Genomic DNA, 72,089 nt, shown 5'->3' with positions numbered 1-72,089 from the left:
ACACTTTTTCACTTTAAGAGTCTGATTAAACTATCACATACTGTTTGTACGATTAATAAATAAATAAATAAATAAAAAGTTTAAAAAGAGCCTTCTTCATCACTCCTTTCTTTTCATTTAGTTCACATTATGGGAAGTCAACATGTGTCAAAAAATTGCTCTTACATATTCCTAATTAAAATTAATCTAAGAGCTAACTGAAAGAACTTCATCATTTAGAAACACACATTTATTTGTTTCCCCCAGTAGAGTTCAAAATCCTTAGATTTCTGCCTTCTGCCTTTTTTTGTGGACCACAATCCAAACAGTCTGTTTTGATTTAACTCCAGATTGAGAGACCTAAATTTTACTTTGTACATATGTACAGGGCTGACCTGCTGGAAAGCAGCTCTGCAGAGAGAGACCTGGGAGTCCTGGTGGACAGCAGGCCAGCAATGTGCCCTTGTGGCCAAGAAGGCCAATGGTATCCTGGGGTGCATTCAGAAGAGTGTTGCCATCAGGTCAAGGGAGGTGACCCTCCCCCTCTGCTCAGCCCTTATGAGGTCACAACTGGAGTATTGTGTCCAGTTCTGGGATCCCCAGTACATGAGGGACATGGAGCTGCTGGAGTGAGTCCAGAGGAAGGCTACAAAGATTATTAGAGGACTGGAGCACCTGTTGTACGAGGACAGGCTGAGAGAACTGGGCCTGTTTAGCCTGGGAAAGAGAAGACTGAGGGGAGACTTCACCAATGTATATAAATATCTGAGCAGAGGGTGTCAAGAGGATGGTGTCAGTCTCTTTTTCAGTTGTACCCAGTGGGAGGACAAGAGGCAATGGGCACAACCTGAAGCACGGGAAGTTCTGGCTGAATATGAGTGGGCACTTCTGTACTGTGAGGGTGACAGAGCACTGGAACAGGTTGCCCAGAGAGGTTGTGGAGTCTTTTATTAATATTTAAATTTCCCAGTGTACTATAGGGACTACATACATTGTTACTGCACCTGTACTGATAAATTTTAATTAATTTAATTTGATAGGCAAAATAATAAATTTAATCCTTAAAATAATTACTTTAGAGTTCTATCCATCCTCTACTTCAGTCATTCAGTATGTTTTTATTTACAGAATCACAGAATCACAGAACTGAAGGGGTTGGAAGGGACCTCGAAAGATCATCGGGTCCAACCCCCCTGCCAAAGCAGGTTCCTTAGAGCAGGCTGCCCAGGTAGGCATCCAGACAGGCTTTGAATATCTCCAAAGAAGGAGACTCCACAACCTCCCTGGGCAGCCTGTTCCAGTGCTCTGTCACCCTTACTGTGAAGAAGTTCTTTCACATATTGGTGCGGAACTTCCTGTTCCTCCCTGTTACTTTTACGTAAAATAACATATATATATATATATTTCTACGTAATCTGAAGGAAATTTAATTATATGACAGTTTTTATGGGGCATATCAAAATCATAATATTTTGAATTACATTTTCAAGTAATATATGAATATGCTTTGAATATGTCTTGCAAATGTCTTTTCATCGCTAAATTTGTCCTGATGCAAATCTGAAGGCTAGGTTTTAAGAAAAAAAAAAGTGCTGGATGTAATTCAGGTCTAATTCTGATACACGAGTGGAGAAGAAATCCCAGTTTTTGCTTTAAGTATACAAGGGGTTAGATGTGAACAATGCTGAATGAAACATTCAATGATAAATACTGGTGCAAAGGAAAGTTTATCAGAAACAAACAAACAAACAAGAAAGTAACCAATGTCCTTCATTAGAAAAATCTAGTGGCTTTCTATGATTGGAGACTACATCAATGGGCAAGAGAAAAGTAAATGACATCATTTACCTGGACTTCTCCTGTAAGGCCTTTGTTAGTGTCCCACACAACATCCTTGTCTCTAAATTAGAGAGGTATAGGTTTGAAGAGTGGTCTATTTGGCGGATAAGGAATTGGTTGGCTGGCTGGCTGCACCCAAACAGTTGTGGAAAATGACTCAATGTCCAGGTGGAGATCTGTGACAAGTGATATTGCTCAGGGATCCACATTGGGACTGTTACTCTTTAATATCTTTATTTATGACATGGATAGTGGGATCAACTGCACCCTCAGTAAGTTTATGGATGACACCAAAGTGAGAGGTGCAGTTGACACAGTAGAAGGAAGGGACGCCATCTGGAGAGACCTGGAGAGGTTTGAGAAGTGGGTCCACATGAACTTCATGATGTTCAACAAAGCCAACTGCAAAGTGATGCACCTGGGTCAGAGCAATCCCAAACATCTGTACAGACTGAATGAATGGATTGAGAGAAGCCCTGTGGAGAAGGATTGGATGTATTGGTGGATGTATTGGTGGATGAAAAACTGAAGATGAGCTGTCAGTGAGTGCTTGCAGCCCAGAAAGCCAATTGTATCGCAGGTTGGATCAAAAGAAGCCTGGCGAAGGGAGGTGATTTTACCCTCCTGCTCTGCTTTTGTGAGACCCCACTGGAACACTGTGTTCAGCTCTGGGACCACCAGCAAGAAAGATGTGGACCTGTTGGAGCATGTCCAGAGGAGGGCCATGAAAACTGTCAGAGGTCTGGAATACCTCTCCTATGAAGAAAGGCTGAGACTTTAGCCTGGAGAAGAGAAAGCTTATTGCAGCCTTTCAGTACTTAAAGGGAGCTTATAGGAAAGACAAACTTTTTATACGGGTACATAGTGATAGGTATTTAATGGTTTTAAACTGAAAGATTTCTGGCGTGCATTAAAAGGAGTGTGGCCAGCAGGTCAAGGGAGGTGATCCTCCCCCTCTACTCTGCCCTGGTCAGGCCTCACCTGGAGTACTGTGTCCAGTTCTGGGCTCCCCGGTACAAAAAAGACAGGGATCTCCTGGAAAGAGTCCAGCAGAGGGCCACAAAGATGATACGGGGCCTGGAGCATCTTCCCTGTGAGGAAAGGCTGAGAGACCTGGGTCTGTTCAGACTGGAGAAAAGAAGACTAAGAGGGGATCCTATCAATGTTTATAAATACTTGAAGTGTGGGAGACAGAGGGATTTGGCCAACCTCTTTTCAGTGGTTTGTGGGGACAGGGCAAGGGGTAATGGCCATAAGATGGAGCACAGGAAGTTCCACACCAACATGTGAAAGAACTTCTTCACAGTAAGGGTGACGGAGCACTGGAACAGGCTGCTCAGGGAGGTTGTGGAGTCTCCTTCTCTGGAGATATTCAAAGCCCGTCTGGACGCCTACCTGGGCAGGCTGTTCTAAGGAACCTGCTTTGGCAGGGGGGTTAGACTCGATGATCTCTCTTCCAACCCCTTTCAATTCTGTGATTCTGTGATTTGGATTTAGATTAGATATATATGGAGAAGAAATTCTTCACCATGAGTGGTGAGGCACTGGAACAGATTGCCCAGAGTAGCTGTGGATGCCCTATCCCTGGAAGAGTTCAAGGCTGGGATGGAGGGGGCTTTGGGCAGTCTGATGGTGTCCCTGCCCATGGGAGAGGAGTTGGAACTAGGTGATCTTTAAGATCCCTTCCAACCCAAACCATTCTATGATTTTATGACTCTATGAAAATACTCAAATTTACATTTCTGCTTAAGAACCTTACTACCTCTGTGCTCAAAAAAAAAGCCAGCTTCAACACTGGGATGTTGCATAGCAACAAAATGGTACAGATTTTGTAGTAAGAGTCAATATGAATTTTGTAAAAGGTACCTGCAAACTTCATAATTTCAAATTAGTATCCTGAAGTTAATCTATATTCCTAACCCTAATGAAAACAACACACAGTTATAAATCTTGGATTATAATGTTATTAGCATGAAATTGGTGCATAGTTATGTTTGACAGCAGGAATTTTAAAGATGTATAGAAATTAAAGGCAAGTATATATAGCGTTCAGAACTGGAAATGTTGGATTCATCTCACCGTTTCATATTCAGCAGCATTATATTATGGAAATTAAGATAAAATATACGGGACTATGTTTCTTTTCCCTCTCTGTTCCCACCTTCACAATGAAAAACTTCAGTTTTCTGTTTGTTTTTAGTAGACTAGACATTTTTCTGTATTTTTCCTTATTTTTCTTATCAAGGTCAAATTCTAATTAACTTTCAGCAACACTTTTTCCACTGTATACAAGAACTAAGAAAGTAGTAGTGTCTGTGATCTGGTACCAAACCACAGGAAGCAATAAGTCGATATAGATATACTTTTATTTTATATATGCATTCTATGTTTGTATGTATGTATGGCTGATTTCACAGCAGAATCATTGAAGCTCACCTTTGGAAATAAGAATATCCTTGGAAAAAAAAAAAAGTAAAAATTTCTACTTCCTTGGAAATAAGGAGTCTTGGAAGTTCAGAGTGATGAGAGGTGAATGGGGCAATTCTTACCTCTCAGAGGCTTTGTTCTGTTTTCACTTGCCTCAGGCAGAAGACAGTTCATCAGTTTACAGTGTCTTCAGGAATTTGAGGTTGCATCTCTTGAAACCATATGGGATAGAAATAAAATAGTAATAATAATAATAAAAAACCTTAGAATCATGGAGAAAAAATATTTAGGGAGTGATGGATTTCAGGATCATGGGAAACACACAGCTGTATGTACACGAAAATATACAGACATGCATCTAGGAGACTTACACCTGGAAATTAATTTAGAGGTTCTTCCAAAGAGTGTTCTCTTTCTTTCTTTCTTTCTTTCTTTCTTTCTTTCTTTCTTTCTTTCTTTCTTTCTTTCTTTCTTTCTTTCTTTCTTTCTTTCTTTTTCTTTTTCTTTCTTTCTTTCTTTCTTTCTTTCTTCTTTCTTCTTTTTCTTCTTTTCTTTTTCTCTCTTTCTCTCTTTCTCTCTCTCTCTTTCTCTTTCTTTCTTTCTTTCTTTCTTTCTTTCTTTCCTTCTTTCTTTCTTTTCTTTTTTCTTTCTTTCTTTTTCTTCCTTCCTTCCTTCCTTCCTTCCTTCCTTCCTTCCTTCCTTCCTTCCTTCCTTCCTTCCATTTAAATATTTACCTTTTTAAGACCATAAAATAAGAAGAAGGAATAATCAAACTGCATGGAAAAAATATTACTGAATTTTTGAAAATATCAGGTAAAAAGCATTTTGCTTTTATGGCTTAGAGTACAGACACTACCATGTCTGTGAGTATCTTCAACATAATATTCTGTGACTCAAATGTAATATGCAATGAGTGTGATGTAGAGGTTTTTACTGTTTCAGGGGCTGCCATGACTTTTACTGCATGCGAAATGCTACAAATATAGATGTTAGACCTGATCCTGGAGCTATAACTCACAGATCTCACAGCGTATATAGTTCAAATATATGTGTATGTGTGTTCTTGTATACAAAAAATAAAACCACTCATCCCTCCCATCAAAGAAAAAAAATCTGATCTATATCCCTATATGCTTTCAAGAATTCAAAATTCAAAATATTTGTGCTAACGTAAAAACGCAAGCGAGCAAACAAAAAACATTTATATTTTTTCATTTAATAGCCACATGCACCTGACTTACACAGTGACCACATGGTTTGGGAAACTATGTAACTATTTTTATTTCAACAATATTTCTGCTAGACAGATTATTGTTTTAAAGGAACATTTCCAAAGTTAGAGGCAACATGCACACCATTAGTATTCAGTGGGAGTTGAATGCCTAACTTGTCCTTCATGCTTTTGAAAGTCTCCTTTTTTTTTTTTTTTTTTTTTTTTTTTTTTTTTTTTTTCCCTCTCCAGGAAGACACTTACAGCTTGTTCTAAGTCAATCAAAGTCAATGGAAACTTTCTCATTTTGTTCAGGGGTCTTTAGATCTGGCTGTAAAGGCTTGAATTTGTTCCCACTGGTGGGAACATAAAAATCTGTTGACGTCTGGCTTCAGGACAAGTCCCTAAAGTACCTTTCTTCTTATAATGTGCACTATTTCCTTTAATACTCTAATTTTCCATAAAATGCTTGCAAGTATTGCATGAATACTTTAATTGTAAATAAACTGTGGCTTTCCTACGAATTCACTGTCATTATTACAAGAATTTTAGATGATCTTATTGTATCCCTAATTTTATCTTATTGTTTCTGTAAGTTTCCTCCAATTCATTAGATATAGTATTATAGTATAAAAAATACCTGCCATAGCTGCTACCCCTCCCTATAACATACTTGCCATACAGTCATTTAACATTTTTAATGTTTCCTTCTCCTAAATGCCTTGTAGTATACCCTGCAGATTAAGTAAGAGTGAAAAGCTAAAATATAAAATTAAGGAAATTGAAAATGAAAATCCATGTTTAGCACTGTGAAGTATTTCACCCCCCCCCAAAAAAAAAATACAATCCCCTTTTGCTGTTCAGTATTGACTGCAAGTTCTTAAAATAACAAAAACAAGGACTGTGTTTGAAATGAATGTTTGTTATTCTTGAACCTTTCCTCTCCTTTCCTCTTGACTTTCTGTTCTGTATCAAATTGTTTGATTAACTTATCATTCAGGGAAGAAAATACTCAATTCCAGATGAATAAAACTGATTGTTTTTCAGTCAATGGCATTACAAGACTTTAATACTCATAGTAACTGACTTGAGCAAAAGGCTGAAATAAACCAATAGCAAAAAAATAAACCAGAGTTTTTTGTTTAAAAGGGTTATTTTTATTGATGCGTGTTGCTTCCTTGATAAGGGGTAACAATTTCAGCATTTTCTTTCTTGTTTCTATCTCTATATTTATTAACTAAAAATATATTTTTGAGACCATTCTGCAGTTTATGAAAATAAATGTTGTGATAATCTAAAAATACTTTAGCAATTAAGAAGATGAAAACTATGAACAGTAGTTAAAATTCAATTATCATTCAAAACTAAAGAAAAAAGTGATAACCAGAGCACCAATATTATGGACCTGTCATATCTGACTTACATGTAATACTCTTTTAAAATAACTGTTATTCACTGTATGTTAAAACAACAACAACAACAACAACAACAACAACAACAAACACTATATTAAAATATTGTTATCAATTATCATTGTTAAAAGTGCTAAACTCAGTTAAGCCTCAGAAGTGAGCAACTCTACACTTCCATTTGATTTGGGAGTCTTTTCTGAGTTACTCATAAAAGGATATTGTGAAAGTGTGTTACAAGAACTACCCTGTATTATTTATATTGTTAAAATCTGGGGAATAAAATAAAAACAATAGTCTTCAAAACTTAGACATGTTAGCAGTGTCAGTCATCTCAAATCTATGATTTGCTCCTGAATGCCACTGCTGTTCTCAGCCCAATGAGAGATGGAGGTTGTGCATCCTCACATCATTGCATATGCATTTGTTGAGCCTACCTTTGACCAGCACTCCCAGATCAATTTCTACAGAGCTACTCTCTAGCCTCTTGCCTCTCAGTCTGCACCTGTGTCTGGCATTACTCCTTCCCAAGTGCAGAACCCAGTTCTGCAGAAAGATATTGACAAAACTGAGCAAGACACTGGAGAGTCACCAGATCATGAAAGGCTCAAGCACATCATATTGGAATGAGAGGCTGAGTAAGAAGGGTTTGTTAAATTCAGGAAACAGATGGCAAAGGGAACAACTTAACCTTGTCTTCAACTATTCAATGAGTTTATAGAGAAGATCTGACTAGATTTTTCATAAAGGTGAATAGCGAAAGGATGAGAGAAGTGGACACAAGTTATATGAAGGAAAATTTAAATTGGCTATTAAGAAAAACAAAAGAAGAAACACCAAAACACACACTCACACCAAAACAAACAAACAAACAAAACAGGCAAAAGAAAACAAAACAAAAAATAGCTAGGGTCAGACACCAGAACAATTTTCCCCAGAGAGTCCGTAGTCTCCTTGCTTGGAATTTTCCAAAACTCTGCTGGACTATGCCTCAGGAAATGTGACTTAAAGTAGTTTTCTCTGACTTGAGCAGGTAGTTTGTGGTCTCTTCCAACCTAAATTATTGTTGTTTTGGTTTAATCCAGCAGGCAGCCTAGCACCACATGTTTGCTCCTTCCCTCCCACTTCAAGTGGAATAGGGGAGAGAATTGGAAGGAAAAAAAGTAAAAACTTGTGGGTTGAGTTACAGTTTAATAGGATAGAAAATGAAAGGAAAATAACAATTATGGTGATAATATATATATATATATATAATATGATATGATATATGATATAATATAATATAATATAATATATGTAATTATATTATAAATTTATATATATATATATATATATATATATATATATATAAGATGTAATATATATATATATATACATAAAATAAGTAATGCACAATGCAGTTGCTCCCCACTGCTGACTGATGCCCAGCCAGTCCCTGAGCAGCAATTCCCCCTACCCTCCCTAAGTCCCCGGATAACCCTCCCAGTTTTTATTATCTCACTTGAGATCATATGGTATGCAATAACCCTCTGGACAGTTTGGGTCAGCTGTCCTGGTTCTGCCCCTTCAAAACTAAAATATCAATGTGTTATCAATATTACTTTTCCTCCTAAATTCAAAATACGGAACATACCAGCCATGAAGGAAATTAACTCTATCTCAGATGAAGCCAGGACATTTTTTCTATGGCTTCTCAGTTTTATATGTCTGACAAATGCTCAGAGGTCGCAACCTAGCCATTTCAACTCAGACATAAAAATATCTTCTAGAGTTAGAAGGCACAAACCATATATCCTATTGTGCTGATGACAATGGTGGGATTTGGGAGAAACTTACAGGTGGAAGATAGCACCTGCCCACTGACTGTCACAATGTTTCTCTGTATCAAAAGCCTGGGCAGCCTTCAGAAATCCATAATAGCTTACCCTGAACAAAATGGCCAAAATGATTTCCACAAGTTGGCTACCTCTATGGGAAAGACAAGAAAAAGGCCAATGAGACAGAAGGCACATCTAATTGAGGAGTGAAATCCAACTTTTTCAGTAATAATATAATATTGTTGATGTAACAACCTAAATTTAACTGAGTTGGTACAATGTCTATACTGTCAAATAATGTTACAGTTTAATCCCAGATCTATCTCTCTGATTTAATTATAAATGTTGGTTTGCTCCTGGATACTATTCTGAATAAATAAATAAATAATAAAGTGAAGTAAAGTAAATTGAAGTGAAGTATAGTAAAGTAAAATAAAGTTAAGTAAAGTAAAATGAAACAAAATGAAATAAATAAAATAAAATAAAATAAAATAGCTAGTTTCCTCCAAATAAAATCAGATGTAATTCTAAGGATAGTTCTGCTGTAAGCTGCTAAATGTCATAGAATCATAGAGTATTCAGATCATAGAATTGTTTGGGTTAGAAGGGATCTTAAAGATCATCTCATTCCAACCCCCCTGCCATGGGCAGGGACACCTTCCGCTAGACCTGGTTGCTCAAAGCACCATCCAACCTGGCCTTGAACACTTCCACGGATGGGGCATCCACAGCTTCTCTGGGAAGCCTGTTCCAGTATGTCACCACCTTCTGAGTAAGATTTTTTTTCCTAATATCTAATCTAAATCAACCCTTTTTAAGTTTAAAACCATTCCTCCTTGTCCTATCACTACACTCCCAGAAAAAGAATCCCTCCATGTCTTTCCTGTAGGCCTCCTTTAGGTACTGGAAGACCTCTATAATGTCTCCCTAGATTCTCTTCTTCTCTAGACTGAACAACCCCAACTCTCTCAGCCTGTCTTCATAAGAGAGGCGCTGCAATCCTCTGATTATCCTTGTAGGATTCCTCTGGACTCTAATAGGTCCTTGTTCTTTTCATGTTGGTGGCCCCAGAGCTGTATACAGTATTCCACATGGGGATCTCACAGGAGAGGAATAGGCGAGGAAAAACACCTCCCTTGACCTGCTGGCCATGCTCTTTTTTTTTTTTCTTTTTTTTTCTTTTTTTTTTTTCTGATGGAGCCTGGTATACGATTTGCTTTCTGGGCTGCAAGCGCACATTGCTGGCTCATGTTGAGATTCTCATCAACAAATACCCCCAGGTCCTTCTCACGAGGGCTGCTCCCAATTCATTCTCTGACCAGCCTATATTTGTGTTTGGGATTGCCCCAGCCCAGATGCAGGACCTTGCACTTGGACTTGTTGAGCTTCATGAGGTTCTCAAAGGCTTCACCTCTCAAGCCTGTCAAGGTCCCTCTGGATGGCATCCCTTACCTCTACCATGTTGACTGTACCACACAGCTTGGTGTTTTCTACAGAGTCGCTGAGGGTGCACACAATCCCGTCCATCTCACTGACAAAAATATTAAATAGTGACAATGAAATATGCTTATTTCTGTCATCGGACATTGAAAAGGTGTGTCTGCTCAGATGTTGATATTAGTGCTAAGAGAGATTAATCCCGACTAAAATAACTGCTTCAAACATACTCTTTCTATCATTATAATCAGTAGGATGTCTTCAGCAGTAGAAAATGTGTAACTGTTATACTAAAAGAGATTTAATCTGAATGTATTTCTCTCTTTATCTTCTAGATATCTTGCTACATTTTCTAGTTGGCATAGAATATAGTCAGATTTGCAGGGGTCAAAGTAACCAGGCAAACATGAATTTTAGTATTTTATTTGTAAATACCTCCCAGAAACCCAATGGAAATTTCAAACAAGTGATTATTTACCAATAACTTTCCCTTTCCCTTTCCCTTTCCCTTTCCCTTTCCCTTTCCCTTTCCCTTTCCCTTTCCCTTTCCCTTTCCATGTATTTATGTATATATGTATGTGAGGGTGTTCTTTACTAGTGAAAAATCTTCTCGTTTTCATTTTACAAGCAGAGCAATTCTTAAGTCTGTTAGTACTCATCTATTGAGCCATATGGGTTTCCATATGGCATTTCTTTTGATGACTGTGCCATATTCAATATCTTACCCATGTGCATGTCTGTGTAATCAAGTGTTTTATCTTTAATTTCCTGCACTGATGTGTAGAAGATTCCTCTGAGTGCATTAGCACATTTCTGTTTTATCTGTCTGTCATTAGTTTGGAGAATAACATGTTCACACATTACCTAATTGGGTAGTTAATTGGTCCAAGAGAAGATGTAGTAATAAGAAATGACTTCTGTTACAAGTACTATGAAAATCTTGTCTTTGGTATTTACCATTTTATTGCCATAAATAAGCAAGATGAAATATATCTTGAAGAATTTAAAGAGATGGAAACAATGTAAATAATAATAATAATAATAAAGAAAAACAGAAAAGAGAAAAATAAATTAAGGGGATTTTTGATTTCTGATATTGTTCATGTCATTTGGGAAAGTCACAAAGTGAGAAAATTGTTAAAGTGCTATAAGCACTCTAACTTCTTTATTTTTAGTTAAAGAAACATGGATTCCAACAAGGTTTTATATGAGAAAAGTAGCCTGAAATACATCTGAAGATGGAAACCTCACTGACAAATTTTTCAGTTCAGCCAAGAATGGTTACTTATTTGATATAAGCAGATGCAGTTATGACTTCATACCATGACATTCCTCTACCTACCTTAGGAAATAAAGGAAACTAGTCATTTTCTATAAGGGTAGATGCAATTAAGGAATATCAAATAAATATGCCTATGTAAATGGGAATTTTACCTGTTCTCTTGTATCTGTAATATACAAGTGTTAGTTGTTCAAAACTTTTTTTTTTTTTTTTTTTTTTTTTTTTCCGTATAGTATACTTGGCTCCCTATAACAAGGTCTTTAAAAGTGAAAAGTGTAAGGCACACTTTTCCCTCTGTTACAGGGATCAGTGATTATTGCTTTGGAAACATTATAGATGCCTCTATTTACTTGCCAGGAAAAAGAACTTTCTATGGCAAAAGAAAAATGAAGTGTATTGCAGTGTTGTCGCGTTAAGGGGTGTAGCCGATTAACCGTTATGGGTCTGGTCAGATTCAGGGTACTGAACTATCACAATCACAGATTCACCAATAACGCATTACCTGCCCTTACTCTAGTCACGTTCAATGAGAACTATCACGGCTACGAACAATGCACAATTTATTACAGCAACAGGTACACAGGTTCTTTGGATTTCCGGCGATAGTTACTGTCTGCAAAAGCAAGCTAGCATGCATGAAATACACAGGTGTGCAGCCTGGAAATTAATGCATTAAAAGGCACAAAGACTCTATAGAGATTTCTAAGTTTCCGCAGAGACACACAGTATAACCAAATGTTCAGATCTCACCCAAAGGCATCCCAAGGTGGGGGGGGGGAAGAGAGGCTCAGCCTTTCAACTGATCCCAGGAGTCAAGAGGTCCTCGGGATGGTATATTCCCTCATGATGGTATCTCCCCTAACGGTGGTGTCTTCCCTTACAATGGTATCTTCCCCTACGATGGTATCTTCCCCGACATCCCCTCTCTCTTAGGCCAATTTATATTATTTTCTATCTTCTAGCTGGAGCTTGAGTGACTCTAGTCAAGCATATCTTAGCTATGATTGGTGAAAAGTTTGCCCGTCTCCGTTTAAAGTAATAGGCTCCGAGAAATTCAGAGCGCATGCTCAGTGAGGGGTGGTCGCACCTTGGAGACGAGTAGCTTTTGGGATGGAGGTGTGTTTTGGTATTATAATGATATTATAGTGAGCAAAAGTACACTAGAGTACAGCATTTGTCAAAACATGACAGGTCGTTGGCTCAGGGTAGGAAAAAGTGCGGCTTATCAGTCTCGGTATGCACAAGGACAATCGAGTCCCCACCTGGTCACAGAGCCTAGCCATGGTGTCTCTACTCCACTCTACACTCCGTACTGTTCCTTAGAGCTAGCACACCAGGTTCCCCCAGCACGATAGCATCTAAGGTTGGAAGCCTAGGAACGCTCAGGTAATGCAGCTACGCCCTACCCTGAAAGTCTCTTCAATGCTGTACATTTTCTTTAAAATGTGAATGTTAGTTTTATTTTCCTAGTTACTTTAGGCATTTGCACCACAAGTGTGATTTTTTTTTTTTAATGGTATCCAAACTTCAGACGAAATTATCATTAAAAAGATCATGTTGAAAGGGACACAAGAGAAATGTCAACAATATTAATATTTCTCTGTGAATCTATAATCATTTAACAATTTACAAGGAAAATTAAAGTGTTAAGCATGACTTTGAGACATAGTTTTCACTCTTCCATCCTGAAGATGTGAAAACTGTAGTTTTACAAGCAGGCAGGAGCTGCTTGATAGCCATATTTTCCTGAGTACAGAACATTGTTTTCAAGGGAGATTAGCATTGCAGTTTGATTTTGAGCATAGGAATTATGATGTGTTCTTGATCTAAGCTTGTTTTCAGAGTTTGAATGGGAAAAAAAAAATCAAGTTCTAGAAATGAATAAATATTTTAAAAACAGATTTTAAAGATTAGCCTAAAATTTAATTTATTAGGGGCTACTAAGATGCAGAGAATGTAGTATTTTGCCCAAGGAGGCGGGAAAATGATTTATATTATAAAATATAAAGTATTATAAAATTATAAAATTTATGTAAAAATAAAATATATATATAAATATATAAAATTTATATAAAATTTATAAAATATAAAGTATTATAAAATAAATTTGGAAAAACTTGGCTTAGAAATATGTGGAAGTTTTTCAAATTCAAGTTTTCCCAAATATCCAAATATTTGGAATACTTCTCACACACAAGAACGCTTTGTAAAGCTGGCTTTTTTCATTCATTAAGATTTCTTACTGTGTATGTATATAAAGAGTAAAGTTTTATTGTATCAGCTTCAATTTTGTATGCAGTGCATCATTTTACTGCCTAGTACTACATTGATCCAGCAATACTCAATACATATTTATGATGAGGAAAGGTTAATGGTCTTCCAAAACTCCAATTCTATTTTGATCTTCAATTAATTCAAAAGTAACAATGGTTTACAACTTCTTTTTGTTTTGTTGTTGTTGTTGTTTTTGGTGCTTGGAGCAACACATAGAAATAAAATCTCAATAATGTTTTGTCAGATCATACACAGCAGATAATGCCTGTCAGTATTCTCTGCCTTGTACATCATATACTCTCTATATGAGTACCAAAGGTGATATGTATAGATATGTAGGTTATATGTTATATGTATACCAACAGTATACCAAGGGTGTACCAAGTCCAAATACTAAAGATTCCATGTGAGTCTAAGTTTATGGACTTTGGTTGGATAGTTTGTTATGTTGGTTTGGTTGGTTGGTTTTGGATGGGTGGGGTGGGGTGGTTGAATTATTACTTTTTTCTTCTATTCAGAAATGAACATGCATCTATTTTTGCTAAGTGGATGGAAGGAAAATGGAGGTGGGGAAAGTTAGAGATGACGTGACAGAAAGGGAGCAGGTGGCACTGAAAATTTACAACCTTTTATTCAATTTTTATCGAAAAAAGAACTGTCCTTACTGTGGTGCTTGCAGCCTGAAATGCACTCCATCATTCCCTCTGAAATTCGGATAAGTCCAAATGTGTGATGGCCTTCAGCTCTAAATCAGGCTGTGTACTTCTAGCATGACCTTCCCCTAGGCATCACAATAATATCTCTGGCTCTGACTTTCTATGCACAAATTAAATCAAGGCACTTTAGACACACATCTTCCTTAGCAACTTTACATATTGTACAAAATAACAGACATCGAAGATTTTTCAATTTCTGACTTACCCATTTCCCAACTTGGATTGTAATGGTAATGATGTGTTTATTCTTTGGACCTGAACAAAGGAAGGAATAAAATACAATAGAAGAATAAAGAATTGTGCATTCCAGGCAGGGCAACTGAATAAGTAGCACACAATCTTCAGCAAATTCTTTTGCTGCATTTATAATATCATTCAAGCCAAAAAAAATGATAAAACAGTCATAGCAAGCTACAAGCTCCTTGATTATATATATATATATATCCGTGTGTATATATATATATATATATATAAACTTCATAATCTTTTCCATTGTATTACAGTATTTTTAAAATTCATACTCTATATAGTTTTGGTGAAAGTCATGATAAGAGAATTTACAAGCTTTTGAGAATGCTGCTTATTTAAAAATGAACAGTTTTAAAACAAATAGCTTATGGTTACAAGAATTCAATTAAAGGCAATCTCCAAGGAAATATGCATAGAGTCTTTGAGTAGTGCTCCCTTCAATGGGAAGTAATTTTGTCACACACACTAGATGTTAGCAAACATCATTGAATCTATAATTTCCCCAAATTTCCAAGATGTGGATAGCAAACAAAATATTATCAGTTTATGATAATCCCTGACGAGACCATTGTTTTGGTCTCCATTGAAGTTAGTGGGAAACATTCTTTTCTATAACTTTGATCTAGATCAACTTTCTGTCTCAATTTTGTGCTTGAATTAATTTAAAATTTTACTAAAGAAATGGTGACAGAAAGGCATGTTTACTGGAGCACAGGAATTTCAGAGATATTTCAATGGCTTTTGTTGTTTTAGTTTAAGGATAGAACTGCTGATTAGAACAACAAGGTTGTTCCAAGGGAAAAAAAAAAAAAGAAGAAAAAAAAAAAAAAAAGAAAGAGCTCCTCAATATCTTTAACTGGATTCACCTTTATTTTGTAAACACATGTACCCATTGACTTGCAAAATAAAAATCTACTTTATACCCTGAAGGTTGGACTTTAAATCGTGAGACAGAAAACTAAAGACAAACTTATGGCAGTAAATTTATTCCACATTAATACAAGGTGGAATACTACCTTCTGGAGAAAACAAACTTAAACCCTTCCTTCCTCTCCTCCTACCCTTCAGAAAAAGCACTTTCAGAAGGCTGATCATTTGATCTTTCTCCTTTGTCAAAAAATGGGAAAGTTAGTGCTAGAATTTAGGATAAAAGGCTCAGGAAAGTTTTAGTCAGTTGACTAGTATAATGTCATAAAGCACTTCAAAAGGTTCTTTGTTTTACCTGACTACAGAGCAGGAACATTTATAAAACTACAGATGTTGTTCTGTAGAGGTAGTGCAATACAATACTAGTACCTAGTGCCTCTGAGTACTGCCAGTCTTGTTTCTGTTATTGTTGTTGTTGGTTGTTGTTGTTTGCTTGTTTTATTTATTTTTTATTTATTCCCTAAGTGTTACCCTAATTTCAAAATATGATGTCCAACTCCTTCTTAATCATTTAGTCCTCAGCAATTTGAATCATGTTCTGTAAACACCAGTCATGAATTTATGGAATATTTGCTACCTCAAAAAGCATACAGCTTTACCTAGTCACACATGCCAGCATAATATAATGTGTGGGAAAGATACAATATTTTGCATACCTTCATTCAGGGCAGATGCTGTGACCAACTACTAAAATATTATTGCAGATATGTTTTATGTACAAATATTAAACAGAATAATTTAGCTGGTTTTTTTCTAGACTCTGATTATTTCTCAAAACATATTCATGAGAGATTCATTAAACACAAGTGATGTATTAAAACCTACGAGGTTATTTTTTAACTTAAAATAAGTTAAAAACATAAATTTAATGTGTGCACAGATGAGTTCAGTCTTAGCAAACAATAATCACCTACTGTTTAATTTTCCTGGGCTGGATTGCTTCATATCTTGACCCGATGAGCCATTTCAGTTATCTTCCCTATCCCCATATGCTTGACATTTTGTTCATTAGGATTGGCTTTTCTGATCATCACAATACAAGATAAACTGTTTTATTAAGAGGAAATGATGGTGTCGCCTCTCCATAATTGAATCTGGAAGATGTATCTGCTGTGACATATTCGGGAAGCCAAATATTCAGTCTCAGGGGAACAGCTTTCTGTGCCTGAGAGATTCAGGTCACCTAATATTTCACCACTGGATTTTGCAGGAAATGTGAAGCTTTTGTCAAAACAAGCCCGCTCACCTGATAAATACACGTCATATAGAAATATATGTTTTTGCTAGAAATGCTTTAAAAATAAGGTTTAGGGTACTAATTCAGAAAGAATGGCATAGAGATTGGTCTATTCATCACTCAGTTGTCTTACAAAGGCTACGTTCCAGGACTAAACTTTAAGTGCTTTTTTGTTTCGCTTTGCTTTTGCCTTCCAAGAGATAAGGACTATAAAAAAGTGATACTTAAAATAAGTGTTTGGAAAAGAAGTCCTTATCTAAAAATGCAATGGGATATATATTTTTAAGTATAGCTAAAACAAATACTTCTTGTAGCATGCATTGTTTCTATAGGGGAGGATCAAGGACATCCAGACACAATCATCTATCTCCCGTTCACATTCTCCACCCTTGAAAAGTTATGATGACATTGTCAATGGCAGTCAATGGTAAGAAATATGCAACGTAATCTCCATACAATTAGAGAGAGCAATTAGAATCTCTCTAATTTCCACGTGGATACATCTACATGCAACAACTCTAGTAGATTTTTTTTTCCAAATTCGTATTGTGGTTTTTGAGTGTTGTGGTTGTATATAAATATATGAGTTTTTGCTATTATGTTCTGAATTTCTTCATATTTTCTTTGTAGTAAATTCAAAACTTTGTAAGACTTAACAATTTTTCTATTTTGAATATTTCCTAAAGTGTTTTTCCTTGTAGAAGTCTAGTTTCATTGTAACCTGTATAAATAAAGGAAAATAATATGATTTGATACTCAAAACCTTTATTGTAATAAGAAGCATGAAAAAAATAATCTTCATAATCTATTTATAAATTAAAATTTGAAAAAGATATTAAGAGTTCATGTAATACACAGTATCACAAATGGAGATTTTCAGAAAGAATAACTACTTTTTTGCTCTCTGACTTCTGGAAGACAAACACAGTTAAAAAGCAGTCATTTATGACTTAGATTTCATCCTTTACTGATATATGCATTGCCACCTTCAGTGATGATGGATATTCAACTCCTGTTTTCTCACCTTAGTTCTCTTCCTCATCACAACAAATGAGACACTGTGCAAATTAAGTACATTGCACAGTCAGGACACTTTAAAAACTTATTTGTGATCTATCATGAATAATAACATTTTTGATTCACAGCAAGAACTTCTGTTAGATTTCATATTTGGTCTCTTGCTCCCTGTCTCTTTATTCATTAGTTCTATCCTTTTTTCTTTTTCTATTTTCTATTTTCTATTTTATCCCTTCGTTATAAAAGTGCTTTCCTATTATTGTTATTTTTCTTGTTCTTTTCTTTTTCTCTTTAGAAAGATAATGTTTTTCCCCCCTTTCAAATACATGATCATTCAATATAGTCAGAAATTCCTTCAGAAATAAATCCTATTCTGATAAGAGATGTCCAACTAAAAAAGCACTTACTTCGAGCTGAAAGCAAAGGAAATCATTCTTACAAAGTTCTAGTCTTAGCCTACAAATAAAGTCCCTTCAAAGTCAACAGTGACTGTCTAGAAGACAGTCAAGTCTATAATGCAGAACTTTGTGGTATGTCGTCTTATTTTTGCTAACCTACAAACTCTTTCATACATCTTACTAGTTGCTGAGTTGCTGCTTTCCAGGTTATTTCACAGTAACAAAATAAAAATAAAGGAGAAATGAGAGTTCTTTCTTATACATCTTTCTTATACATCATAACAAGACAATTTGGAGGAAAAAAAAAAAAAGTTATTTCAAATGTGTGTCCATCACAGGGCAGTGTCTGGACTCTCTTCACACAGGCCCCAACATCAGCCCCCCCCCCCCCCCCCCCCCCCAAGCACCTTGACATGGACATCAGTTATACCTGCAAAACATGTTTTAGGGACAGCTCCAGACAGCACAATAATGACTTTAAGAAACATCATTGTGTCTCTATTTTAATAACCTTTTATGTAGTCATATTTTTCCTTTTGAAACACTTAATTGTTTCTCTACTTAATTCATATATACTTAAAGTATATTGTTATTACAGGTAATCTATTTTAAATGACACAGTTAGGAAACTTTTCCCCACAAAAATAAAGTAAAAATAAATAATAATAAAAAACTATAACAATTTTCATGTAATATAAATGAAAAGAGATTTTGAATTTAGTAACATATTATAAAAAAGTGTAATTTGAACTTTGAAAAACAGTAATAAGTTTACATTTTACAAAATCTTCAAATAATGTGCCAAAACATTAGAAGACAAAGTTTTAATATTGCACATAGCTTATCAAACATGATGTATTTTTGTCAGAACAATGTCTAAAAGCAGATAATGTTTCTTGAAAAATGGGATGGTGCGCACCTAAAGATTACACAAAGAGAATGTAGACAGCATACATGTGTTATTTTCATCTTGTTAATGACGTATCTTGTCACATACTTCTTTACATGACAATCACTTTGAAAGTATAATATATATAATATAATATATATATATAATATATATTATATATAATATATATATAATATATTATAAATCAGAAAATACACATACAACACCTTGCCCACCACTACCACCTCCAGATACACACACATAAAAAGAACTGTTTGGAAATCTGTAATCAAATATTTGAAATGCCAGCAACAGTATAATTTTTATACAGCTTGTAGAGCAGTTTATTAGGACAAGTTAAATATACATACCTATGTAAAATTAAATTAAATTATAAATATGAAAAAAGTTTCGGAAAAGTAGTATATATATGAAACCACTCTACAAAGAAAAGTCCTATTTATGTTTTGGCATCCTATCTAATGCATTTAAGCTTCTTAGCCCATCTCTCTCTTTCCAAACAAATGTCGTATTGGCACATTTTATGTCTGTTGTTCATGCATGAATGTGCATACTTGGTATGCAGAATATTAACATTTCCTTATGGTTAACCAGAATTTTGTCAATTTGGGGGATCACTGCACTCCTGATAGCTCCTACTTAGTTAATTTCCAGACCAGTATTTCATGCTCAGTGCTTTTACTATGTTCATTTGATGTCCTACTGTGTCAAAACAAGCCATTTCCAAATTCTTATTCAAGAGAATACAACACCTTGCTATTTTATCAGAGAAACAAGCAACAGTGATGCTTCTAACTATTTTTGCATAATTTGGATAAGGCTTTGATGAAATTGGTAGTATTAACAGATACAGGAATTCAGAAGAGAGCAGGTAGGGATTCATGTGCATTTTCATCACTCCTTTTCCTACCCCCCCCTTTTTTTTTTTATGAAATTTTCTTTCTTATTCCTTTTTCTCTCTAGGGAAAAAAATTGCTTTCATTAAGTCATTGGAATTTACACCAGTGCTTTTATTGCACAAATAGATCCACAATGGCAGCAGGCAACCAGTTTTTATGTGGTATTACCATTGTTCTGGTGGAGGTGTTTTTAATTTCATCCAGGGGAAAAAATTATGAGATTCTTATTTTAGATTCACTAGGCTAAAACACACTGTATCTGAGACATCTGAAGTACCTAAGGCATCCACATGGAGCATGACACCCCTAATCTCAAATTGATTTCAAATAGATATCAAATTTTAAATGAATAACTCTCCTGTATTAGCAGCATCATAATTTTCGGCTGACTGCTAGTAACAACAAGTTACTATCCCTTTTGTAGTAGAGGATGACTCAATCCTCACTTCATCTGCTTCCTAACTGCATACATGAAATAGAAGACTACTAGCAATAAACTCCAGATTTTAACAACCTGGGTTTATGATACATCTCCAGGATTAGCAGGGAAAGGACATGTAGAATCTTAATTCATCCACTTAATCATGCTTGGGTTCTGAAAAAAAGCAGCTCCCCACATTAAAGATTCTGGAAATGAAATGACTTGGTAGGTTATTTCAGATGTAATAAACCCTCAAAATCTTTTAACTTAGCTGTATCTTTAGCTTTAATGTTCATGAAATAATGCTTTTGAATTCAATGTTATGTTTTCATTTAAACATTTTTGTAGTATATAGATCATTATAGCTTCTTAAAAGTTCATTTGTGTTTTAATAATCCATACAAGTTCTTGGCATCTTTGTGGTAGGATCATGCTGTGAAATCTTAATTCTTATGCTATTATGTAAAACTAGTTTTTTTCACTTAAAAAACTCAATTAGTTTTTTTTATAAATGCTTTTTGCTTTAATCACTGAAAGATCTCTAGGCAGATTATGTCAAATTGCCTTACTTTTCTCACTAATACAGACAAGGAATAACTAAAATGGCACAGTATTTATTTATGTTACTTCATATGCAAAACATTCAGCACTTCCACAATGATTAAAGAAAGAAAAAAAAAAAGCATTAAATTGAACCATGTTAGAAACATACACATTAAATCTACATTGCACAAAGTTAGATAATATAAGCTTGTTACTGGATGCATTTTTAAACAGGTTCTGCCAAAGCTTTCAGTTGAAGGAACTGTATTGTATCTGTGTATTTTTCAATGCATCAGATATTAAATTCAGTTTGCAGCACACAAAGTAATAGAAAAGTAAAAGAAGTGTTCAGCACTCAAGAAAACATTCTATCAATCAACTTTCTATATTGACTTCTTACCAGAAACACATAGACATCATTCTACATGATCTTAAACTTAGATTGTACAGAACAGCATATTGACATAAACATACATTAAAAATGAAAGACTAAACAAGATCAATGCACAAAGATTTTTTGTGAAAACATAAATTATGAAAAGGAAGAATAGAATAGAATAGAATAGAATAGAATAGAATAGAATAGAATAGAATAGAATACAATAGTTCAGTTTTCCAACTTGTCCAACTGTATGACCTCCTCAGGGCTAACCAAAAGTTAAAGCACTTTAATGAAGGCATTGTCCAAATGCCTCTTGAACACTGAAAGGCATAGGACATCAACCACCTTGCTAGGAAGCCTGTTCCAGTGTTTGACCACTCTCATGGTAAAGACATTTTTCCAAATGTCCGGTGTGAACCTCCATTGGTCCAATGTTGTGCTGTTCTCTTGCATTCTCCACATTGGTTATCAGGGAGAAGAGATCAGCACTTCAGGAAATTGTAGAGAGCAATGAAGTTACCTCATTGCCTTCTTTTCTCCAGACAATCTAAGTATCCTCAGACTCTAGGACATGCCTTACAGCCCTTTTACCAGCTTTGTTGCCCTTCTCTGGATGCTTTCAAGGACCTTAACATCCTTTTTATATTCTGGAGACCAGAACTGCACACAATACTTAAGTGTGAGGTTGCACCAACAATAACTGGAAGAAACACCTCTTCTGGCTGGCTCTCATATGTTTAATAAATCTTAAAATGTGGTTTGTGCTCTTTGCTGCCAGGACACACTTCTGACTCCCATTGAGCCTACTGTTGACCAGCACCCCCAGATCCCTTTCTGCTGAGCTGCTCTCCAGCCACTCATCTTCCAGTCTGTACCTCTCTCTGGTTACTTCACCCCATGTGCAGGACCAGGTATTTACCTTTGTTGAACTTCATGCAGTTGATGATTACTGCGTGAAGTAATTACTGCAGATTACTGGAGTAATTACTTCATTAAAATGTTACTAATAATTAAAATTAATAATTACTTTATACTTATTACTAATACGTATTATTAGTACATAATTATTACTGCAGCAATAAGATTATGCAGCTGATGATTACCCAATGCTCCAATCTATCTAGATCCCTCTGCAAGGCTTCTTGTTCCTCCAGGGAATCAATGCCAACTCCCAGATTAGTATCATCAGCAAATTTGCTTAGGGTACATTCAACTCTTTCATCCAGATCATTGATAAAAATGTTAAACAGGACTAACACATAGAATTGAGCCCTGGGGTTCATGGCTATTGATGGGCTGCCATCCACATGTATCCCCATTCACTACAACCCTTTGGAGCTCTACCACTGAGCCATCACCCAGTGTGGAATTAACCTGTTTATCTCACAGTTGGACAATTTGTTCAGAAGGAAGCTGTGAGGGACAGTAATCTAAGCCAGTTCCCTCAGACTGTCCTTATATGATGTGTTTCAGCGCCCTAACCATCTGACATACTGGGGAGCCCACAATCAAAGACAGTGATTTAAGTGAGGAATCACAAGTACCAAATAAAGAGAGAGAAAAAAATATATATATCCCTTTTCTTGATCTACAACCCATAGTTTTGGTAATAAATGTAAGCGGTCCCCTCACTACAAGAAGGACATCGAGGTGCTCGAGCAAGTCCAGAGAAGGGCAACGAAGCTGGTGAGGGGTCTGGAAAACAAGTCTTACGAGGAGCGGCTGAGGGAGCTGGGATTGTTCAGTCTGGAAAAGAGGAGGCTCAAGGGCGACCTCATCGCTCTCTATAGGCACCTTAAAGGAGGCTGTAGTGAGGTAGGGATTGGTCTATTCTCCCACGTGCCCCGTGATAGGACGAGGGGGGAATGGGCTAAAGTTGGTCCAGGGGAGGTTTAGGTTGGATATTAGGAAGAACTTCTTTACTGAAATGGTTGTTAGGCATTGGAATGGGCTGCCCAGGGAAGTGGTTGAATCACCATCCCTGGAGGTCTTTAAGAGACGTTTAGATGTAGAGCTTAGTGATATGGTTTAGTGGAGGACTTGTTAGTGTTTGGTCAGAGATTGGACTAGGTGATCTTGGAGGTCTCTTCCAACCTGGATGATTCTGTGATTCTATGGTCAGCTTTCATCACAAGGATGCACTGCTGACTCATATCTGACTCACAGCCCACCAGGATATCACCATCCTTTATTTATTTATTTTTTTTTCAGAGACCGATCATTAAGTCAGCCTTCAGTCTGTATTGTTGCATGAAGTTACTCTGTCCTACCTTCAGGACTTTGAATTTTTCTTTGCTTACTCAAATAAAAAAATAATAATAAAAAAGCTTTAGGAAAAGGTGGATGTGACCTTCAGAATAGTGATTTAAAATGGATTTGAGCTATAAATTAAGTAATTTACAACATTTTCCTTATCTCTGCATTATCATACTTAACAGTAAGGAAATGTTACCCTTTAAACCTCTTTGATCACTCCATCAACTTGAACCATATAACAATCAATCAAAACAAAACAAAACAAAACAACAACAACAACAAAAAACACCCTGCTGTTTTTAAAAATGTATTTTTCTGATTTTTTACAATGAAAAAGAGCTAACATGATGCTGGAGTTTGTTACGGATGTTTTTGAGGAAGTACTTTTGAGACTTCTCAGAACAGCAGTTTAGATTTCAGTCAGTATGGTCCTTTGTAAATCATGTTGCACACATGCTGAATCTTGGTATTGCGTTTACTCCTCATGTTGTGAACAAGTCAGATGATACATAGATTTTATATACACTGATGATATATATGATTGTTTTATTTATTTATTTATTTATTTTTGTGACTGCAGCAAGGTTAACTTCTTCTGTTTTCTCTTCTGCTAAGTCTTCAAAATAATACAGAACAAATGAAAAAAAAATAATAAAGAATCTTAGAATACTTGGAGAAAAAATAACTATGTTAAGAGTACGTTATGGTTAAACAGTCTGGCATTTACAGCAAGCAAGCTTATGAACCTGCCAGCATTTAAGTTACAACCCAGCTTGAAGTTTTATTACCTTGAAACATTTCCCAGACAATACACAATCCCAGTTCTATACTTTTTTTTTTTTTTTTTTTTTTTTTTTACTTGGCAGGGTGGGAAGGAGGAGGAGGAGTGTTTAGAACAAAGAATGTATCCATGTAACATTATGCAAAATTTTATTTCATTCTTTCTAGTACAGTCTATAAAAGCTTCTTCTTTCAAAGAACATTGCAAACATATTTAAATAACAGTACAGTTTCAGAGACTGGACAGTTCTGGAAACTTGCTGGAAAACCAAAGACTTTCCAGCAAACCAAGGTTACAGCTAAATTAGTTTAGGCTGAAGCTTTGAATGTTCACACTGCATATACATCACCAAGTAGTTTCTCATCTACTGTTATCTAAGTTAACCATCAGCTTAATATAAGAATTATGCAATTTAATTTGTTGACCATGGTTTCTTTAATTTAGATCCTGTGTCTTTCATCTCATATTAAGGAAAAAAAATGGAAAAGAGAAAAAAAAAATGCTGAGCAGATAATCATCCATGTTTTTTGTGTTTTAACCATGGCAGACAGCTAAGCACTACAAAGTTGCTTGCTCACTACCCCAAAAGTGGGATGGGAGACAGTTGGAAAGGCAGTATGAGAACTCATGGGTTGAGATTAAAACAGTTTAGTAGGTAAAGCAAAAGCTGCGTGTGCAAGCAAAGCAAAATAAGGAATTCATTCACTACTTCCCAACAGCCAGCAGATGCTCAGCCATTTCGAGGAGAGCTGGGTCTGTCACATGTAATGGTTTCTTGGGAAGATAAATACCATCATTCTGAATGTGTCCTGCTTGTACTACTTTTATTGCTGAGCATGACACCATATGGTATGGAATATCCCTTAGTAGGGGTCAGCTGTCCAAGCTGTGTCCCTGTCCAGCTTCTTGTGCATCCCCATATCCCTAGCCGGCAGGGGAGAAGCAAAAAAGCATTTGATTCTGTCCAAGCACTGCTCAGCAACAACATCATGGTGTTATCACAACTATTAAAAAAAAAAAAAAAAAAAAAACTAAAATCATAGCAAAATACAAGCCTCTACAAAGAAAATTAACCAGACAAAAATGAGGACAATGTTCTTGGCAGTCCCTGCTTTTTTTTTTTTTTTTTTTTTTTTTTTTTTAATTAATTACTGTAGTAAGTTGAACTTGGTCAGATGCCAAATGCCCACCCAGCTGCTCTCTCTTCCCTCCATCAACAGAAGAGAGATAAAAAAAGATTAAAAAGAGCTTGTGGGTTGAGATATGGACAAAGGGATCACTGACCAATGACTATCACAGGCAAAACAGACTTGACTGGGGAGAAAATTAATTTTATTTATTGCCAGTTAAAATAAAGTAGCGTGGTGCTAAACTATGACAAAATTAAAACAACACTTCCCTCCAACTCCACCTTTTCCCCAGGTTCAATTTCACTCCTTTATTTCCAATTTCTCTACTTCCCCCAATTTTCCAAGTGGTGCAAATATATGGCAAGTGGGGGTTGAAGTTCATCCATAACGGTTCCTCTCTGCTTCTCTGCTGCTCCTTACTTTGTTTTCCTCTGATCCTGCATAGGTCCATCCATGGGCCACAGATGATTCCAGAAATATCCACTTACTTTGCCATTCTGGGTGGTCATAGAACCAAAACAGTAAGACACAAAGGGAGAACTGGTAACAACAGACATGGTGAAAGGCTGAGGTACTCAACAACTTCTTTGCCTCAGTCTTCACTGCCAGTCAGCCTTCCCATATCTTGAGTCCCTGAACCTCTGGACAGCGGCTGGGGTAGCAAAGTTTGTCTTACCGTAAGCGAAAAGCATGTTCAAGACCACCTGATGAAACCAAACAGGTACAAGTCTATGGGGCCTAATGCCATGCATCCCAGGGTACTGAGGGAGCTGGCTGATAGAGTTGCCAAGACTTTCTCCATCATATTTGAAAAGTCCTGGCAGACAGGTGAAGTCTCTGGTGACTGGAAAAAGGGAAACATCACTCCCATTTTAAAATGTAGGAAGCAGGACCCGGGGAACTACAGACTGGTGGGCCTCACCTCTGTGCCTGGGAAGATCATAGAACAGATCCTCCTGGTAGCAGTGCAAAGGCACATGCAGGACAAGGAGGTGATCTGTGACAGCCAGCATGGCTTCACCAAGGACAAATTATTCTTGACCAATTTGGTGACCTTCTGTGGTGGAGTGACTGCATCAGTTGACAAGGGAAGACTGACTGATGTCACCTACCTGGACTTCTGTAAGGCCTTTGACATGGTCCCACATGACAACCTGATCTCCAAATTGGATTTGAAGCATGGACTATTTAGTGGATAAGGAATTGGCTGGATGGCAATTGTCAGAGAGTTGCAGCAACTCAGGAAAAGAATGGAATGAGACTTCTAGTATTTCAAAATAGTGGCATAATTTCTATAAATACATATCTTACCTCAGTGCAAATAATATTTATTGAGATTAAAAAAAAAAAAAAAAAGTTTATCTTCTTTTTTTCATTATGTTCTTATTTTTAAAGAAAGACAATTTGTGTTTATCATGATGTTCATGCTAACTTACTGTACCTCTGTAACAATGGTCAGATCCCAACGTTTATCTTGTTAAAAAGATTTTGTGAGCTTTTAAGATTTTTTTTTTTTTTCCAATTTATTCTAATTGTCCAAACCCCCATCAACCTGAAAATTGCCTTTGACTACTATTATTTTCTTGGCAAGACAGGTGTTCTTGCACAGTGTGCAGCAGAGCAAGAGATGTAATTCCACAGAGGATTTCAAGAGACTAATTCCAAGAGTTACAGGCAAGGTGGGCATAGCATCAAATGAAGTAGTGACAAAATGAAGTTTTGTTTGTTGCAAGTTAGAATGGAAATAGAATGCAGATCAGTGAGTTCATACTCTATGCACAAAGGAATATATTACATTAAGAGCAAGCTATAGTCATTTGTATTCTCAGCAAGCAACAGTGTTAATTAATATAAATTAACAAGAAATTAAAATAGGTGAAACACTTTTTTTTTTATTATTATTTATTTCACATCTTTTCTGTGCATGTCATGTATAATGTAAACTCCAAAGGTCTCCTTTCATGTGACAGTTCAGACTTTATAAAATTTCTGCTTTGGAAGTGATTGTCTCATGTTTGTCAAAATTTTGCTGATTTGTGCTTTCCAGAATCAGGCAGCACACCCAGAACTAAACCCTTGTTCATATTCCTCTTCTTCACTTTTTTTTTTTTTTTTTTTTTAAGTAAGCCTATTTTTAATAAATATTTATGCTTGAAATATTTGGATCATTGCCCCCTTTTTGTTAATTGAACTCCACAAAGTCAAGACTCGCATTTTTTTCATGACACATCTCGTCATCCCTTTCTATCCATACGACACATGCCTCTCCTTAGCTGTTCATTGCCACTTACACACAGCCCCCTTTTTTAATCACTCCATTCTACTATAAGTAAGTAAATAAATAAATAAATAGTCTTTGGTGCTGCATGGTAAACTACATCAGAGAAATGATCTGGATTAAACTAATTCTGGAGATAGGGCATGAAAGGAAGGGAAGGTACATTTCAGGGTGGCATGCAAAGTTATACTAGAAGCTTGTATGGAACTATACCCTCTGAAGCATGGTTCTGATACCATGTTGCTTCCATTAAGTTCCTGTGTTCTTCAGTGATTTAAAACAGAATAATATAGCCATGAAACACTGCAAAAAATAAAAATGAAAAATAGGAACAATACTTCCAAAAGTCTTGTCATAGAGGAAAAGAAGTGTTCAAAAGCAAAATGCAAAATCTCAAGGTCACCTGTAGAAATTTCATCTCCCCATATTTCATTTTACAGCCTAGTTTTTGGGACAAGTTCTGCAAGCCATATTGACAAAATCGTGTTTCGGAGTATCCTGGCCAGAGGCTGTTGTCATAAGCATTTCCAAATTACTGGATCTACAAAGCATTGAGTTAATTAGGCGTGATATATTTTTGGCATGTGACTGCAGAGAATATAGCATAATGACATGAAATCTACCAGCCTGAACTGCACTGTTTGCAGAGGTGACAGTCTCATGGGAATGTTTTCAGCACTGAATGCATGCAATTTACCTTGAAAGTAAACTGCTAGTTCTGACTAATATAACCTCTCTTTTTGCTCCCTCTTTTGCAATAGCCAGGCTTATTAGACCGGCTTTTTTTTTTTTTTTTTTCCCTTTCCTGATCACACTTTGCTGCACAACTTAATAAGAAAGAATCAAATAAAAGTATCCCAGCTAAACTCCCAACACCTTTCACAACTAGAAAGGAATCTGAGATAACCACAGTATAATAATGAAAAATGGCTAGGAAATTTCACCAGTCTCATTTCATGCATGATAGTTCTAAAATATCCAATAAAAATATACATATACATATCCGTTTGCATATATTTATATGTACAGGCATAAGTATACACACACGTATGTTACTGCTTATGCAAATGTGTTGTTTTTCCTCTTTATGGGAACGTTATAGAATTTAATGTGCAGTGATTTATGTTATGAAACAAATTACTGTATACCACAATCATATAAAAGAATGACTCTAGTTTGTTTCAGAGGACAGTTCTATAGTGTTAACAATTGCTTCAAGATGGTGATCTCAACAATGTCAATGCTCTAATGTGAAATCTAATTTTGCAACTGATGAGCTACATCAGATTGTGACCCCATGACCACCATACAAAATCAATGGGGTATTTAACTGAAGTACTAAATTTCATAGAACCATAGAATCATAGAATCATTAAGGTTGGAAAAGACCTCCAAGATCATCTGGTCCAACCATCACCCTGCTACCAATATCACCCAATAAACCATGTCCCTAAGTGCCAGGTCCAACCTTTCCTTGAACACTCCCAGGGACGTTGACTCCACCACCTCCCTGGGCAACCCATTCCAATGCCTGACTGCTCTTTCTGGGAAGAAATGTCTCCTAATTTCCAACCTAAACCTCCCCTGGAGTAACTTGAGGCCATTCCCTCCAGTCCTATCACTAGTTACCTGTGAGAAGAGGCTGACCCCCAGCTCCCCACACCTTCCTTTCAGGTAGATGGAGCAATAAAGTCTCCCCTGAGCCTCCTCTTCTCCAGACTAAAGAACCCCAGTTCCCTCAGCTGCTCCTCATAAGACTTGTGTTCCAGGCCCTTCACCAGCTTCATAGCCCTTCTCTGGGCATGCTCCAGGGCTTCGATGTCCTTCTTGTAGTGAGGGGCCCAAAGCTGAACACAGTATTCTAGTTACTGATTGTTCTGTTAAACTTTATTTAAAAGATATCACCCCTGAGACACAAATTAATATATATATGTATTAAAACAAACAAACAAACAAACTCCACATTTATTGATTTATCTAAGTTGTTAATTTTTATTAAATGCCATTTTATATTTACTTTGCTTTTACTAAACAAGTACACAATAGCCCACATTTCTAACAAAAGATTTTCATGAGGAAATATATTTTTCAGGAACATGTTTATTTTGAATATACTCAGGAAAGAAAATTATCCAAGGAAATTGTTTTATCATCCAAATTTAAAATTGCAACCGTTTCATTTTAAAGAAGTAAAAATGCATCACTTAACAGTATCATTCCATGTTCTTTTACACAGTAGGAAACACCCAACATTCTAGATATATATTTAATATATTATTATATTTTAACACAGAATGTGAATTATTCATATTTCAAAATGAAACAAATGTTGAAGAAGCATCATTTTCTTAAAGAATGCATACTTTGTTTTCCCAACAACTAAACTTCATAGGTTCCTTCTTCTAAACTATGGCAATACGAGGACCTGACCAAGGTGAATCGTATCTTAGTTCACACCACTTTAAATCGTATGAAACAATGAGGCTCATGACTTTACTGCAGGTTTTTACCACTGCTGTTGTAATTATTATTATTGGTGTGGTCTTTAACTCTCACCCACAAGCTCTCAACCTGTATTAGTAACAGGAATAGTTGCAATAGCATAAGTACATATTTTTCTGCTGTTCTAAAAATACAAGATAAAATGATGGCCTTTGCAAGAAAAGAACAAGAAGTAAATACATGCAGTAGATCAATACTGCTTACACAAGTAAACAATTTGATAGCATTGTTTAGCATGTAATAATCTGGCTTAGTAATAGTCCTATTAGGCTCACTTCCTAACTGTTGCCAAGGCTTTCGTATGTCTCAAACACGTTTTTTTTTTGTTTTTTTTTTTTTTTTTTAGATTACAATATACTGTCTCAGAGGACATTTACAGACATTTCCTGAGAGAAAAATGAAAAGACAACAATAAATAAATAAATAAATAAATAAATAAATAAAATCTTTGAAAACCTAATGACAGAGCAATAAAGACTGGCTTCATTGACACAGCAAAGGTAAGCATTAATGCCTTGATCTCATATGACAAATAGTAGGTCAAAGAAGATAAGCATTCCTTTAACAGGAAATGGGTAGTTTGCTTCCACTTTATCGGAGAACAAGAAAACAAAACAAACAAAAAAAGGATCTAGAAATATTCTAGGATATTACCTAGAATCATAGAATTCCTCAGATAGGATATCCTGAATTTGAAGGAACCCACAAGGATCATTAAGTCCAGCTCCTGGATCCCTAGAGGACCATCCAAAAAACAGGCCACATGTCTGGGAGCATTATCCAAACACTTCTTGAACTCTCGCAGACTTGGTGCCATGACCACTTCCCTGGGGAGCCTGAACCAGTGCCCAACCACCCTCTTGGTGACAAAGCTTTTCCTAATATCCAACCTGACCCTCCCCTGTCCCAGCTCTGTGCTTTTCCCTCAGATACTGTCACTGTCACCAGACAGCAGAGCTCAGCGCCTACCCCTTCTCTCCTGCTGCAGGCCACAATGAGGCCTCGGCTCAGTCTCCTCTTCTCTAGGCTGAACAATCCGAATGACTTCAGATGCTCCTCATATGTCTTGCCCTCTATACCCTTCACCATCTTTGTAGCCTTCCTTTGGACACTCTTGACACTCTTTAATAGTTTGTGGTCCTTTTTATATTGTGGAGCCCAAAACTGCACACAGTACTTGAGGTGAGGCCACACCAGCACACAGCAGAGCAGGACAATCACTTTCCCTTTACCGGCTAGCAATGCTGTGCCTAATGCAGGGTACGGATGGCCCTCCTGTCTGCCAGGGTGCACTGTTGACTCATATTCATTTTCCTGTTTAAGTAGTGTTGTGAAAAATAAAACTAACAGTAAAGCCTGTAGATAGTGCAAGAGAGTCAAGGTCAAACAAGAGGGACTACTGTCACAGGGACATGAAGTACTTGATAACTTTAACTGTATGAAAACAGAAAATGATGTTATAGTTGTTATGAATGTAGAACGTGATGTAGAATATGTAGACTCGGATGGATGTGTAAATCCAGAATGCGGGCCAAGTCATATATTTTTCACAGTCCCAGGCTTCTGTGACAGAAGATGAGGTATTACTTCTTTACAGTTATTAGAACTGCAGTGGGAATTAATCTCTGTTTCTGTACATGCAACATTCAAAAATTATATTAAATCCCATTGGAAGGCTGGTCTCGTTGGATTAGAAATATTAACTTTTTTTGAAAATCTAATAATCTATTTGCTAAAGATCATCAAGACGAAGTACACTTTGTCAAGCTCATAATCTGCTAAAAGAAGCTCTGCAGTGTTATTTTCCTGGAGTCCACTTGATTATCCATTAAGCTAAATCCCTAACTGTTTTTGTATCAACATATGAAACAAATGCATTACAGGAGGTGATATATAACTGTTAAAGGACTCTGAATAAAAACAAAACAAAACAAAACAAAGCAAAACAAACCTCTGGCTTCAAAGTAAGATTTTCTCACAGTTGTGAATGTACAGGCATGGGGAAGATGAAAGCAAATGGCATCCTTGATGAGGTACTTAGGGACATGGTTTAATGGGTAATATTTAATGGGTAATACTAGTGATAGGGGAATGTTTGGACCAGATGATCTTGGAGGTCTTTTCCAACCTTAATGATTCTATAATTCTATGAAAACATATGTCTGAGTCAGGATGAACCGTCAAGACACTGCATGAACTACTCTAGCAATTGTCCTGATTGAATGAACATGTATGCTACCCACTATTTATTTCTTTTTAAATCAAAACCATGGACAAAATTTCATACATAAGTTTACAATCCTTTAAAAGTTTTATTTTTTTTATTATTTTTATTTTGTTTTATTTATTTATTTATTTATTTATTTATTTTTTCAGGCAATACCTCTAGGCACATTGTAATTTTGACTGAGAAGACACTGAAGTATGAGATACTTACATTTTTATCTGTTGATACCTAAAGGAAATATTTTTCCAATACATGGTGCATAAAGAACAAACTGAGTCCTACGGAGGCTGAAGAACAAGAAGGAGCAGTGGTTCATAAACACTCTAGTGTGGTGTACCTGAATGACAGGCCAACTGGCTGGCTGTTAGTATGAACAGACCAGGGAGGAAAATGGAATACAGCTGGAGAAATAAGTAAATAATCAGGTTTTGGAATGCTGAATTTTGACAATTAAATGGATGATACAGATAGTGTGTTCTGGTTTCAGCTAGTGTCCTGGTTTCAGCTAGGATAGAGTTAATTTTTTCTCCTAGTAGAGGGTGCTGTGTTTGGATTTAGGTTGAGAATAATGCTGATGTTTTAGTTGTTGCTGAACAATGCTTACAGTAAGCTGAGGACTTTTCAGCTTCTCATATCGCCCTGCCAGTGAGGAGGCTGGGAGTGCACAAGGAGCTGGGAGAGGACAGAACAGCTAGCCCAAAATGTCTAAAGAAATGTCCCATACCATATATGATGTCATGCTGAACAATTAATGTGGGATGGCTGGACAGGGTGGGGGGAAGCAGCTGCTCCAGGATGGGCTGGGAATTGGTCAGCAGGTGGTAAGCAAGTGCATTGTGCATTGCTTGCTTTGTACATTCTATTACCATTATTATTTACCGTTATTATTATCATTATTATTTTTTCTTCCTTTTCTGTCCTATTAAATTATCTTTATCTCAACCCACGAGCTTTTACCTTTTTTTTTTTTTTTTTTTTCCCCAGTTCTCTCTCCATTCACACTGCAGGGGGGCAAGGCGGATGAGAGAATGGCTATGTGGTCCTTAGCTGCCTGCCGGGTTAAACCACAATGTGTCAGGAAATAGTGAATGAAAATGAATTCAAGGTTGAGGAAATAGATTTCATCACAGTAAAAGCCAAGTAGAAGCCAGTAAAAACTTGAGATAGTGATAAGGCAAAGAACAGGGAAAAAAAAACGTGGGACAAAATCTCAATAAAAAACAAGGGGAAAAAACAGCCAAATGATATTTTGAAGGAGAAGCTGGTTGTTGGGTATGGGGAGAGAGAGGAATCCACAAGAGTATGGGGTAACAGAAGCCAATTAATGATCTCAGCACTTTGCTAACACTCTTTTGTTGGCTGGTATATACTACTTCAGTGCAATCTGTCTCTAACAGCCTGGAAATCACAGGTTTATCAAATTAATGGGTATTTATATTGACAGAAATCTGGACAAGAAAAACCATTGTCAGGGAAAGCTGAGCTGCCAAGCCAGGAGTGGCTGATATTTCTGCCTAATGATAACAAGTCTTTAAAAATCCTGTTTCTCGTGGGATTATTTTGTTTTGTTTTGTTTTATTTTGAGATGCATACCTGTATGTTCACTGGTATCAGCTCTCTGCTTCTATGTGCTGTCTGCTGCAATTTGGATTCACTTTTCGCTATGTACTCTGGCAGGAATAATACTTTACTGCTTGAGACCAAACTGAGAGCATGGAGGCTAACTAGGTTTGGACACCAAAGTACTTTCAGTCACAGGTACACTTGGGATGTGCATGAACTCCCTGCCCCACGTCATTCATAAGAAGTGGATACAGAATGCCTGCTCCTGGTTGGCTGAAATTTCCAATGCAGATGGTGATTGGCTATAGTGGTTGCCATGGCAGCCACAATGCTATTAACAGGATAGGGAAGCCATCTGAATGTAAATAGGGTTTAACTGAGTTACAACCCTCTGCCAAACTACTTCTGTGGCCTGTCTTGGGCTACACTTCTGCCAAGATCAGGGCTCTGTTACTGTGTGGCTTTCGTGATTTGGCTTCATGTCTTACTTCTTTCCAGATTTTTTAGAGCTGGTCCACTTAAAATATATGTTTTCTACAACAGGCATTGTCCGTTATACTAGGTTGAAAAGATAAAAGTAAAGATCTCCAACTTTGCCTTGGGAGCTAAGATAATAGAACAACAGTATTAAATAAATAAATAAATAAATACATACGTTTATAACAAGTTACTCTAAGCTGCTAAAAGTTCCTGTGCGGCAGACATTCTCATGTTAATCATCTGCACTGTATGGCAAAGGAAGTTCTCCACACCTTCATGTGTGGAATTCATGGAATTCTGTCCTTTCACAGTGCAATTCAGTATATTCTGCTGTGGCACTGGGTGTTGTATTTATCCATTTGTCACTGCTCGATTAAGCAAAACATTAGGTCAAACATCTTAGAAAAAGAAAATGATGCATTGAAGTATGTTTTTCCTGCTTGTTAATACCAGAATATTAAATTCTTCTGCAATATTTTATTCTAGAGTTATATCAAAGATGCTGGTTTATCACTAATCATTAACCTTAGTTTAAACTGCAGCAAAGGTTGTGTTTAAAGATTCTTTCTCGTGCTTTGGACACCTGCAAATCTGACAGGAGTTAGAGGAGCATACACCTTCATGTGCTGACAGAGCCACAGCAAGCAAAGAAGCAAATAGTCAATCTAAGTCCTGAGCTCTGCCACAGAGAAGGGACATTTATACTGCAAATAGCAGGGACTTGTCACAGTCATCTGTTTTCTGGTTCTGTAGCCATTTGTCTGCAGACAAAACTTTGACATTCACTAAAAGGCAGTAAATAAAATAGGATGAGTAGGAAAACATAAAGGAAGACCTGCAGGACTATGTAGAAAAGGTTCAGCTGTTGCCAAAGATAGCTTGAGCTCCTGATATGAGTGGGATTGATTCTCCCAAAGGCCAGTGTGACTCTTCAGCTCCTGCAGCATCCCCTAAGTGTTCAGATTTGCATCCTGGTAATGAAGAAATACTAAAAACAGAGCCATCGGCATCTCTTATTTGTCCTCTAATTCATTTAGGAATTGTGCTTGATAAAGTGAAAAATAGCCACAGAAGAGAGTATGCCACCTTTAAACATTGAAGTTAAATGTGTAGAAGTTCAGGTTTCTAATATAATCACCAGAGAGAGAAATTGTTCTTTACTGGGTGATTCAATTCCTTTTAAAAGTCATCCTTTTGTGGTCTCTCATTTGCATCATCTGTGAAGAAACTTGAGCAGCTAAATTCCTCACTTAGATATTTACATTAATTTGAGAGTATCTGAACTGGAAGGGTCTGATTTTTAGATGTGATATACATATATATTTAACTCAATTTAGATTTGAAAGTTTAAAGAAATAGAAAGTTGTTCCTGCATATTTCTATGTTTATATATTCTTTAAAGTCAAAATACATGCTCATCCTGTTAAAGGTTGTTAATGGGAGTACTATTTTTATCTCCTCTCCTTGAAGTTTTTAAGCTATGATTTTAAAATTTCAGAGCAGTCCCTTTTTGGCTTAATTATGTTTTACTTAAATCACCATGAGAACTTAGGCTAACAATGAGTGTTTCAAAACTTCTCCACCTAAAGTCACACCTAAATTTAAAGATGTACAAGAAAACTATTATTAAGATAGCTCAGTGGAAAAAATAAATAAATAAATAAATTTGAAAAATTACTGCTGAGGAGGCTTATAAAGGTCATGCTGAGCAGTAGGTCAAAAAGCCAACCCATTGAGAACTGCTAGAGTTAGGGATTTCACTTATCCTGGCAGGTGGCTACTTCTCTTCACTTGATCCTTTTGACATTGTTCTTTTAGACATATTCAGTAAGGTGATGTTTGGGGCAGACTTTTCTTGTGCTTATCTTTGGAGGTATGATGGCATATTAGTGCTTAACAGGTTACTTTATTTTGCACTTACAAAGCAAGATAAGCATCATATCAAGCAATGTGCAGGGTGAGAAGGAAGTCCTACAAACTCCACCAATTTTTCTTGGAATATTTTCTTTCTGATCTGCACAGTCCTATTGAAAGAAGTTGTAGTATATCATTCAAACCACATCCCGGGCTCCTGTGCTTCCATGGCCTAGCATTTTTCAGGATAGAAAGTCCGCAACCCATTTAAGTTATGTTTTTTGGAGTTTGAATATATAGCATAGGTAAAACTAGTATACGTGAAGTCCATAGAAGTGACAGACATTTTTCTAAAACAGAATAGAATCAAAACAGATTCTTGCTTTGTCACAGTAATGAAAGCAAAATACTACATGAGGAAAACAGAGCTATTAACTTGTCAATGACTTGACTGATGAGCCACTGTTAATACTTGCAGTCCAGTTGAAAATCCAGATGAGAATCCATATAAAGAATCAACTGTTGAATGGCCAGCAACACATGTTGAAAAATGGACAAAATTTGTCATCACTGAAATGTGGTGGGACTGCTCCCACAACTGGAGTGCTGCAACGGATGGCTATAAGCTCTTCAGAAGGGACAGGCAACAAAGGAGGTACAGTGGCACGGCTCTCTATATTAGAGAGTGTTTCGATGTTGTTGAGCTCAGGGTTGGGAACGGTACGGTAGAGGTAAAAATCAGGGGGTTGGCCAACAAGGTGGACATTCTGGTGGGGGTCTGTTATAGACCACCAAACCAGGATGAGGAGATGGATGAGGCGTTCTATAAGCAGCTGGCAGAATTCACTCAATCGCCAGCACTAGTTCTCATGGGGGACTTTAACTTCCTGGACATATGCTGGAAATGTAATACAGTCCACAGGAAGCAGTCTAGGAGGTTCCTGGAGTGTGTGGAAGACAGCTTCCTGACTCAGATGGTTAGTGAGCCTACCAGAGGGGATGCCCTGCTAGACCTACTGTTCACAAACAGAGAAGGACTGGTGGGAGATGTGGTGGCTGGGAGCTGTCTTGGACAGAGTAACCATGAAATGGTAGAGTTCTCTATTCTTGGTGATTTCAGGAAGTGGTGTTGGTAAAACTGCTACCTTGGGCTTCCAGAGGGCAGACTTTGAATTGTTCCAGACACTGTTAGGGAGGGTCCCTTGGGAGTCAGTCCTGAAGGGCAGAGGTGTCCAGGAAGGCTGGACACTCCCCAAGAAGGAAGTCTTCAAGGTGCAGGAGCAGTCTGTCCCCATGTGCTGTAAGATGAGCTGGTGGGGAAGAAGACCAGCATGGCTGAAGAGAGAAATTTTTCTAAGTCTTTAGGAGAAAAAGAGAGTTTATATCTGGTGGAAGAAGGGACAAGCAATTTGGGGAGAGTACAAGGAAGTCACTAGCATATGTAGGGAAAAAAACAGGAAGGCTAAAGCCCAGAATGAGCTCAATCTAGCCACTGTCATAAAAGATAAATATATGTATATATTTATAAATATATTAACAGTACAAGAGAAGCCAAGAAGAATCTACATCCTTTACTGGATCCAGAGGGGAACATGATTACTGAAGATAAGGAAAAGGCTGAGGTTCTTAATGCCTTTTTTACATTTGTCTTTACTAGTCAGACCACTTATCCTTGGGGTACTCAGCCTAGAAGTCTGGGATGGGGAGGAGAAGAAACCCCCCACAGTTCAGGTGGAAGCAGTTAGAGACCTGCTGCTTCACCTGGACTGTCACAAGTCCATGGGGCCAGAAGGATTCCACCTGAGGGTGCTGAGGGAGTTGGTGGATGTGATGCTGGGTGATAGATGATTTCCATCATCTATCAGTGGTCTTGGTAATCCGGAGAGGTCCCGGTGGACTGAAGACTTGCGAATGTGACACCCATCTATAAGAAGGGTCGTAAGGAGAACCTGGAGAACTACAGGCCTGTCAGCCTGACCTTGGTGCCAGGAAAGGTGATGGAACAGGTAATCTTGAATGCAATCACGCAGCATATGTGAGACCACTGGGGATCAGGCCCAGTCAGCATGGGTTCATGAAAGCAAAGTCCTGCCTGACCTAACTTTATCTCCTTTGATGAGGTAACTCACCTAGTGGATGAAGGAAAGGCTATTAATGTAGTCTACCTAGACTTCAGCAAGGCCTTTTACATAGTCTCCCACAGTATTCTTCTGGAGAAGCTGGCAGTCCATGGCTTAGACAGGTACACTCTTTTCTGCGTCAAAAACTGTCTGGATTGCCGGGCCTAGAAGGTAGTGGTGAATAGGGTGAAATCCAGCTGGCTACCACTCACCAGTGGTATAGGCAAAGTAAAAGAGACTTGAATATTTGAGCATTCTTGTAAGCATAACCAGTATAAAACTTTGTGGGAAGTCATAATCTAAAGTTAAGTAGACACGTGATGCATTCATGTCTCTCCTTCAGATCCAGCAGAGAAGGGGGATATTGACTATTTAATCTGCCGGAGAAATGTGGCTGTGTAGAGCTATATGCTGTAACATCTTGTAAACATTGTCTTGGATGTGTTTTCAGGAAACCTACGTTTTCATGTTGCCTGCTAATTTTTGTTCGACTTTTCACGTGTGCCTATGTGTCTGCACAACCTCTGCCTCTGCCTGACCTTGGGCTGTTGAGTACCTGAGTACATTTGCAGCTATTGCAGCACTTGCAATAAGTGTTAATAATAACTTGTTATAAAAATACAGAACATTCCTCAATAACAAATAAATAAATTTTACAGAAGTGAGAGTTCAAGACAGATTATACATCGAGAGAGCTGACCATTATTTATGTATGTTTTGCGACGTGTAATCGGTAGCACAGGACCTGGAAGGTGCATGTGCCTTTGTGCATTGTTTTAAAGTTGTATTATCAGCCCAAACATACTCAAAAATTAAAGTGCTAATTGAGCTCAAAGTGAACAAACTCATCTACTGTTTCATTAAAAAATTAACTTTTCCAACTAAAGTTTAGCTTTCTTTAGCCCATTTACGTAGACATAATCCTAAATCAAATAGAAGAATAATTTATCTTTAAATTATACATGATGAGCTTATCTGGTGTCAATGTTATTGAAATAAAATTGGTATAATAGAATTGATTAGACAGATTAAGGGAAATAAAAAAGTTCAGCATTATTTGTATAATAAGATATTCAATACTCAAGTTACAAAATAATTTGTAGTCACTAAAATGATGATCTTTCAATAGTCATTGTCCAGGAGAGTCGAGTGTGTGAATACATAATTTCTATTACAGTGTTCATACCTGTGTGTACCATTGTAAAACAAACTAAGGCCTGAGGTTTTCTGCATTTTATACTGCTGATAATTAAAAAGTAAATAGGGATGAAATATGTTTGACTTATAATTTCCATAAAATCTTCACCTTACCCAATAAAAGAAGAAATGACAGTAATACTAACCATAGGGCTCTGACTAATAAGACACAACATGCAAACTGTGACACACAATTTTTACTTTAGTGGAAAAGTGTTATGTTAAAGATTACAAGGCTTTAAGTGATACTAAATAAAAGTTTACTCAGTGAAAGGCACTTCATCTTATTTATTCATCTTTGGCACATATGAGTATGAGACTTAGTAGACAGTGATGTATTTTGGTGAAGCCAGGTGGGAACAGTGATACTGAGAATGTACTGTAGAAATATTCTATTATGCCTCCCTTATCTATCTATCTTTATATAACACTATCACAACAATATCTGAACGCTGCAGAACACTCAACTGTATAATGTCCTTGTGAAGTATAAATATCGCCATTTTAAAGTTTGAAGTAGGAGATAGAAAAATATCTTTTTTTTTTCTTTCTTTTTTTTTTCCTCACCATAGATTACTTAGGTCAAACATGACAGTTATGTTGAATTTTTATCTCCCAAGAATTCTGTTTGTTACTTAACCAGTAGTTCATTCTGCTTTATATAGTTATTTGTTATTAAATATAGTTCATAGAATAAATGAGATAACTGAAACTGAGTCTTTTGGCTTCTGTTTGTAGAAAGTTTGAATAAAGCATTCTTGCACTGGTTTCAACAGCTACAAATATGGATTCACTATAGATTTGGGAAAAGTTCCTCTCAGTTTTATTAAAGTGGGTCTGGTAAGTTTCCTTGTTTTGTTCCTCAGTGTCTAACTTAGAAATAGAAATCCGCAGTGAGTCAGAAGAGCTAGAATAGTGGAAAATCTGTATCAATTAGGTATTTCTAAGCTTCTTTCCTCACATCAGTCTGCTGAGGCGAAAATCACTATTATTTCCCTTATAGAATTACAGAATAAAAATAGAATTACAGAACAAAATACTGAAAGTAGGATTATTTTTCTTTTTTGGGGGGGGGGGTGAACTAAAATTTAGGTAACTAAATTTGAACTATTATTCCAGACTTCCTATATCAGTACAGATATCGAGTCAGCATTAAGCTCATCAGAAAGGCTTTTATCCACCTGCCTCTGATTTCACCATGACATGAATTGTACTTTGGGAGTAGCTCCTTCACTGTAGTGAGAACAGATGAGTTTTGGACAACTAACTAGGTATTCAGAGCCTTACATTCAGAGGACTAAAGCAGACAGATGAATACCGTTCTAAAACTGAAGCTCACTCTGAGAATGAAATCAGTGTCCAAGGATGAGTAGTTTCCTATTTATTAGCAATTGTTACAATGAATCTCTTGTCTTCTCAATATAGTTCATGAAGGGAAAAAAAAAAAAAAAAAAAAAAGCTCTAAGCTTCAGAGAGAGGTCTGACAGGTAATTTCCACTGAGGAACAAGTAAAAAATATTGCGTGCAATGTCACACAAAGAAAATCCACCAGTGCAATCAAAGTTCAGTCATGAAGGCTAAAATTCACTTAACAAACTTTAGAAACTTAACTATGATCCTTAGAAGCTTCATATTCATGCCCCATTTTACTCTCATAACTTTCTGTACATCTCTGAAGCTCCTAATTTACTAGTCAAGTCATCATATGGTCAACAGAGGGAAAAAAAAAAAAAACAAACTTTTTTTGCTGATACTCAGTACAGCTAAATTCTTAAGTCACTTTCTAGATGAGGCCCTTTCTTTTTCCATTAACTACAAAAAAGAGTTAAGGAAACTACAGCCTCAGCTTATAGTGAGACACATCTCCTTTATCATAGGTGTCTAGAAGTTAGATGATTAGGTGTGAGATAATCAATCTAGAGTCCTTCTGTACAACAGTGTGCACTTCTTTAAGGCAATTAATCTTACATTAAAAAGGGCATTCTAAAGCAGGTCTGAAATATCAGCCTCTTGAACATGCCTGTTTCTTGTCACTAAATATGAAGGGAGTCTATAGTGACTAGCCCAAAGTTGAAATTTTAGATATAGAAAATTGCATGGAACTAATTGCCCTTCTGTAAGGTGGCTAAAACTATGTAAAATAAATTGCCATCTAAAGTTTTTTTTTTTTTTTTTCCAGTTCCCTTTAATATCATTTAAAATCTCTCTGTAGTCTTTAGAAATTTTCAAGTCTGGCTTCAAAATATTTAGAAAGTTATTTATTGCAGTGCATGATCACTGCTGAGTACAGAGACGGTTGCACATGCATATAACATGCACATAGTGCTTGTGCTTAATCTAATAGCTAGCACACTTTAAGCACCGAGTGTGATTCATATAACTGAGGAACATTACTGTTTGTAATGTGGTTCTCATCATTATTTTTATAGCCATTGTAAGCTAAAAATAAATATAAGTCACAAATTAATGAAATATTCATTGCCATCATTGCTAGATATAGAGAATAAGTGATGTATCTGCTATTTACATAGTGGGTGACTGAAAAGTTATAATAGCCAAATTATTAGCAACAACACACCAGGTGAAGAAACCTTTTTCTAGAAAGCTGAATTAACACTGGTGCAAATTAAAAAATAAAATATACATTTTCTAATAACATTTTCAGTCAATTTTGGTGTTAGATATCTCAGAATCAGAATTACCGCAAGCTTGAATTAAACTCACTAAAAATTCTTTTTATATTTGTAAATAATACTGATTTTTCCCTCCTTTTTATTATCTTTTAGTTTTACATTGTTCTATACTTCATATTTTATCTTGGAACATAAGTACAATGAAAACAGTCAGGAGATATTGAAAAGTGGAAAAGAATCATAGAATGGCTTGGGTTGGAAGGGACCTTAAAGGTCATCTGGTTCCAACCTCCCTGACATGGGCAAGGATGCCACCCCTGAGATCAGGTTGCCTGGGACCTCGTCCAACCTGGTCTTGAACACATCCAGGGAGGTGTTCATCTGCAACTTCTCTTGGCAACATGTTCCAGTACCTTACCACCCTCTGAGTGAAAAATTTCCTCCTATCATCTAATCTAATTCCCCTTTCTTCTGGTTTAAAAATATTACCTCTTGTCCTATCATTATCTGCTAGAGGAAAAAGTCACTCTCCGCCTTTTTTATGTCACCTCTGAGTATTGAAAAGCTGCAAAAAAGTATCCCTGGACCCTTCTCTTCTTCAGGCTGAACAGCTCCCCAGCTCTCTCAGCCTTTTTTCGTAAGAGAGGTGCTTCAGTCCTCTGATCGTCTTCTAATATTTCTGTCCTTATACAGACAGAAGCACTTTGCATAATTTGAATGTTTCAGATAAGCAGCCATATTTTGGATGCTCATTAGAGCTTGGTGAATAATTTATAATAAATAATTTAGTTGATGAATTTCAACTCTCTTTGGCTCACAAATTGTCCATGAATAGATTGTGATTTTCCTAAATTAGTTCATTATTCACAATCATTCAGTGAATAATACTTTCTCTCTAGCTAGTTTGTGCCAGTTGTTGTAAATAGTTAACTTTCAAGCTGTTTTGGTCTGACATATCCTGTAGAATATCTCTGTTTAACTGTAATGTTTGAAATTCTTAGAAATAACAATAATACCCTAAATAATACATGTACCACCCTAAGTTTCAGTTCCATCTCCACTGTGGTAAGAATTAGATGTCCTGCAAAACTGATTTTTTTGTGTGTGCTTGTTTATTTTTAATACATCCAAAGTGAGACAAGCCCTTGTATATTCATCTTGAGATCTTGAGAATTTTCTGAAAATGTTGTTCATTACTTTACTTCCTTTGATTTAGTGTTCATTCACTCATTGTTTACTGATATCAACCAGAAATGCAATGTAAAGTTGTCCTGGTTTCAGTTAGGATAGAGTTAATTTTCTCTTAGTAGGTGGTAGGGTGCTATGTTTTGGATTAGGATGAGAAGAGCGCTGATAACATGCTGATGTTTTAATTGTTGCAGAGCAGTGCTTACACTAAGCCAAGGACTTTTCAGCTTCTCGCTCTGTCCTGCCAGAGGGCAGGCTAGGGATGCAGCAGGAGCTGGGAGGGGACAGACCCAGGACAGTTGACCCAACCTGGCCAAAGGGGTATTCCATACCATCTGACGTCATGCTAAACAATATATAGGGGTGGCTAGCCGGGGTGGGGGGGCCGGCTGCTCGGGGATAGGCTGGGCATTGGTTAGCGGGTGGTGAGCAATTGCATGGTGCATCACTCGTTTCGTACACATTATTATTAGTAGTACTATTATCACTATTATTATTATTATTTTCCTGTCTTAATAAACTGTCTTTACCTCAACTCACAGGCTTCACTTTCCTGTTTGTCTCCCCCATCCCAGAGAGGGAGGGGGGAGGGTTACTAAACAGCTGTGTGGTGTTTAGCTGCCAACTGGGTTAAACCACAACAAAACTGAAAGAAAAAAATCGTGTAGTAGTAAAGTCTTTTGAATTGTTTAGGATGTTGATAGACTATTTTACCAAACTGAAGTACTCAACTGTATCAAGTTTTTTTTGGTGAGTTTTGTCTTTCATAATCTTGATGCTGCATTTTATTATGTAAGGCCATCATTAAAGGAATAAACCATTTTGAATTTTGAAATAGGATTAATTATTTAGATCAGGGTGTAAATCACCTCTTTGGGGACTAAGAGGTGGGATAGACAAGTTTCTAAGTAGCATATGCCTTTGTATTAACTGTGCATTCTCAGTCTCTTAAAACTGTAGATTTTTTTGAGTGATTTCTCTTTCTATGACTATTCTTATAGTAATATTTGCTTAACTAGACTGATGGAAAAAACATTTTTTTCCATTATTTTCTGTTCTTCTGTCCATTATTTCATGAAATCCCTCTTCAGTTTGAATGCTTTCTCAAAATGTTGTCACCAATGACTATTCTCTTAATGAGAAGTGATGAACTATTAAGATAAGTTTTTAAAAGAATCAGCAATTTTATTTATTTACAATCAATGTAAAGTGTAAATTCTCTTAACACAGGTGTAATCAAGCAACAAGAAACAGTTCAACATTGGGAAGCCTCTCTAGGCAAATAATCAACTGAAATCCCTCTTTCTTTACTCCTTCTTAGGACCACTGATGCTTCTGAAACTTCCTTGCTGCTTTCCATATCAGCTTCTGTCTCCCAGGCACCAAGAAAAACAGACTTTCTTTGGCTATTAAGAACCTAAATAGTCTATATGTTTAGCTTGGAAAAATGCCAGGGGTCACAAGGCTCAGGTTTAGATATTGCATTACATGAGAAAGTTTAATATATGAAACCTTCTTACATAAATGTTAGCTGTAAGGAAATGACTACATACCATAACAGATTCCATGAGACTGTTCAGATTTTCCAAGGGCTGAAAGCTGAAGTTAATTGGACTTTGATTTGCAAGATCAAATCCCCAGTTCTAATTGATATTTTTGCATACAACAGGACCTACATCCATTTTTATATTTAACCAGAAACATATAATCATGCTCTACTGTCACAATAAAAAGGTACATTTTAATTTATACATTTATTTTTAATCTAAATAGTTCATGTTGTTCATGTAGTTCATTAGCTCATCTTCAGTAACTATCTGTTAAGTGAGGTAAAGAACACAGCCACATCCTCCAGCCACTCCATCCTAGGACTGCTCCTACCTGGCTGCTGGCACCCAGCCCAGCACCTGGGGACATGGGATCTCTGCCCAGGCTGGGGCACATGGCTGCTGCTTTCCTTATTGCAGGTTCAACCAGTAGCAAAGCTGAAAACATTTTCCAGAGACACCACACAGACAGATACAGTGCACTGACATGACCAGTCACACAGGCTGCCACAGCCAAGGACTGTGCCTGTACACAGGCACACACAGCTGAGACCTCTTCTTCCTCTACATCTGGTAGAGATAGAAGTTTACTAGTGCAGGCACACATGCAGCACTCTCTAGGTTCACATGCAGACACATTTGTGGATCCCTCGAGTACTGGCACAGCCCCTCTGTCTATCCAGGACCCTTAGCTAGATCCTAGGACCCCTTACCCACTTCACGTCACATACTTGCTGGCCAATCTGTCTTGAAATCTGCAGATCCCTTTAGTACTGACATAACCCCTCTTTCCATCCAGCATCTCCTGCCCAGATCCCTCAAGTACCAACATAGTCCTTCTGTCTATCTGAGGCCCCTGCTGAGATCCCAGGCTCTCGTGCCTGACTCATGGGTTGCCTACTAGCCAGGTGGTCCATCCTGAAGCTCACTGCTAGCTGGCACCCAGTTCATTCACACTGATCACCCAGTAGCTGACACTGTAGGCTTAAAATCTGTAGGATCTTTCAGATCCAGAGAGGTATGACCTGCCCCTGACTGATACTAAGATCCCCACTCACTCCCGTAGCTGACATCACAATCCTTAGGGCCTAAATCCCTAGTCTGACTCCAGTAGCTGGCACCAATTCCACTCATATACACAGAGGTCCCATCAATGACTGGTGCTGAGATCCCCATACTTATTCTGCTAGCTAGCACCACAGGTCAGGGGTGCCTGATCCTCCAGCTAGCTGGCACCTCCAATATCTAGCACCCATCTTCATTCACACACATCCAGGTCTCACCTGTAGCTGGCATACAGTCCTTGCAGCAAGCATGCACACAGGAGAGAGAGTGAGAATACACAGAGAAAATATGAAGAAAAAATTAATAAGAAAAATATAAAAAGATAAGAGACTGCAACAATGAGACACAAGGTTCAACCAGAAAAACAACAACAAAAAAAATACTGATCAACTCCATATTACACATGACCTGCCCCTTTCAACACTTTTTAAAATAACCCTCTTTGTTCCTTCTGCTCCTCCTTCCCCCTGCATATCCCCATGGGTTTACAGAGCTCTGTAATATCCTGCACTCTCCCAGTCCAGCTGCCCCCAGTTCACACTCCTATCAGCTGCAAAGTCCAGGTTGTTCTTCCTGGAAGCAACACCTGTAACTTGTTAACCTACAAATTAGTGAGACTGGGAGGTTTGTTTCTGGTCATTGTCTCCCACATTAGAACTCCTTAATCAGAGAAGCCTGCTGGAATTCCTACATTCTCACATGCTCTTAAAAATTAGTGTGACTAGCCATACTTTGTTCCCGTCACTGCCTCTGTTTCTTATTATCTCTTGTTGCCCTGGAAAGGGTCCTTGACTAAGATACCCTTAAAGGCCAAGACACTCTCCTTCTACATACTCTTTCAATCCCCCACTTAAAAGTAATATTGGTAGAAGCTTCTACATACATTCTTCTTACCCTTAGACTATCAACTAGAGAAAAATCAGAGACTTCTGTATCATCCACTGTCACTTTCTGCCTTCAAAATAAAAACAAACAAATCAATCACAAAGACCATAAAGCAACATTAGAGTTTTCAAAACCTTTTTTAAACAAATGTTTTTGAAATGAATTATCTTTTACTTTTTTTACTTTGATTATTTGGTTTGAATTATTATTATTTAATTTCTTATCTGTATTTCCATAAGAATTGTACCCTAATTTCCTACGCCAAAGAGTAATGTATAAAGCTGCTGTATTGCAGCAATGATGTGATTCATTGTCCCATTTTTCTGTATAGATTATGTCCAAAACAATGTTCCTCAAAGAATAGAAATTCCATCTACTTGTAAGTATATGATGAGGGTCCTGAACTGTCACTGACAAAGCTTGAAGGAAGGGGAGTTTGGCAGTATAATTAGGGAGAGAAAAAGAAAAAGAAAAAGAAAAAGAAAAAGAAAAAGAAAGGAAAATAAGGAAAGGAAAGGAAAGGAAAGGAAAGGAAAGGAAAGGAAAGGAAAGGAAAGGGAAGGGAAGGGAAGGGAAGGGAAGGGAAGGGAAGGGAAGGGAAGGGAAGGGAAGGGAAGGGAAGGGAAGGGTTTTGGTGAAAACAACATGTGTATATCCACTCAGAAATATGAGCCTATGGAGTCTGCTTACTTTATAGAACTATTTGCTCAGCCCAAGTAAAGGCATATATTTTAAAAACATGAACTGAAGGGATGACAGGAAGTCTATGAGTTTTTAAGCAGTATACTTAAATAAGAATCTACACTCCCTGAAGTCAACAAATATTTCAAACAATGAAGGAGTGCATATTCTACTCTTGTCTCATTGCAAAAGGAAGGAAAGGAACCAATTAAGAACATGAAGAAAAATTAGTTGTCAGGTTAGTTCTCAGGGCATGGAAATCAATGATTTGTTTTGTACTGTTGCCTTTAATCTTTTAGCAGAAGCACTTGATTTCTCCCCATGAATTGGAGTTAGCTGGTATTATTAACATATCTACAGAAAGGCTGTAATTTAAAATGTGTATAATACTTGGCAATGAGTTTATTTAGGGGAGCTTTTGAATGTCAATGGTATTTGAGACAGTTTCCTCACTTTAGACTTCAGCACTTTGAGAAAGAAAAAGCAAGTAATAGATGTACATATTTTCTAACAAGCACAATGCACAATATACCTATTTTAATTCCTTTTTCTTCTTAAATTTCTATACCTTACAGTGTACAGCATATCTGTCTTCAGACAGTCCCATGCTGTATAAAAGTGGTACAGTCTGTGGCAGCCACTGAATCTCAAACTTTCATGTCTTTGGCCTATTGTTAGATTCATTGTTATGGGTGGTAACTCATTCTAACAACAGAGTAAATTACATATGACTGCTGTGCTCAATTATATTTTGAGGATATGCTTATAGCAACAGGACTTTCTTTTCTAACACATACAGTAGTCTTACCTGTGCGCTAGAGCAACAAGTAAAAGGTAAAAATTAACCATTTATTGTCTCTAACATGAAATTAAGAAATGACAAGTACATCTGTCAGTACATGTAACATTCCGTAGGATCCAATTAAAATAAGTCAATGGAAAGAAAGATTGATTTTACACGTTAGAAATTTATGTTCAAGATTTCATCTTCAGGTTTCAAGGCCATAGGAAATGCGACAGTGGACATCAGAAAATCTAGCCAGTTGTTCAACACGGAATGTGAACTATAACTGCTCACAGTGTCTACATATCCGAGACATGATGCAGTCTGAAGTCATAGACTGAAGTCAGGTTTTCATAGTGTGTTTTGTCAAGACACTAAGGAAAGTCAGGCCAAGAGCACCTCCTATAGGCCTGTTCCAACAAGAACCTCTCCAGCCAGGATCTTTTCTGGGAGCATGTTTTTTATCAGTTGGCTTCTTTTTTTTTTTTTTTTTCCTAGCAACAATGTCCAAGCAACTATTAAGTCCTATTAACCTATAATGATTACTGATTCCCATTAATAAAAGCTTTTAATTTGTTTCATTGAAAAGATTTTACTGTATACAATATCTCCTAGAGTTGTTTTAGAAAATTCAGTAAAAGACGTACTTCATTTCCTTTTCATTACCTGAATGTGTTCATTAACATTCCTTTGAAATACCTGTTACTGTTGATACCCAAGCGATTCAGAGTCTCACTAGTGATGGAATCACTCTTTTGACAACAAAAAAGAGCAGCCTACTGATATTTTCTTTCCCAAAAGTCAGTGACTAACCAAATAGTTTTATTTTTCTCAGATGAACACCTATTAAGTGAGCTAATGTAGCAAAATCTTGTTTGCCAGCTTTTAGATATTATGGCAATTCAGACGATTCTATAGGATGCACTCGTCATTACTTAGTATGTCCCTTATATCTCATCACATGCAAAAATGCATGCTTGATTAGATTCAGACAGTTGCAAGCAGGGATATGTTTGGTTGCATTTGCTGAGTGCAAACATCAGCATAATTGTTATCTACAATGCAGTTAGTAGAAATCTTTTATAGTGGTGCATTTTTGATATAAACACATCTGCACAGGATAACTGCAGGGTCTAAAAGCAAAACAAAAATGACCACATTTGCTCTGGATACTATAAGTTCTTAATATTCTTCTCATTTACTGTAGCCAGTGCCTGTTATTCTGCAAAGGAGGTGGTACAAACTGATGGATTGCTGAGACAGCACATTAGGTGGTCTGAGTTCAACCTTTGTTTATGGACACTAAATTATTTGAACAGAGCCTGAATGCACAAAATGCACAAGGTCTGAACTTTTTAGAGAAGCAAACAAATGAAGTTGGACTGACTTCAAATATATTTTGTTTTGTTTGTTTGCTACACTGATGGATTTTTTTTTTTTAAGATTTGAATTTGTATTTTGTCCACAGTTTGAACTCTTACCACAAACAATAAACCGTTTATGCACAGGAAGTATTGAAAACATAAGTCCCTTTATTCTCCCTACTTTCTCTAAGTAGTTACAACTGTCTTAATCAGTCTGTTCGCTTTTGTGCAACCAAGTTTTGGTTCTAGATACTACAATAACAAATGCAGATAGAAATCAGAAATTCCTTCTACAGTATATAACAATAGAAATTTTTATGAAAAATTAACACAGATACATTAGAAAAAGTTTCTTTAGCAGAACTAAATAAACTTTTGAAAATGTATTATATGTATATGTATATAGTATATGTATATGTTTCTATATTCCTTCTGAAAATAATGTTAAATAATATTGTTAATCATAGCAGATTTATTCAATTTTTGTTCTAATTCAGTGTAGTATTTCTCTCAGTTCTTTGTGTCAAATGCATACAATCTTCAAACAAATATTTTGCATTGTATTTGGTGGTAATATACTGACATATTTTGTTCTATAGGATGACTTTTTCTAAGACTTCTAAGAAAGTATAATATAGTGATAAAAGACTTATTTTTAATTTAGTTTCCCACTAGAGTCTCTGTAATCAACAATATTCCCAAGTATCTATTAAAAGAGTATTTATCTTAGTAATTGATTTTAAGAAGGTAACTCTTCCATGATGATTTGAGTTCCTCAGGCACTGAAGAAAAGATGAAAGCAATAATTCTCCACTAGTCGTGCTGTTTCTTCCCCAAAAGTAAAGAATTCACTCTACTGTTCTGATTTTAACTTATGGCTTTTTTGTTTGTTTGTTTGTTTTATTTTAACTTCCACCAGTCAATTTCCCTCTCTGATTTCCTTATGCTCCTGAGCCTACTCACCTCCTCCTGAAGCTCCGCTACCTGGCTGGGCAGCTCTTCAACCTGGGCACGCCTCCCACAGGCATACCCACCACTGCTGCTGTCGGATACTGATAGAAGACTTGGGCACACCCTGCAGCCCAAGACCTGGATGCCTGCGTGTTTCCCTGAGCCCTCTGTCTGGGTAGCCACATCAGTAACTGTGGCTGGAGAGGCTGCAAGAGTTGCGGAGGCAATGGTTTTCTGTCTGGTGGATACCATGATGGGTCTCTTCGTGAGCAGGTTACAAGCACCGTTGGGAAAGACCGTAAAAGAGTGTAAAAAGATGTAAAAAAAGAGTGGTGAGGGGCCCTCCCTGCTCGCCCTGCTTGTGCGAACTGCTGCACCACGCCCTACTGATGCACCACACCCTGTTTGCCCATCCTGTTCACCGCGCCCCTGGTCGCTCACGCTCCCTATGGGCTGCTTTAGACCGTCGGGAGAGGGGGCACTGCTGGCTCCGCCTACATCTAGTCAGCCTCCCTCATGAGGGCTGCCGGGTGCTGGTGGCTCCCTCAGCTGCTTCAAGAGGCCTTGAGGCCGAAAAAAAGCCCTGCCTGACTCAATCCCCTGCTCCGCTGCAGAACGCATCTGCCCCGGAGCCGATCGCCTCAGCGAGTTCGCCTCTGCTGTGCACTTGGTCACATGGTCTAAAATTTTGGGTAGACCTGTGTGGTGCCAGGAGTTGGACTCAATGATCCTTATGGGTCTCTTCCAACTCAGGATATTCTATGATTCTATGATTCTAACTGAGCTCTCATAACTATGCTATTTTAACACTTCAAGTTAAATTCTGTGACTAATTTGTGGAAAGTCAGTACATCAGCTCTGGAAAGTAAAACAAACTTAAATTGCTCTTACCTTTGCTGTACAGGCACATTGACTTATATGTGCAAGGTCAAGAGTTACTTTTGTGACCCATTCCACCTTGCAACTGTGGGTAGTAGAGCTATAGGTACATCTCCTACAGAGCTGAAATACTGTAGGAGAGAAAATATCAATATATGAGTAAGAGAGTTTAGTTTCTCCTCTTTGTTTTACCCTATGTTGGACACTAGGAGAAAATCTGGTCTTTGGTTTAGCCTTAATGGTTTTGAAGGAGCTCATAAGTAAATGTTTATAGTCAGGCTAGGGGGGAACTGAAACATAAAAATAGGGAATAATAAAATGCTCATTTTAGATGGCAGGGTTCATCCCATGATATACTAAGCATCTATATAACCATATGAATCTTAACAAGCAGTGTCCATTCAGGTCACTTTGTGTGTCTGTGTAGAAATTTCTGACTTCATGTCTTTTTGTATTCAGTAAATCAACCTTCTCTTGAATAAAGAAACTGCTGATCTGCTTTTGGCAAAGCACCTCATAGAGATGGATGGAAATGAGGAAAATCTTCATGAAACATTGAAATATTTAAGCTGATTATACTTTTCAATGTTTGAAGTGCAGCACCATTTTCATTTCTTGTGATTCTTTTCCTCTTTCTCAAAGGAATCAATAACTCTGTGATTTATATACATTCTTTCTTTCACTTTTCCTCCTTTTTACCACAGAGTAAATGATAATAAATGATATGTATTCACTTATCAGCAGACAGAAATACTACATTTAAAATGTTTAAAATGCCTATAGTGTTGGAAAAATGCCATGTTGCAAATAGCAAATAAAATAACCACACTAAAATGAACAATCAAACAAACAAAATCCACCATATTTGCAATGGTGGTTCTTAATATATCTCTTGCAATGATTCAGTCAAAGAAATATAGAAGAAATTAATAAAACAAATATTTGGTGAGCTTTTCTTTTTTCTCTGTCACCTGTGAAATATTCCAGGTTAACACACAGCTTTAACTGTTCTAAAAGAAGTTAAACACTAATTCTGTTTAGCTGAATTAATTATCGTACAGGCTTAGAAACAATAGGAGGTTTGCTTGTTATTTTGGAATATGTTGCTAAAACTAATAAAACTAAGCTTTCAGTTAGGTTTGTTTTTAACAAGCTAAAAAAAGCTAAAACTTTTTCCATAATTTGTTTTGTGAAGAAGAGAGAACACAAGAAAATACTATTTGTGTATGAATAAAATGTTTCAGAAAGAAAGCTTTTGATAATGTCTATATTAATATTCTTAATGTTTATTAATTGTTATACCTCATACAATCCCTTCTCTTTCTATTGTAACGCATCCTACTTTTCTATCATAGAATCATAGAATCATTAAGGTTGGAAAAGACCTCCAAAATCATCTGGTCCAACCATCTCCTTACTACCAATGTCACCCACTAAACAATGTCCCTAAGCACCACATCCAACCTTTCCTTAAACACCCACAAGGATGGTGATGCCACCACCTCCATGGGCATCCCATTCCAGTGCCTGACTACACTTTCTGAGAAGAAATGTCTCTTCATTTCCAACCTAAACTTCCTGTGGCACAACTTGAGGACATTCCCTCTAGTCCTATCACTAGTTATCTAAGGCTGACCCCCATCTCCCCAGGTAGAAAAACAAAACAAAACAAAACAAAACACAAAAACTCTCAGGTAATTTCAAAAATCTCTTTCAAGTAGTTGTAGAGAGCAATAAGGTCTCCCCTAAGCCTCCTCTTCTTCAGACTAAACAACCCCAGTTCCCTCAGCCACTCTTCATAAAACTTGTGTTCCAGGCCCTTCACCAGCTTTGTAGCCCTTCTCTGGACATGCTTCAGCACCTCGATGTCCTTCTTGTAGTGAGGGGCCCAAAACTGAACACTGTACTCAAGGTGTGGCCTCACCAGAGCAGAGTACAGGGGAATGATCACCTCCCTAGTCCTGCTGGTTACCCTATTCCTGGTACAAGCCAGGATGCCATTGGCCTTCTTGGCCACCTGATCACACTGCCGGCTCATGTTCAGGCGAGCATCAATCAGCACCCCCAATCTTTTTCCTCTGCACAGCTTTCCAGACACTCTGCCCCCAGGCCTGTAGCATTGTGTGGGGTTGTTGTGACCAAAGCACAGGACCCAGAACTTAGCCATGTTGAACCTCATGTTGGCCTTTGCCCGTTGACCCAACCTGTCCAGGTTCTTCTTCAGGGCCTTCCTACCCTCCAGCAGATCAACACTTCCCCCAGCTTGGTGTCATCTGCAAACTTACTGAAGGTGCACTCTGTAGCCTCCTTTCCTACCATACTTTTACCCCTCTCTTACTTCTCCAGTGACTAATATATATATATATATAATTTTTTTTTCTTTTCTGATGACCATCAGTTTCAGAGTAAGAGCATCATACATTTTGCATAGGGCTCTAAAAAACTATCAAAATTATAATTATTTTAAATCATTGTGGACCTGGACCAGATTCTAGCTTAGTGACTTTGTGGTAGAAGCTCCTGAATACTATCAGCTATTCCCTGAACTACTCAGTCCCCATTAAATACATGCACAATGTATTTGTCATTGGGACTCCAGTTTTCTCATTGTAATTGTCCGTATTAGAAGCTGCTGGTCTAAAAATAAAAATGTATTTGCATCCATCACATAATTTTTCCTCTAGCTGCATTGTTACATTAATATATCCACAGTTATGGACAGTTCCATTTTCTACTGCAAATGAGTGTGTAGAGGATTCCTATCTTCATTATTTTGTTTGAAATTCTAAAAGTTTTCTGATATTCTAAGCAGGTTTGTTCTTCATTTTATAAGAAACCATATTACAAAAATCAAAGAAAAAATGAAAAAAGAATATTTTTTTTACATGATCCAGTAAGAATAGATAACAATAATGGACCAAACTAATAACTGTCGAGGGTCATCTGATATTTCTTTTGTGAGCCCCATAATGCAGAAATATACCTCAACTCTTTTATTAACACCAGCATAGAAGTTGTTATTGTTTGTCAGATGCATTGTTTTGGAAAAAAAAAAAAAAGTCTTAAATTATTTAAGCTATTGTTTAATGACCATATAACCACAAAATAATTATCTAGTTATTTTTACATCTTAACTGAAAACCTTATTACAGAATCTGAAAGGAAGATATAAGGTAATTGCTTTTGAACTACTTGGTAACTTCAAGTATAATTGCTAAGTAATTTGCAAAATATGTAATTACAGTTGGCCATATGTTCCTATGGCTTGTGTGCTGTACAATGCAGAAATGTGTCACAATTACTCAGCATACTTAAAACAGTATATAAGTACCTGAGTGGTACCAATATTAAAGTCCCTTGAAGAGAAATCTGAGAACAATCTACGGAAGCTATTACTATTGGAAAGGTGGGAGGAGCCAGCTAGGAAATATTTTGTACCATATGTCTGCTTCACAACCCACTGAAGAAATGTCAGAAGAACATTGCACGTTAATATTGCCTGAGACAGTGATAACTTACAATGCACTGACAACACAGATTGCAGATGGCCAAATTACCACTACAAACACCTTCTGGCACCTGACAGCTCACCAGATGCTGGTGGGTGTCATTTGCTACTTAATCACGTACCTGAGGAGAGATTATGGAGTTCCTATCCAGGATTCTATGTTATCCATGTTAGTAAACAATTGATGGTTCTGATGCAGGAATTCAGCACAGTGCCAGGGTAAATGATGTCATGGATGTGTGTAGATACCCTGATCAAGTACCTCTACTGCCTTACAAAACAAATGTAAGATTGGCTTAAATGTCTGCATTACATTGGTAACCTTATTGCTCTTAACAAATGGTGATGGAAAGCTCCAAAAACATACAATGCATTTATGAAGCCACAGAACAGCAAATTGAAAGCTTCTCCCACATCATTTTCTCTAAATATCCTTATCTTGGAGGCATGTATTCCTTCCTTCCAGAAATAGCCATAGTGTATTTTCACGTGGCTATTTAATTGGAGTTGTTTGTCATACTTAGGTTTTCAGTGTAAGTAAATGCTGACTAGTAAATAAATATTCTTCTAGAAACCCTAGAATCAAAATATTCCAAAGTATTCTGGGAATTATATGTGTATTTGATTTTCCTTTTCTATTTTAATACTATATTCAACCTTTTAAAATGATTTTAATCCCGTCTCCCGGTTGTGAGATTATTCAAGATTTTGCCTGCCTTTAGCCATGGAATTCTTAAAAAAAATAATAATAATAATTAATTAAAAGCTCTGCAGACTTCATAGAAACCAAATCACACAGCAACAGATCACCAAGGTTTTCATGAGCCTTAGTACTTTCAATATGTACTCTCTATTGGTTTTATTTTATAGGTATTTGCATACACTATTTTAATACATGGCTTAAAAGGCTTCAGAAATATTATCCACATTCTTGTGTAAAAATAACATATAATGAACTCTGAGAATTCAGTAATATACTTTTCTGTGGTTCACAGATTTTTATTTTATTTTTTTTTTTCCTTATCAAAGTTCTTAAATGACTTCTGTACTCTTTTCATTCACATAACATTGAATAAAGCATGAAAAAGTTGGGGCCCAGGAATCAATGTTTGGTTAGCTGTCAGACTAGAAATTAGGAACAAAAGTTGTCTCTTTTTGTTGTAACAAAGAATTTGTGACTTTTATTTAGATTAACACAGAGTTAGTATAGACCACAGCTTGAAAGCTGTGAAAAAGCAGGAAGAAGGATCAAGTGATAGGCAAATCTGCAAAAAATAAGAAATAGAATTTGCATTGTGGACTTGACACTAGCTCTGTTTGGACAGAAGATAATGATTTTATATAACACCTGAGAACATATATAGAAGAGAAGCTGAGGGTAGGAGAGTGAGTTAAGAACACAAATAAGAATGTCCCAGTGTAGTAACAGCATGAAACCACACAGGAGATGGGAAAGAGCACAAGGACCTAGACTCCACTGCAGTTATTCACAAGATTCAACAGTTTTGCTCAACTGCAGCTTTGATAATTGTAATAGTTGTGTCATAAAGTCAGTGTAACCTGTAGTTTTTGTTAATAAAAATATTCACCTGGTGACGGATGTTCTAAGTACCACTTTAAGGTGGAATAGTGGTTTACTCTTACTAGAAGAGTAAGATGGCCCTGCATAACTACTTTAGGCCAACAATTGTGAAATGGACTAATAAACTGAATGGTGAGTGGACTGCAAGTGTTCCCTTAATCAGCTAGTCTTTTTATTAGGTAATAAGTTTTCTCTCAATTAGATAATCAGGGCTGGTCCAGTTGGTGATTGGTGAGCTTTTGCATAATCTACTGCCTGGATTACTGAGAGGTAATAGCCCTTCATCGATGAGTTTCAAAAGGGGGCCAAAATCTTTGAGCAGCATAAATTTTTTATGGGAAGCATATTGTGCTTTATCATAGGGAAGGCCATATAATACAACGGTGTTTAAAAATCACACATAACATTCAATTAAAGTAATTTAAAATAATGAACTTTAGGGAAAATTAATAGGAAATGATAATTGGTCATGGGTTTCATTCAAGGTGTATCCACATCTTACATACTTAATGCAGTTCTAGTTAGCCCATCTTTAGTCCATCAGAACTAAGTGTGGACTGCTTGAACCTAGTAGTTCACCTACAAGGTGAACTAGTTCTAGAAATAGTCCATCTAGAACTAAAAATGCAGTAAGAATTATGTATATGGGATGGATTATATTTGAAGAAACAACTGATATTAGAATTGCTCAGCTTGCAAAAGAGCTAATGGAAAAGTGCAGAGCTGAGCACTGAGAAGATGAGTTGGAAATGATCATTCAACTTTTGTTAACTGCAGAACTAGGGTTATCATGTGAAATTTTTAGTCAGAATGCTTAGAAGAAAACCTTTCCGCAACGCATGCAATTAAATTTTAAAATGTGCTTTCCTAAGAAGTGGGAAATATCGATGAGTTTGATAGGGAGTTAGACAAGTTGTTGAAAGATAAGTCTACATGTAACTATTGGACATCATCATGAAGATGAAACATTAGTCATTTGAAGTTCAGTGATCACAGAATGAAAGGAAAGGGAAACAATCAATTAATACTTGCCCTGCTTCTTATACCCTTTCCCTAACCATCTGTTTTAAACTGCTGCAGAAGATGGTATACTTGGCTAGATGGGCCTTCAGCCTCATCTGGTACAGCTGTTCTTACATTCTTTTGGTTTTATATACATGGTTGCTGTTGAATAATGAGTAGCAAGGGTACAAATATGTGGTAGAACTGGGCAGATGTTCAAATTTAAACTGCGTATTCATGAACTGTTACCAGAGTCATAGCTTTTAAAGCCTGAGAAACTATTACGTGAAGTTAGGAAACCGACACCACTTTTTCACCCAAAATTTCTATTGCTGTTATAGATCATTAAATGGTGATGTATAAAGATGTGTTCCCGTGCTATGATAGATGTTTGAGTTCTTTATTTGTTTATGCTAAATATTTTTATTAATAACTGTCCATATAACAGTTTATTAATGCTTTTAATTATGTGGGCCAATATTTTGTATTGTAATCAAAGTAATTCTGTCCTGATTCCTGACAAAATATTTTCTAATATGATTTTCTAGGCCAATATTTACTACATTATATCTTTTCTTCCATAGGCAATACATTGAAGGAAAAGATGAAAAAAAATCTCGTATATTAGCAGCATTGTTGATTCCCTTTTTATACTCAGATTTTATAAATCTTAACATCCAGGATAATGCATATATATAGGCTGCATTTTTTTGCGTGTGATTTTGAACTAAAGTATACTGGGCTGTTGCAGAAGTTTGTCTGGGGATGAGACAGAGCGCTTTACTTTTCTTCTTTGGCCCTGCAAAGTTGTAATGCCAGCCTTTCACCTCCAGTCATACAGGGCCACTTACAGAAATGAGCCACTGGTAATAGGATTGGAAAGACAGATGAAAGACAGTTACCTCGGATTTCCTTTTCCTGGATTTTTCTTCAAACCTTTAAGCAGTTAGTGGTTAGGTCTTATGGACTCTTTATTTTGTAATATTATCCAACTTTAGAAGGCCAGAGTTTAAAAGCTCTAGTTTCTCTGAAGGATAAAACTGACAGGTTTCACAACTCTGCAGAGAACCTTCAGAGACTTTGGCTGCTCTGTTCAGCTGACACCATACGTTACATTTCTTCACAGCAGTAGAGCTCTGAATACTACTGTATTCTCTCTGACTCCTTCAGTGGAACCCAGTAAAATAAATTAACATTAAAACATCACTTGTTGCACACCTGACAATCTTTTAATTGCTATATTTAAGTTATCATCCCATTCTCAGAGAGCCATTTGTGAGTCACCCACAGCAAGATGAAGACACAAGGGAGGTCAAATGCTGTCTGCCAGTTTATTAGTTTTGTATTAAAATATCAAAACAGAAGTGAGAGTTAAGAAAGGAGGAATGATAGAAAAGGTATTGAAAGGAGGCCCTTGGCAACCTGATCTAGTGAGTAACATCCCTGTCTATGGCAGAGGGGTTGGAGCTAGATGATCTTCAAGGTCCCTTCCAACCCAAGCCATTCTACGATTTTCTGAAATATAAGTGAAGGGGCTTGTAGATCTCAAGAGATAGTCACCACCATGGATTCAGCAGTGTTCTGCTGGTCCATTGTCTTCAAAGATGCAGTGGGGAGAGTCCCTCATGTCTTGAAAAGACACTGTCTTTTTATAGTGTCCCCTCATGGTCTTTTTACCTGGTTTCCAGGTTAAAGGCACGTAGCTAGTTCATCACTACACATGTTCTTATTTCCGACTGGCCAAGACTGCTGTCACTGGGAGGGGGGACCCAGGGGTATCATGCACCTAGAACGTGCCATACTGGCATTTTCCTCCTGCCCATGCATTCTGGTCTGTTCAGGCACCAGCCAATCTAGAATAGACGTGCTAGCCTTATGGATAGGTAGGTCTATGTTACTAGGCAGGAAACTCTGCAAACAATGTTTGAGACCAAACATAAGTGCTGTCCTCCACAGTTATCTTTATGCCTACTGTTTGTTTGGTTTGTTTGTTTGTTTGTTTGTTTCTTGCTTTTTAAATCAAATTTATTGCTTCTGTCTTCCTCTCTACATCTTCAATATATTTCTCCTGCTGAAATTCTTTTTTTTCTTTTTTACTTACAAAATTAAATAAGTGTATAAATTAAAAAAAAAAAAAAAAGAGAGAGAGAGAGAGGCATAGAGTCACAGAATCATCATACCATTTAGGTTGGAAGGGACTTCTCAATGGCATGTAGTCCAACTTCTGCTCACAGCAGGGTCAGTTATAGCAGGTTCTCTAGAACCATGTCCAGCTGGGTTTTGAGTATTGCCAAGAGTGGAGTCTACACAACCTCTTTGGGCAACCTGCTCCTGTATTTGAACACCTTCACAACAAAAAAAGTGTTTTCTTTTGTTATGAAGATTTTGACCAATACTGAATCCAGTTTCAACCCTTGTGGTATGCCGCTAAAGTCTGGCTTACAGCTGGACTTTGTGCCATTGGTTACAGCCGTCCATGCCCAGCCTTTCAGCTAGTTTTTTATCCACCTCACTGTTCCGTTATCTAGCTTATACTTTGTCAGCTTATCTGTGATGCTGTTATGCAACACAGTGTCAAAGGGTTTTCTGAAGTCAAGGTAAAAACATAGAACCTAGAATCATAGAATAGTTTGAGTTGGAAGAGACCAACACTTAAAGATCATCTAGTCCAACCTCCCTGCTATGGGCAAGAACATCTTTCATTAAATTAAGCTGCTCAAAGCACCATTGCACCTGCCTTCAAATGCTTTCAGTGATGGAACATCCACAGCTTCTCTGGGTGACCTCTTCCAGTGTCTCACCCCAGTCATGAAAAATTGTCTTATTTATATCCAATCGAAATCTGCCCTTTCAGTTTAAAATCATTATGCCCTGGTCTGTCACTACAGATCCTGGTAAAAAGTCTTCCCTGTTAAGATTCTGTAACTAGAAAGGCTAAAATAAGGTCTCCTTAGGCAGGGCCTTCTCTTCTCCAGGCTGAACAACACTGACTCTCTCAACCTTTCATCATAGGACAGGTATTCCGGCCCCTTGATCATTTTTCATAATCTTCCTCTAGACACGCCCTAACAGATCCGTACCTTTCTTGTCATTGATGAATATATTAAATAGTATTGCTTGTAGCATGGACCCTTCAGGGACACCACTTTTTACTTGTTTCCACGTGGACATTGAGCCATTGACTCTAACTCTTTGGATGTGACTATCCAGCCAATTCTTCATCCTTTTAACAGTTCATCCACCAAATCCATATCACTCCAATTTAGTGGCAACAGTGTTGTGGGGGACCATGTCAAAGGCCCTACAGAAGTCCATCCATAACCTTCCCTTGTCCACTGATGCAATCACTCCATTATAGAGGGCCCCTACATTAGGCAGGCATGATTCACCAGTGGTGAAGCCATGTTGGCTGTCTCTAATCACCTCCCTGTCTTCCATGTTTCAACATGGCTTCCAGAAACATCTTTTCCATGATCTTACAGGGCATGGAGGTGAGGTTGACTGGTCGGTAGTTTCCAGCATCCTCCTTAGTACCCTTTTTAGAAATGGACAAAATGTTCCCCTTTCTCTACTCACTGGGGACATTGCCTGCCATCTGCCTGCCATCTGCTTCTTGGCTGCTATCCACCAAGCTATTCACCTAATTCTAGAAGGCTATCAGGTTGTTCATGCCATTGTAAATCCTTGTGATTATTCTCAGTTTCTTTCAAGTGTTTGGAAAAAGCTTTCCATTAGGTTTTTCTCTGTCACCTTCCCAAGGACTGAGGTGAGGCTGACCAGCCTGTAGTTCCGCAGATCTTTTTCCTAGCTTTCTTTAATATAGGACTGATATTTATTTTCTTCCTGTCTTCAGAAACCTATCTCAGTCACCACGACCATTCAGAAATAATCAAGCAGATCCTTGCAATAACATCAGACAGCTCCCATTGCGTCCAATTAACAGAGGTACATCCAGGTTGTTTAAGTGCTCCCTGACTTGATTCTCCTCTGCTGAGGATAAATCTTCATAATCTTCAAAATAGATACATTATAAATGAATCTGTATGTCAATATAACATGTTTATAGCTTCTTTCTCTTAAGCAATGTATTTGTATCTTATTGCTACTTTTTTTTTGTCATAAGGTAGGAGAAATTTTGAGTCCCTTTCATTACCATAAACTTTCTGAAGATGATGGTTTCCTCTCAGAATTGCATCTCTTTTCTTCTCTCCAAGAATGTCCATGCCTAAATTAGTACTCCTGGAACTCCAAGAGGCATTTGGATATTATGAAAATGTATTATAAAGAACACGAAGAAAAAATATTTATGAAGCAGAAGATACAATATCTGATATAGTGTCAGAATGTGTCTAAGGTCAGCATCAGCTTTGAGATAAACAGAATATAGTAGGAGCAAGCAGGCTCTGAAATAGAGTGATTCATTCAAAATCAAAACCAAATCCAAAAGCTTGCCTCGAGAGCTTGCTAAGAAGCCTAGCTAAGAGCCTTTGAATACACCTGGTACTCAACTTCTGACCTTCTAAGACTCTGGCCAAGTAGCTACCACAAAAGAAATATTCCTTTATTAGTGAGAAGTGTGGCAGGTGTTTAATTTACTGCACTTCTCATCAGTGAATGATTTTTTTTTCCTTTTCATAATTGGCACATAGTACTTTCAGTTGTGATCAAAGCTCCTTCATTTGCATTCCTTGCCTAATAAAGTCATTTGTGTGTGCATTTGTGTCCAGAAAAAAAAAATAAGAGAAAAAAAAAGAAGACATGAAAAAGTTTCTCATTGTGCTTTTGTAAGTATTTTGTCTTTTCCAGCTGTTAACCATCTAAAATGTCATGTCTGACTGTAATATGACTTACCTTAAGCTCAGATGAACTTGCCTACACTCAGTTCTGTATTTCTGTGATAGAATGAATGATTTTTTCTATTTCTATTTTCTGTGATAGAATGAATAATTCTGTGATTCTGTGATTTTCCTATAAAATAAATTTAATCCATAATAAATTAAGATAGTTTAAAGTAAAAACAATGAATAATTTTTCTTTTCCAGAAGCAAAACCACAATCATAATTTGTTACAGTCACCTTGAAAAAACAAACAAAACAAAACAAAACTATTTTATAAGATTGTTATTGTCTCACATACTAACTTACATTTATGGTCTTCTTTGAAAAAAAAAAAAAAAGAAATTACAAATCATTTCCAAACTTTCTTTAAAATATTTTGAATAAAAACTTCCTAGTGCCATACTGAATGCCCTACTGACACTACATACTTCATCTACGTATGCATTTCTTTGAAAGTCAAAAGGCATGAGGTAGACCATACATCAACTGGACAAGCCTAAATTACTTTTGAAACATATAATCTTTATTTCTTCTGTGGACGAACAAGGCAAAAAGAAATACAGCTTGATTTTCGCATCACGTGTTACATTGACTTAGAATCGTTCCGTGTAAACATCCTCTAAGACAAGAAGCTATATCAAATGGTAAAATCTAAATTTTAATGTGATATCTTCACCATTGAAAGGTTAAAGTCCTGTTCGTTGTTTAATGGAAGCATTAAACCCTTTTAGGCCTGAGATCTTCTAGAAAATTGTCTCTGAATCCTAGCTTGCAATTTTCTGAGAAAAATCTCACTTCAGAGGGATTTGCTTGGACTTGATTTATAAGGTGGTGTGATGACAGAAGCTTGACAGAAAAATGAGTTGAGAAGTTAAGCCATTAGTCTCAAATTTCATCCTTGTCACTCCCTGCTCTAAAGAGCAGCTTTCACTTTCCAAAACTTTTTTTTTTTTTTTTTTATATATAGATAATTCTATTTAGCTTTTCTTTGGTTTGTCATTTCAAACACAAGGCATTAAAATATTAACCTCTGAACAGAATCTTTCTCCACTATGACCTGTATTCTGTGTCTTTCTGTCTCTCTCACTCTCTCAATCATATCTGTCTATATCTGTATCTCATCCTTATAGTTTATGATAAACCCTGCAAATTAGAGTGCTAAGACCAAAAAAAAAAAAAAAAAGATAATGTCTCTGACAAAACCTACCTCAATTGAAAAAAATCTGCATGCTGCAACATAAGGGGAGTAAGTCTGTGAGCATTTGGAATCCATTCTTAACACATATTAACAACTAATCCTCAAAGGGTGTTTACAGATCTCTTAATCTCTATAGAGGGATTTCCCTTTCCTACTTTCCTACAATAGAAGAGGTTTAGGAAGTTAAAGGCTGGGTTGCACTAATTATTTGACCTTACTTTCCCTTTAGCAATTACATGCTCTTTTGTTTACCTTTTACATGTCACATACAAGCTGAGTAAATTTAATATTTTTTCAGAAATTGATTATAGCCAGAAAATGTTATGGCTTTAGTGTTTGTTAGCTGCTTCAATCTGTACTTAGAGGCTCACATAAAACCACCTAGACTTTTCAGAAATCTCCATCATGAGCATTGCCTTATTAACTCATGCTTACGTGCTTAACATCCTGGGATGGTTGGAGTCAGCATGTTTAGGGTTAGGTAAATATAAACCATTTTTAACAATCAGATAAATTCAATAAGAGACAATTACCAAATGCAAAACCACAAACATCAGAACATTAAGGATAAAACCATACAAGAGCATTCAAAACCTTTTAATAGAAACTTTCCCTCATACTGACATTGACAATTTTACAATATTATTTGAATAATTGAACTATTTTTAAAATCCATGTAAAAAGTAAAAGAAAGTGATTAAGTCCTATTTAGATCGGGTCTTCTTCCACTATATTTCTGATACATTGGTTCACAAAGACATAAAAGAGGAAGTATAGTCATATGGGTAAGATACTAATCAAACATTTCCTTGTTCTCTTCGGGGTGAGAAAGATGCTCTTTTGCCATATTACATCCTCTTCTGAAATCTCTGCTAACCTCCCCTCCTTGCTGGTCTCTCTCTGACTCTTTGAAGGGAGTTTGCCTCACTACAGACTATAATCCTCTTATGTGAGAATGGGCTGCACTGAGCTGCCTATGTATTTGCTGTGTGCAAGTGGGAGTTTAAGTTTGGGAAGCATCAGGAAGTAGCCAGCCTCAAGTGGTTTATCATCAGACTTGGGAAGTCATCATTAGCATGTCTCCCATGTACCCTAACCACTACTGACAGTATCTCTAACAGATCTTTTTCTCATGCTGCCAAATTAAAAACCTGTGTTCCAAATACCTCTTTTCTGCCACTTTCTTTTCAAAATCATACTCAGATGATAATTCCTATGACATCTGACCATAGCAGATTTTCCAGGGTCTCCCATCACTGGGACAGGATAGTTATGGTTCACAGTATACTGAACAAAGGCACAAGCCACTGAAGTTTTTTAAGAAGTCACAGAACTTTGCTTTCAACCACTGTCTGAGTAATCTTCGGAACAGCTGTGCTTGGCTATGGTCAGAACTGGCTGCACTGCCTCTCAAATGCATTGCCTCCGTATACTAAGAGCTCCACTGTCTGAATTTTCTCCTTCCAGTCTTTCCAGACCTTTTCCTCCCACTCTCAGATAATATTGCTGGCTAAACTAGTGAATGTGTACTTATAGTCACAGCTAGGTAATTGTTTATGAAGAATTCCCAAATCCCTGTACTGGGTCTGGCTGGGATGTTAACTTTCCCTGCAGCAGCCCATACAGTGCTCTGCACTTGTAGCTAAAACAGCAGTGGTATCACACCAGTGTTGTGTCTGCTGCTGAGCAGTGCTGGCACAGCATCAGGACTCTCTCTAACCCTCCTAGGGGGTGGGCAAAAAAGTGAGAAAGGAACACCACCAGGGCAGCTGACCTAAACCAACCAAGGGGATATACCATACCATATGATGTCGCACTCAGCAATAAAAGTGGAAAAAGGAAGAATAGGGGAGGGGTGGGCTCTCGTTGTGAAAATATCTGTCCTCCCGAACACCGGCTACGTGTGTTGAGGCCTTGCTGCAAGGACGTGATCAAGCATCGCTCATTTGTGGGAAGTAGAGAGTAATTTCTTTCCTCTGCATTTTCACACAGCCTTTACTTTTTTTTTTTTTTCCCTTTCCCCTCTCTTTTCCCCTTTCCCTTTTTCCCCTTTAGTTAAATTATTTAATTAATAATAATCTTTCCTTAATAATTATTTTTCCCTTTAATTAAATTATCCTCATCTCAACTTCTTTCCTCTTCTTTCCTCTTCTAAGGAGGGGGAGTGAGAGAGCAGTTGTGGTGGCCTTCATCTGCCTAGCATGGTAAACCCACCACAATCCTGCACAGGAGTGCACAACACAACCTTATGGGACTTATTTGTGGTCCTGAAGATGTCCTAGAAGGTTACTTAGGGCCAGAACCAATGGGGCATAAGCAGCATGACACCCAATTCTGCAATTTCCCTCAAACTCTGATCTAGTGAACCTATTTCTCATAACACAACCAACATCAAGGATTTAAATACAAAACCAGAAAACAAACAAAACAACCAACCAGCCAAACAAAGAAAACCAAACAACCAAAAAAAAAAAAAGTTTAGGAGTTCAGGACAAGTTAAGATATAATGTCTTTCTGCCTTGTAGAACTCAAAATCTATCAGAAAATACATACTGCTTCATCCACACTATCCGCACTCCCTCCCACCCCCCGCCCCGTGCAGTTGATTAAATCCCATTCAGAATAGCATCCTTTTTAAACTCCACATCCCTTACCTTGCCTAGTGTTGGCCATCCTGTCTATCATTTGAGAAGCCATTGAACCCTGGTCCTCCCTAAAAACAAAGCAAAGCTGAACATCACATATTGAGCCTGAGAAGATCTGATTTTCAACAGAACTCACAGACAAATGTTGCTTGATGGTGATCAGTGATTCCTCTGTGTCCTGTTTCCCTTGTCCTTGCACAGGCACAGAGGATCTCTGTGTTCATCTGTTGAGTATGGTATTCTCTGCTTCCCTACAGACTCCTCTATTTTCAGATTTCCAAATACATTTTGAAATGTGTTTTTTAGTTTCTATGTGTTCATTCCTTCTGTGTATAAAACTGAGATGAGGATACTTTCTTATCTCTCAGATATTACAAAAATAAATATACTATAAACTTTAGAGGCATTAAGTTGTTATGGTAATAGAGTCTTTGACAGTTTTGCTATTAACTCTTTTATTTTGACCATGTAGAAGAAGCACGAATGTCAATCTGGTTTGGAGGTACAGAATAATATATTAATAACAGGTTTTTGTCTCATTTTCTCATTCCCTCTGAAAGGCTTACACTTAGGAGATCTAAACAACTTCTTCATGTGTCTAGCATTTTTTTTCTTAATATGTTAACAAGATCAGAGCTTTGTGAATACTAACAAAAAATCCATAGTTCTTCATTTGAATTTTTAAATGAATTCACTTTGACTGATTTTGAATCCCTGTGGTGTGTACTTTCCACACGTATTTTAGCAAATAGGTTAATAAGAAACACATCCAGTAAAACATTTAATTTTCTGGAACTCTTCTGGAATTTACTCTTCTTCACAGAAAGTGAATTTACAGTTGTTCACACATGAATCAGTCCCACATTGGCTATAAACATTATGCTTATCCAGTAAGGAAATAGAATGCATATGATGTGAAGTACTGAGACGATATGTTAGACCTAGAGTACTTCACAAAAGATAGTGTTGTGTACCTCCAATGGAGCTCAATGTTTCACAAGATTTTGAAAAGTTGACAAAATATTATGTGAGATATTTTATCACTTCTAGATCTTCTTAACTGCAAGACCCTGACTATCAATGTATCAATGGCTCTTCAGTCAATTTTTAAGGACTCTTTGTAATCCAGAATCATAGAAAATTACAATAGTATAAATGAGATTTGTATAACAGAATACACAGCTCAGGTGTGTTATACATTGGGAATGTGTCAAATATACATTTACAGCCCCATGAAGCCTGCATGCAAAATTATTTGTAGTTTATTCAAAATGCATGATATTCAGTTTTTGCTTATTCCAAGTGTGTTTACTAAACAAGAATCACTTGTGAATTATATGTTCTAAAATCAAATATAAGGGTAAACTTAATTATGTCCACAGATGGTGAAGCATAATTGATGAGAGTATGTCAGTGTAAACTGGAACTAGCTGTCTAAAACATATCATCACTATCAACAACATAAAAACATTAGGAATATTTTAAATGACTACTTTATAAAAAGAATGTGCTGACTAATTCTGGTTACCTCCATACATAGGCTAATGTTTGTCAACTATTTTAGCTTTTGTGAGTTTATTTTTATTTTTCATTCAGTATAATACATACCCGGTTTTTATTTTTTATTTATTTTTAAATTTTTTACTGCTGCAAAGAATCAACAGGGGAAATATTTCAGTAGGAAGAGGAAAATAGATAGACTACACTTTTCATGAAACAATAATTGGGGAACTGCCACCTGAATTTCATGGGAATTAAACAAGAACATAACCTTCTTTCTGCTTGATTTACCATCACCAACATTGAAATTCTGCATTTTTGTTATTATTTCATTTTCTAGCAGCCACTTGCCATTTACATAAAACAGAGTGAATGTAACTGTAGAAGAGCATAGGCATCTCAAAAGAGATGGAAAGAACTTTTGGTCATTGTGTGGTCACAGTTTTTACAGGTGAAATTGCATTTCAGTGGTCTGAACATTATGTTGGATTACATATATATGTAATATATACTATACATGTTATACATATATGCTATATGTATAGCATGTTTCCAAAGATTCTCCCCCCATATTGTTTATTTATTATAAAGCTGTGAAATGTGGGAAGCTATATTATTATTCAGTTTTGCTGTTTTTCTTTTTAATATAGATTTAAAAAAAAAATCCGTTCTTATGATCAGTGTTTGGCATTTCACTGTAATCTGGTAGAAGATGAGAACACTGATTCTCAGGTAGACTTCTGTATGACTAGTTGGAGTGTAGGTATGGCCTAGTGTGCTTGTCAGAAGCCTTTAATGTTACCCTACCTTGGCTATCTAGGAAAAGTCTTAGGGTGATAAGTATTCTTCTTTATCCTCAGATTATGCTTGTCTGCTCAGGAGATGCTTAAAAAAAAAAAAAAAAGGCTATTTTTTTATTATTTTTATTTATTATTATTTAGGTGGGTGTATAAACTCACATCTAATTCAGAAAAAAATCAGAGGGAAAATGGAATTTGCTCCCATAAAATATCTAATGGTCCTTGTTCATATTCCCTCAAATGAAGTAGTGATTTGCACTGTGAGGAGTCTGTACACAGAAAGTCTAAACTACAGTCATAGACTGAAAAATATGAAAAACAAAGAAAGATACACTCTGATCTTTGAACACCTACCTATATCCATCATTTCTCCCAAGGCCAGGTTCTAATTGAACCTGTTGCTAAAAGACTTCTGTTGGTATTAAAGTGTCAGTGATTTGGTGCTGGGTATTTCTGAAGCAGCTGTTGCTGTACCCAGATGGACAGTATAGTATATAAAAGGGAAAAAAAATCTGTAGTAGTGTTATTTGTTAGCTGCTATTGCCCTTACAAATTATTACAAGCAGCCAATTAGCACAACAGCAACCCCTCCACCCCTGCATTTCTATTTGCTGTGGAATAACTGGCATTACTTCCTTGAGAATGAAACAGTAAGATCTTTGAGGATTCTCATGCATACAACAAAGCCTCCATAATGGCCTCCTCTAAATGCAGATGACTCAGTGGGATTGGTCTGTATTGGTAATGCATAAGTGTGTTTAAGGAAATAATGTTTTAATTTAAATAGACTTTTGCATTTATATATTTATTTTATTAGTAGTATGCTTTTGTTTATGTTATATTTGTTTCCTGCCAGAGGAGAACTTAGATTTCATGAAGCAATTACAAGAAACACTCAGGCAGAAATAGGTTAGGAAAAAAGTGCAACAACATTACAACTCCAAAAACCTGAATAATTAAATAATAAAATAAAATAAAATACAATTAAAATAAAATAAAATAAAATAAAATAAAATGCATATGCCATAAAAATATGAGAACTATGGTAAAACAGTTGAAGAAAACATTCCTCTGCAAGATAAATTCAATAGGCTAGTGTAATTTCTGCTGAAGAAAGCATGTCCAATAGATGCTACAGCCATTCAAACATATCCCTGAGACTCCTGTGAATATGAGTTTAGGCATCCTTGTTTAAATGTTGATGCTCTTTTTTTTTTTTTTTTAATAATCATAATATAAAATATCTAAGCCCACTTTTATTACCCTATACTCCCCATTTAAAAAAATGTGATGTTTGTATGCTAACCTGTGTCAGAAGTAGAGCAATAAATCTTTAATATTCATCTGAAAGTAATTTTTCAAAGGCTGGTGGATGTATCAGGTTCACATGGCAAGGGTTAGATACTCAGGTGGTATGGGTGGGTGGCAGGCTACAGGGGTGGCCTTTATGAAAATAGAGCAGGAGTTGCCCTCCTAAGTTCTAACTAGCTTCAAAACAAATGCTCTGAGAACACATCTGAACCCATCAGCAGTGATGGTGGCACCTGTGTAACAACATATTTTAAAAAGGGCAAAAATTGCATCAGATATTTAAGAGAAAATGTAGAGAAAACCAATGGTGCAGACACCAAAGTCCCTGAAGAAGAATTGTGAGGAGGTGTCCCAGGCGCAAGAGCAGAAATTCCCCTGCAGCTCATGGAGAAGACTATCTGAAACAGATTGTCCTCCTGCAGCCCATGGAAGAACACACTAGCCCTCATACCACAGCAGGTGGATATACCTTGAAAGAAGATGCAGCCCATGAAGAACCCATGCACAAGTAGCATACTGACGGAAACTACAGCCCTTGTAGAGAAACCTATGCAGGAGCAGGTTTTCCAGCAGGAATTGTAGCTGGAGGCAGGAATTGTACTGGGTCTGGCTGGGATGGAGTTAACTTTTCCTGCAGCAGCCCATACAGTGCCGTACTCTGCACTTGTAGCTAGAACAGCATGTTTTGTCAGCTAAAACACCAGTGTTTTGTCTACTGATAAGCAATACTGGCACAGCATCAGGATTCCCTCAACCCCTGTTCCCCCACCACCTTCCCCCCAAGAGCCAGCAGGCTGGAGGTGGGCAAGAAGTGGGGAGGGAACACCACCAGCGCAGCTGACCTAAACCAACCAAAGGGATATTCCATGCTATATGATGTCACACTCATCAATAAAAGGTGGAAAAAGAAAGGAGAAAGGAGGGGTGGGCTCTTGTGAAAACGTCTGTCCTCTTAAACAACAGCTACGTGCATTGAGGCCCTGCTTCAAGGACGTGGTCAAGCATTGCTCATTGATGGGAAGTAGAGAATAATTTCTTTCTCTGTACTTCCACATGGCCTTTGCTTTTTTTGTTTGTTTGTTTGTTTTTTCCCTTTCCCTAAAGGGAAAATAATTAACTAAAGGGAAACTTTAGTTAAATTATTTAATTAATAATAATTTTGCCTTAATAATTATTTTTCCTTTAATGAAATTATCCTTATCTCAACCGATGCTTGTTTCTTTCATTTTCTTCTTCCCCTCCTCTTTTGGGGGGGGGTGGGGGTGGGGTGGGGTGAGAAAGCGTTTGTCGTGGAATTCAGCTGCCTAGCAAGGTAAAACCACCGCACTTGTGGCAGATCCACACTGGAAGTTGGATTTCACTCTCTAGGTACCATGTTGGGACAATTTGTGAAGGACTGTATCCTGTCGGAAGGGCCCACATTAAAGCAGGAAAAAGTGTGAGAAAGGAGCAGCAGAGAGTAACTGTTATGAACTGACCACAACCCTCAGTTGCCATTCCTTTGTGCTTCTCAGGGCAGGGAGGTGGTAGAAGAGTTGGAGACAGAGGACTGAAGTTGAACTTGGGAAGAAGGGATAAGGGAGATGTTTTTATTTCTGTCTTTCTTTTCTCACTATTGTACTCTATTTTAAATTAGCAATAAATGGAATTAATCTTTCCCAAGTCAAATCTGTTTTGTCTGTGAACATAAATGGTAAGTGATCTCCCTGCCCTTATCTTCACTCATGAGTTTTTTTCACTTTATTTTCTCACCAAGTCCTGTTAAGGAGAGATAATGAGGGAATGAGATGTTGGGCAACCTAGTGGGTTTACATGGCAAGGTTCTGGTAGCGAGGGGCTGCAGAGCTGGCCTCTGTGAGAAGAATCCAGAAGCTGCCCCTTTTTAGATAAGGGCCAGTTTCAGCTGACTCCAAAAGGGACAAAGAAGCAAGCCAGTAAATGACATTGTTTGTGCCTTTGTGAGAAG

This window comes from Cygnus atratus, chromosome 1 (genome assembly GCF_013377495.2).
Source record: "Cygnus atratus isolate AKBS03 ecotype Queensland, Australia chromosome 1, CAtr_DNAZoo_HiC_assembly, whole genome shotgun sequence".
NCBI classification, from domain to species: domain Eukaryota; kingdom Metazoa; phylum Chordata; class Aves; order Anseriformes; family Anatidae; genus Cygnus; species Cygnus atratus.
Note: the sequence above shows the minus strand (reverse complement) of the source record.